Source organism: Kogia breviceps, chromosome 11, assembly GCF_026419965.1.
Source record: "Kogia breviceps isolate mKogBre1 chromosome 11, mKogBre1 haplotype 1, whole genome shotgun sequence".
NCBI lineage: Eukaryota > Metazoa > Chordata > Mammalia > Artiodactyla > Physeteridae > Kogia > Kogia breviceps.
The window spans coordinates 43,984,750-44,050,714 of NC_081320.1; the positions used below are offsets into that span (position 1 = coordinate 43,984,750).

At 41.6% G+C, this 65,965-nt stretch overlaps 3 protein-coding genes across 5 annotated transcripts; 2 read left to right on the forward strand and 1 right to left on the reverse strand.

Moving 5' to 3' along the window:
* Positions 1 to 10,037: 10,037 nt before the first annotated feature.
* Positions 10,038 to 14,622, forward strand: FAM136A (family with sequence similarity 136 member A). The gene is made up of 3 exons (XM_059079843.2): positions 10,038 to 10,247; positions 11,166 to 11,306; positions 13,116 to 14,622. Exons 1-3 carry the CDS (start codon positions 10,161 to 10,163, stop codon positions 13,302 to 13,304), a joined length of 417 nt encoding a protein of 138 aa, XP_058935826.1. The 5' UTR covers positions 10,038 to 10,160; the 3' UTR covers positions 13,305 to 14,622.
* A 1,483-nt stretch (positions 14,623 to 16,105) lies between these two features.
* On the forward strand, positions 16,106 to 26,985 carry SNRPG (small nuclear ribonucleoprotein polypeptide G). Of its 3 annotated transcripts, XR_009338288.2 has the most exons (5): positions 16,112 to 16,240; positions 19,039 to 19,061; positions 19,955 to 20,079; positions 21,314 to 21,410; positions 25,091 to 25,176. XR_009338288.2 is itself a non-coding variant. In XM_059079849.2 (4 exons), the coding sequence occupies exons 1-4, from the start codon at positions 16,209 to 16,211 to the stop codon at positions 25,139 to 25,141; spliced, it is 231 nt and encodes a 76-aa protein (XP_058935832.1). In that variant the 5' UTR covers positions 16,106 to 16,208; the 3' UTR covers positions 25,142 to 26,985. The 3 variants fall into 3 exon arrangements, 2 of the variants coding, with proteins under 2 accessions (XP_058935832.1, XP_066863543.1); XM_059079849.2 differs by lacking the exon at positions 21,314 to 21,410 and having other exon boundaries at positions 16,106 to 16,240; positions 25,091 to 26,985; XM_067007442.1 differs by lacking the exons at positions 21,314 to 21,410; positions 25,091 to 25,176 and adding an exon at positions 23,088 to 24,971.
* On the reverse strand, positions 26,151 to 49,702 carry PCYOX1 (prenylcysteine oxidase 1). Its single transcript, XM_059079814.2, has 6 exons — positions 49,494 to 49,702; positions 48,193 to 48,399; positions 47,008 to 47,182; positions 30,492 to 30,703; positions 29,987 to 30,139; positions 26,151 to 29,473 (listed from the first exon to the last, which is right to left on the reverse strand). The coding sequence occupies exons 1-6, from the start codon at positions 49,663 to 49,665 to the stop codon at positions 28,815 to 28,817; spliced, it is 1,578 nt and encodes a 525-aa protein (XP_058935797.1). The 5' UTR covers positions 49,666 to 49,702; the 3' UTR covers positions 26,151 to 28,814.
* Between the last annotated feature and the right edge of the window lie 16,263 nt (positions 49,703 to 65,965).

A 65,965-nucleotide genomic window follows, 5' to 3' on the forward strand; every position in this document is an offset into this window, starting at 1 on the left:
CCAGCATACAGCCCCCTTAAAGGATCCCTCCCAGAAATTAAGCTAGCCTCAGGGTAAAACAATCTCTGATCTACTATCTAATCTCACCATCCCTTCATCCCACTTTCTCACACCTGGTTCTCTCTAGCTTTGTTTCCTGCTCTGTAAAAGGAAAACCCTTTTTACCTAACTCTGGAGAGGTTTGCACTTCTTTAAAGTAGTCCCCCTCCCCCATTACAATAATCATTTTGAACTAAAGTTTCTCCTTACTAAGTCTGGATTTGTTTTTTATTTGACACTCCTTTGTTGAATGAGGATAACAGTATGTCTGGCGCACAGTACGTGCTCAATAAATGGAAGCTGCTATTATCATTACTGAAGATAACATCCCAAATGAGAAAGATGAGGCCCCACTCAGCTCCCAGCTTGGGTCCAGCTCCAGAGCCTACCCTTCCCACCACTAAGGCTCAGGAGAGCATGGCCCAGATAATGGGGGAAGCCATGTTTGGACCCTGTCATTTCAAAAGTGTATGGAAAACACTGGACTGAGTCAGAAAAATATATTTCTACTCTTTTCTGACTGTCACCTACTGTGTGACCATGTGAAACCCATTTGTCTTTTGAGGACCCGGTTTCATGAGAGCTTTGGTTTGGACCAAGAGTTTTCAAACTGTACCCCACAGCACCCTAGGGCTCCACAGAGAGGCCCTGGTGTTCCACACGTTGCATGAGAATTCTAATTTTTAAAATGTGTTTAAATACTTTCTCAGCTATTCTTCAAAAAAACTCCTGCTCAAGTATATTCTATGTCCTATTTTAACCCACAAGACATCACAAGCGCATTATCTTGTGCTACCAGGTTAACTAGCTTTAGTCCGGGCTCAAGTTAAAGCTTTTCCTGACACCTCCCCTTAATGGAAGACCATCCTGAGTTTGAAAAAAGAGCTGTTGGAAAGGACCACCGTGTGTAACTTCTCATCTAGTAAAATCAAGGTTGCCTTGATTCTGTGCAAGTAAAGCAAAACCAAAATGTACACTGGATGCTGAGACTGCTATCAGGATGGAATATCATTCATAACCTTGAGCAAAACAACCTCATTGTTCTAAAGCTGTGCTGTCCAATAGAACTTTCTACGATGATAGAAACGCTCTATGTCTATATACTGTAATCACATTTGCCTAGTGAACACTTGAACTGTGGCTAATGTGACCAAGGAGCTGAATTTTTAAATTTTATTTTAACTTAAATTCAAATAACCACACGTGGCCAGTGGTTATCTAGATAGCCTATTTACAATAAACAAATCTTTGAGGGACTTCCCTGGTGGCACAGTGGTTAAGAATCCACCTGCTAATGCAGGGGACATGGGTTCGATCCCTGGTCCTGGAAGATCCCACATGCCGCAGAGCAACCAAGCCCATGAGCCACAACTACTGAGTCTGTGCCCTAGAGGCCGCGAGCCACAGCTGCTGAGCCCACGTGCCACAACTACTGAAACCTGTGTGCCTAGAGCCCGTGCTCCGCAACAAGAGAAGCCACCACAATGAAAAGTCTGCGCACCACCACAAAGAGTAGCCCCCGCTCACCGCAACTAGAGAAAGCCCATGCACAGCAATGAAGACCCAATGCAGCCAAAAATTTTTTTTAAAAAAAAGTCTTTGAAATTTCAACTTGGAAAGTTAATTTAGACTGTTAAAATACATCTTCATGTGTTCTTTATATTGGAGTTTTCCCCAGTCGTTATGTTTGAAAACAAACAAATGATTCTTCTAAAAATTTCGCAAAAGCAAACAGATCTCTAGGATCCCTTTAAATTCTATGATTCTTAATGAAAGACACAGATTGTTACCGATCCAAGCCCTAGGACTCTTTAATCAATAGAAATTGATAAGAGAATTTCAGGCAAGATTTTATTGGGCCTTCTGCTGCAGCATGAGGAAGAGAAGACAAGAAACAGGTCCCCTAGGGGAGCTGCTTGGGTCCTTAAATGGGTTAACAATGGTGGGGAGGGGGGAATCCATGGGTTGGGAAGGAGGCATAGCTTAGGTGGTCTGCCCACCCGCTTGGTTTTGCCAAGTGCAGGGGTCATACTGAGTACCCTGCTTTTGCTCTGGGCACCTCAGAAATGGCAGTTGGTTTGTGGCCTTTTTGTTTCCTATTGTTCATAATTGCCCCAACTGCACATGCGTACAGTTATTTTCAGTCACTTACAGTTACTTTGTATTCTTTGGGTCGAGGAGACGTTTGTCCAGGTGCAAGCACTCTGGTAGAGGGTCCCAGGTCCCAACCTATCTCAAGATGATATCTCACCTGGAGAAGAGACTCCTCCTGGGATACCTTGCTCTTTAAATATCAAAAAGTCTGTTATCACATGAAGGAAGGACTAGAATTGGTCTGCCTGGCCTGAGTGGACTCAGCCATCATCCAAGGGCAGAAGTCACAGGACAACCACGTGGTGAAGTAAGCACTTTAATTACCTAACTTTACAGATAGGCAGTATTAAATAAGTTGTCTAAGGTGACATCACTGCTAAGGGGCAATATGGGACTCAAATCCAGACCTGCCAATTTCTTAACCATTATGCTGACTTCCTATTGACCTCAGCACTCATAGGTGCATTGTATAACAGAGAACATATATAAGAGGGGATGTTGCCAAAGCCACGTGCTTGCCCATCTGCATTATCTCCCTGGAACTGTGCTCCAATGTCTCCAAGGAAGGTGTGCCCCCTGACCTACCATGGTTGCTGGCAGGTGAGTGTGAGAAAAGGAGCTGCTTTAGGTGAAAACTCCTTAAGTCTCCTGTGTCCTGTTATAAGTGCATTATAAAACGTCCCACATTGGGCTTCCCTGGTGGCGCAGTGTTTGAGAGTCCGCCTGCCGATGCAGGGGACGCGGGTTCGTGCCCTGGTCCGGGAAGATCCCACATGCCGCGGAGCGGCTGGGCCCGTGAGCCATGGCCGCTGAGCCTGCGCGTCCAGAGCCTGTGCTCCGCAGCGGGAGAGGCCACAACAGTGAGAGGCCCGTGTACCGCAAAAAAAAAAAAAAAAAAAAAAGTCCCACATCTCACCTTGTTGTTCTCTCCAGTGACCAGCAAGCTCATATCTTCAATGATTTGGTTCATAATAATAATATGTTGTACTAAAAAGAGATTTTCCTCTGAGAACCTAAAAGTTCTCTGTTCCACTTACTTTCCTGAAACCAGCCAATGAATATAGATTTGCCTCCCTTTTTTTCTTTTTCTTTTTCCTTTTCTTTTTATCAGATTAGAAAGCTGAGGCCCAGAGACAGGAAGGCAGAGGCATCTAACTGGGGGGTCAACAGGATTGGGAACAACTTCTAGCCAGACCCAAACCAGATTTCTCCCATCCCTTGCCAGTGTCTGTCCCCCTCTAGGATTCTAGTTAAAGTTATTTCTCCACAAGGGGTTTGGTTTTGCTCCATCTTTTCCAAAATCCCCTCACCAAGGTACCTGGAGCCCTCGCAAGTACACAGAGAGGGCCAGAGGCCATACTACCCACAAGGCAAACTTGAAAAGGGAGAACATTTACAGAAATGTAAGCTATCGCCTTCCCACTCATTAATTCCTTCAGCAAACATTCCCTGATCATGTGTGTGCCTTGTACTGAGAATACTGCTAAGGAAGATGCAAAGAACAATACGACTTTCTCAAAAGGCTCATCTAGCAAGTGATGACAAAAAGGACATTAATTAATTTAATTATTTCACTGAGGAGTCTCAAGAACCAGGTTTACCATGTGTTGTCTGAGCCATGGTGTTTGAGGGAAAAAATTGAAAATGTTGTTCGTCAGTCTACCATAGTTCCCATTCCCTCTGCACACATAGATGCTTACCCCAGACAAGCTTCACTCACTGGTACTGCCTCCAGGACCCAAAACGCAGGTGAGTTTGAGACCCCTGCTCTCTAGTAGGATAAAAAAGACATTGTGATGGAAAAATGGCAGAAAACAAAAAGCACTACAGGAGCATACAGGAGAAGACACCAATTGCGTAGCGTCTGAGCCCAGTCTTCAGTAGGAGCCCACAAGCTGAAGAAGAGAGATGGGGAAGGACCCCCAGACCGAGGGCACAGCACGTGCAGTGGCCCAGAGACCTGGAAAGTGATGATGACATACCTGGGAGACTGTCAGTGGTTGGGCACAGCTGCCATCGGGTAAGGAATAGAGAGATGGTGTTGAAAAGGTAGGTTCCAGGCAGATCCTGATGGACCTGGTAGTCCATCTCTAAGACATTAGAACTTTCCTCTGTAGACTAGCAGGGGACTTTGAGCAAACATTGGATAATAAATAAATAAATAAATAAATAAATAAATAAATAAATAAAGTTTGGAGGGCAGCCTGTAACAGTAAGGGCTGGATAAAGGACTATTATTACAATAGTCGTGGAAGGATAAGGGATGCTGAACCAAGACAGTGGCTAATGTCATTCAGGCCACACAGCTGGCACTGATGCACAGCAACAGAGAACCAGAACTCACAATTTCAGAGACACTGTGGGGTCCCACACAGCTAGGTGGTGGTTGTTATTTAATGGATTCTTCACCTAAGGAACACACGCAAAGCAGGTACAGGTCTCAATGTACAAGAAATGCAACTTGATTTTTCTAAGACTAAAGAATTTCTTATGTGAGCTCCTTTCAGCTGGGTGGCAGAGATGCAATCTTGATCAATGTGGGGACACATCCCAGAGCTACATCAAACAAGATGTCTGTGGGGAGGGTGAGCGGTAGCATCGGTCCACACCGGCCTCTGCAAGTGAACCTGGAGTGAACCAAGGTGCTGCCGAGTCATCCTTCTTCACAACCACAAGATCTGTCCAGGTCCAGCTCTGTCTCTCCTCCACTTCTGGGCTCTGTGCTTCTCTCCACTCCTCAGAGGTCATTAGGCAGCTCCCATCCTGGGTGGCCCATGCAAAAGAGATAGTCTCAGACTCTCTGAGGCCCTGTCTGGCTCCATGACAATCTGGGGCAACTCCTACTCACACTGAGCCTTGAAGAACGTGTGGGCTGCCTAAGGCCCCCTCTGCCTACACCAAACATGCAGCCATCACCTCTTTGCAGACTGGTCACCTCCCTGGGGCTCTGTGAACTTAGATGTGGCCCCTTTGCTCTTGGATTGCTCAACCATCTGGGAGTTTACCAGTCTCCATCCTAGGACTTACTCAAATCTTTACATTTGTATTAGAATTTCAGACTTCTTTTGCTTAACACTGATGACTAGCCACATACTATCTTTTACTTTATTCGTACATAATGACATGGAAATACTTATAATTGTAAAAGCAAGATACCAAAGTATATATATTTTACTACCCCAATGTTTGAAAAAAAAAACTCTGCATAGGAAAAAAGACTGGAAAGAAATAAACCAAGACCATGTGGGGGACTTCCCTGGTGGCTAAGAATCCACCTGCCAATGCAGGGGACACAGGTTCGAGCCCTGGTCCAGGAAGATCCCACATGCTGTGGAGCAACTAAGCCCGCGAGCCACAACTACTGAAGTCCTCACGCCTAGAGCCCGTGCTCCACAACAAGAGAAGCCACAGCAATGAGAAGCCCTAGATTGTTTATCTTCAGATGATATATGAGAAATAAACATTTATCATGTTTAAACCAATAATAAAAATGCCAATAGTGGTATTTAAAATAGTAGTGTAGTATTATGGTTTTTTAATTTTTTATTTATCTATTTTCATTGTTTTTTCCCTGGTTTACAAATATTTATGGTTAATGATATCAATATTGAAATACATAAATGTATTTGTTAATTAGACAAATTTTTATTGAGGGGTTAGTATATGCCAGACACTGAGCAAAAAATTGAGGAAGAGGAATGAAAAAGACACACGAGGTCCCTGACCTTGTAGAGGTGTTAAGCTAGCAAAGAAAATAAGCATAAGACAAGTAATGAGCAGTAGTGATGAGTACTGTCACAGACAAGTGCAAGATGCTAAAAGAATACATGATAGGGGAGCATATGAGAGCGAGGAACAGTCAGAAGAGTCTATTTTGAGGCCATAAAGCAAATTTCAACAGAGAGAATGTTTGCCAACCATAATTTGGTCACATCTGCAATTGCTAACAAAAAGTTACCTAAAAAAATACCCATATGTTAGGAAATTAAGAGATACATTCCTAAATAACCTGTGGGGATCAAAGAAGAATTCATAATGGAAATTATAAAATATTTGAACAAAAGTATTAGTTAAAGCAGTAGAAGAGAGACATTTATAGCCTTAAAGTGCATATATTTTAAAGAAGAAAGGTTGAATAAAAATAAGTAAATATAATTTTTAAACACCTCAAGAATACCTTCATAGGGACTTCCCTGGTGGCACAGTGGTTAAGCATCTGCCTGCCAACGCAGTGTACACAACGGTTTCAAGCCCTGGTCCGGGAAGATCCCACATGCCACGGAACAACTAAGCTCGTGCGCCACAACTACTGAGTCTGCGCTCTAGAGCCCGCGAGCCACAACTGCTGAGCCCACGTGTCCCAACTACTGAAGCCCACGCGCCTAGAGCCCATGCTCTGCAAAGATAAGCCACCTCAGTGAGAAGCCCGTGCACCACAACGAAGAGTAGCTCCGACTCGCCGCAATGAGAGAAAGCCCGCAGCAACAAAGACCCAACACAGCCATAAATAAATAAATAAACAAATAAATTTATTTTTTTAAAAAAGAGGGAAGTTGTTTTTTTTTTTTTAAAAAAAAAGAATACCTTCATGATCTTGGAGTTGAGAAAAAAAATTTAAACATGACACAAAAGAAATTAACTATAAAGGGAAAAATTATAAATAAGACTAAATTCAAGTTAAGTACTTCTTCCAATTTTAAAGTGAAAAGGCAAGTCACCAAATAGGAGAAAATATTTATAACACCTATAACTGACAAAGATCCCATTACAAAAATATATAAATATATTCTACAAACCAAGAAGTAAAAGAGCACTCAATCGGAAGATGTGCAAAAGATTTAAACAGGGTCAATTGTAGTAGCCCAGGCAAATAATAATAATAATATTAATAATGATGGTGGCTTTGTCTAGGGTGATAACAGTAGGCTAGAGAGATGTGAATAGATTCAAGAGATATTTACATGGTAGAATATTTATAATCATAAAACATTTGCTTTATTTTATGTTTAATTATATATATATATATATATATATATAACTGTTCAATCAAAGCTTCAAATGTATTTTAATAAAAATTTCTGTGACTTCCCAAAAGTTAAATTCCTCATTCTACAGAAGGTGGTATTTGTGTGAGAGTTTTCTTTTCCTCAGCAGACTTCCTAACCTACCAAGGAATAGAATATCATGACTAGAAACTGACAACATAAGAATTGTTTTTTGAATTATCAGTTTGATGCATAGAGGTTCATCCGGAGCTCTTTAACCCACGTTGGCCAAAGGGGTTTCTGGCTGTCACCCATTGCTAACGTGAAGTTCAGTCAAGGTGACAGCAATCAGCAAATTTCACTTCCTCCTATCATCCCAAGGTCCCAGGGCCCCCTTTATCCCACCCATATCTGAATATAAGAAAGAGTCTTGGTCTATCTATTGCCATTGTTTTTCTCTGGCAGGGTGGCAGGGAGTATTTCGGATGCTGTTGGGCCACAACAAGGGTCTGAGGGCAGAGCATCACATGCAGGGGAGGTAGAAAGGGAATCAAGATTATACAATTGACCATCCACGACCCTGAAAGGGCTCAGACTTGTTTCCAGTGAAGTCAGCCAAGGCTGGGCCAGACAAGATCTCGAATCCTGAAACCTTGTTTCCTACTCCCAAAGCACCAGGAAAATAACACAAACAAGGTATCTGAGCTTCCTAGAATGAGATTAAACTGCTTCCACCATGAAGATTTCCAAAGCCAAATGAAGTCAGGAATCATTTTTCATAAGTATACTAAAGAACCATTCATTTCATATACATGAACTAGTAAGGCTACATTACTCAAGGACTTTTATCATTTTAGTGTGATTAACTGGGCTCCTAAAAGTAGGACTTGTTGGAGAGATTCAATCTGACATCTTTGAAATAAGGGGGAAAGGTGAGACATTTCAGAGTGTTCTATAACAAAGAAAGTCAGATCTCTCCATGGAATATGGAAATATAAGTATAAACATTGTCATTCATAACAGAGATTTCCTACTTCACAGTTTGGAGTTAGCTTATGCAGGTTGGAAGTCTAGCTCCACCGATTCTAGCTTCTAAATATGCAACCTTTGGCAAATGGCTTCACCTCCCTAGACCTCAGTTTTCTGCCCTGAGCAGGAGAAAAGTGGATAATAAAGTTCTCACCTCATAAGATTGTTGTGGGTATTAAATGAGATAACCCGTATAAAGAACTTAAAACAAAGCCTGGCACATTCAGTAATAGCCGGGGTCATTCTAATTCCAGAGCCTGCAGCCTCCTCTAGACTGGCTTGAAGTGTAAAGGATGTTTCAGATGCTGAACAGTGGTTTCCTGAAAGTTACCAGCCCCTGGGTTAGAGAAGGACCTGAAGCTTTAAGTCTTTGGGCTGAGTCAAGCGGCCCACTGCCCTCAAACCAGACTTCTCCTGCCATCTAGTGTCCGATGGCAGCAAATGCCTAAATTCCAAAGTCAAGGCCCCTTTCCTTGTGTCCCTCACTCATTATTCTTTTCTACTCCAGGTTCCAAGTCAGCAAAACCACTTGGCTTCCCCAAAGCTTCACGCTGTTTCACACTCTGTTTTGTTCAGGCAGCTCCCCGTGCCTGGTATGGCATTCTCTTCACCGTCTCGTGTGCCAGGCAAAAACACCCACTTGTCGTATCCTCTAAGGAAGCTTTCCTGAGACATTTGGACTGCTCACTTCTTGCCAGCCACGGTCACCCCGTATTAGCACATCTCTTCCAACACTACCTGTCTGCCCCCTTCACCCTCACCAAGGCTCCCCTGTGGACCCTCGCCCCTACCGCTGTGCCTCGTGCCTAGCACGCACCAGCTACAGTTGTCCCTTGGTATCCGCAGGGGATTGGTTACAGGACCCACTGCGCACACCAAGTCCTGACACCGACACTAAAGTATCATAGTCGGCCCTCCGTATCTGCGGATGCGGAACCCAGGGTTACCGAGGGACGACTGCTTGTGTTTAATTAATGAATACATAGGACAGTAAAATTGGAGGTGGGGTGGGGCATTCCTGATAGAACTGCTCCAGGAGCTCAGAAACAGCCCACTGTTACTGGCATATAAATGCTTCATTGTCGATTGAATATCTGTAGCCCCTGCGTTGCTCCTTTGAGGTTAATAATTTCTCATTAGAAATAAATGCATAAACATACATCTACCAACAACCCAACAGTTCCACTTCTAGATATTTACCCAAGAGAAATGGACATCTATGTCTACAAAAGACTTGCTCAAGGATGTTCATAGTCACCACTTTATTCAGAATAGCTAATAACTGGGAAAGACCCAAATGTCCATCAACAGAGGAATGGAAAAACAAATTGTTGTATGTCCATTCAATGGAATACTATTCAGCAGCAAAAAGGAACTGAAGATAAGGCTCAATCTCAAAAGCGTTATGTTAGGTGAAGAAGCCAAACCCCCCAAGAAAGTACATAGGAATGATTTATAAATTCTAGAAAGGAAAAGTGTAATCTGTCGTGATAGAAAGCGGATCAGTGGTTGCCTGGGGTCTGGAGTGGGGAGATAGGGAGGGAATGGGCGGGGATTGACTGGGAAACGGCAAGGTTTGTTAAAACACATCAACGTGTTTACATCTAAGATCTGCGCACTTATCTGTTATGTTAATTATATTAAATATTTTTTCACTTTTTTTCAGCAGAGATTGGCACAACATTGTAAATACTTCCATTTTAAAAAATAAATACATAAGAGGGACGGGAGGAGGTAGAGGGGAAAATGCAGTCTCGGCGCTTGCATTGCCGGGGGAAGGGCGCGAACCAGTTGAAGAAGGCCGAGAGGTGGGCGGGGACTCCGGGTGGAGGGCCAGGGAGCGCGGGCAGAAGCTAGCCGCCGGGCGTGCAGTTGCTCCTCTCGGAAGCTAGGCGGCGGCGTGGGCCCGGAAAGGGCGCGCCGCGATGACCCCTGAAGCGGCGGCGAAGGGGCGGGCTCGTGCCCAGGAGTCCATGTGGGTGCCGGTGCGGCACGGAGCAGCGCCGGGTCGCCATGGCGGAGCTGCAGCAGCTCCGGGTGCAGGAGGCGGTGGACTCTATGGTGAAGAGTCTGGAGAGAGAGAACATCCGGAAGATGCAGGTAGCGGGGTCGAGGGCCGACCCGGGGGGAGCCAAGGCGGTCCGGGATTCCTGGCCCCTTCCCGCAGCCGCCGCACGATCCCCAACGCTACTGCCTCCCTCCCCGCAGACCCGGGTCGGGGTGTCCCTGGGGTCGTCGCGGCGTCCTCGGAAGCTCGGCTCACCCTCAGACAGAACTTCTGGAGCTTCGGCTGAGCGGATGAAATCTGTGCTCCCTCGCCATGCGCAAGGCCGTCTGCCCCCAAGGCCAGGCCGGGGGAGGGGGTGTCACCGGGCCAGGGTTAAGAAGCCCCTGGCGTAAGATGTTCGGCCTCCCCGACCTTCCCCACTTGCGCGGCCTCTTCTGCAGGTGAGCAGCCAGAGGCCCGGAAAGAGCACGGCCAGGGTGAAAGACCGACTGCGGTCGGCCTCCTCAATGGCCTGGTTATGCCCGGTTCTGTAGCACCGAACCTGGCTCCACACAGCGCTGGCTTATATGCTGTAACGCTTTGATCTCCTAAATGTTTTGTGGCTGCTGGTCCTGCTTCCCTAACCGGATTGTGGGTTTCCCTTGTAAAGGTGCCCCTGGAGTCAGTGGACCAGTTACCCCCTGGTGGAATGTAGGTTACTAGATTGCTGACCTCTGAACCTTGTGGTTTAGGCACCCGGTTTTCAGAACTTGGCTTCATCTGACCCTCCACCACCTTCCCTGTCCACCCAGCCTTCGATTCAACAAGTGCCAATGAGCTAGCGGCAAGGAGGCTGTAAAACACTACGCTAGGCACCGAGGATAATGTTCCCGTTCGTGGTTTTAAGGTCCTGATGTCTATTCTAGGGAGAGGTGCGGATATGATGCTTCTCCTAGCCTCTGTTGCACTCCGTGGACGTCTCTGTCCCAGAGGCTTTCCTACCTAACCTTCCTCTGCCCCTCCCCCCACAGGGCCTCATGTTCCGGTGCAGCGCTGGCTGTTGTGAGGACAGCCAGGCGTCCATGCAGCAAGTGCACCAGTGCATTGAGCGCTGCCATGCACCTCTGGCTCAAGCTCAGGCCCTGGTGACCAGTGAGTTGGAGAAGTTCCAGGTGAGGAATCCCAAACAGATGACTCTAGCCCTTGATGTTGCTCTTTTGCAGATGACAAGCATTTGTTCAAAACTCCTAGCTTTCGTGTCTTGGTTCTGTGTCAACATTTGTGACAGTCCTATGGCCAACTACTCTTTACACAGTTTCACATTTTGGAAAAAGTCCTAGAGATTGAGTGCTGTAAAAATTTCCCATAGAAACAATGTAAAAGGGAGTTAACCAAGGGAGTTTCATCACCAAGAGCCTTGTTTTTTTCCCCCATAAATATCAAATACATATGTATTTGTATAACGTATACAAATACTTTATAAAACATATTAATTCATTCTTACAACAGCAGAATCCCCAGGAAAGTGGAATGGGCCAGTCTTTAAAGCATACAGATTAGAACAAGATCCTGCCATCATTTTGTGGATATACCCACCCAGGATGCTCCTACTTGCTACACCCAGGGGGCAGCTCCTGTGTCACTAAAGAGCGGCCATTTATATGAAGCATTATTATTGTTGACTCACTGATGCCTGACTCACAAGCCTCTTTGAGGTCACTGAGAGCCCCCCTACAGTATCCCTGTCTGGAGCAAAGGGTATCCACAACTTCCTTTTACTCCCTTCTTCTGGATATACTTTCCTGGAACTTGGGGAAGCAGGGCCCACCTCTGAACCAGTTTTCATAGCCTGGGATTCTGTTCAAATGGAAAAATTATATCTAATGTGATACATTCTATATAAAATTCTTCAAAATTACTGACACTATAAAAGAATAACTTCTCCAAGATCATGGAACTTCAGGGGGTTTCTTTGTGTTTGACACCTTATTTTACAGATAGGGTCTTTCAAAATTTGATTCTTGAATTACTGTACAACTTTCTTCTTCCATTCACTTTTCACTCCTCCAATCAGACTTACTTTTCCACTGTGCCAGAACCACTCTTGCCACTCCCCTCCATGGGAGTGGTCATTTCTCATTCTTCATCTTACTCAACCTACCTGCATCATTGACACGGTGGATTACTCTCCCCCTCCTTAAAAATCTGTACTCAGTTGGCCACCAGGATAGGATGGCTCACTCTCCTGGTTTTCCACCTCTCTCCCTCTCTCCTTTCTTGTTCTCATTTACTGTTTTTTTCCCCTCTCCAACCTCTGAAGAACACTGGAGTGCCCAGGGCTGTCCTTGGATCTTTTTTCTTTTCAATCTAGTTTTCTAGTCTCATAGCAAATATCATCTATATGCTGACAACTCCTACATTCATATCTTTAGACCAGCTTTACTCCTGATCTCCAGATTCATATATCCAACTGTTTCCCCCAACATCTCCACTTATTTATTTTGTTTGTCTCTCTCCCCTCACTGGAATATCAGTTCAATGAAGGCAAGAACTTTATCTGTTTTACTCATTGCTGTATTCCCCAACATTAGAAGAGTCCCTAGCACATAGTAGATGCTCATAAATATTCGTTGAATTATTTTTCTGTAGCAAGTACAGACCTAATAAAATCAAGGTGTTTGAAAGTCTGTAGTTGAGTAACAGTAGCCTCTAGTTCCTTCTCACCTCCTGGAAGGGCTTCTGTACAATTTATTCTGTTATTCACCTGCTTTCTAGTGATGCTTTCCCTGGGCCCTCATGGTGCCACCCTCTGTTTCAATCAGGACAATCTTGGTTAATTGCATGATAGTGTCACTTTAATTGATCAAGATAATCCACGCAATACGTAGAAAAATACATAGCACAGAGCCTGGCACGTGATAAGCATTTAGTAAATAAAGGCCAGCCTTTCAGTTCCTCTACCCTTTTCCCTCTTGCCGCAGGACCGCCTGGCCCGGTGCACTATGCATTGCAACGACAAAGCCAAAGATTCAATTGATGCAGGGAGTAAAGAGCTTCAGGTGAAGCGGCAGCTGGAGAGTTGTGTGACCACGTGTGTGGATGACCACATGAACCTCATTCCAACCATGACCAAGAAGATGAAGGAGTCTCTCTCATCCATTGGGAAATAGATGTCTGCTATTGGCCATCGGGGCTGAAGGCAGGAATCTATTTAAAAAGAGAAATGGGGATTTGGGTTTTCTAAGAAAAGGTTATGAATGAGGAAATTAAGGATGGCAGCAAGTTTAAGGCCTGTATCAGTTGCCTCTGGACACTGGTTCCTTTGTGTTTGAAACCTAGAAAGTGAAAAAACCTGGTGCTAAAATTGGGGTCAGAGATAGCAGAGGAGAGTTTTTGTGAGCCTGAATTTCACGTGGCAAGTGCTTATCCTGGCAACAGGGAGTCTCCCTTGTACCAAACCAGAGCCCTCCAAGGTACCAGATTCTCTTAGTACACAGATACCAACAGGCTGGCAGGTTCATCTGACCTGCTTATGATCTGGTGGAGTATGAGGAGAGGTGTTTCTATTTGTTGCCAACCTCCTGTTTACCAGACGGATCACTACAACATTTTCCACAAACTGGAAATAAAACAAAATCCATGAGGTCACCAATTTAGAAAAGGAAAGGGGGCTTCTGGGGATTTGTTTTGTGTGGTTTTGTTTTATATACAAGGGCATGAAGCTACTTTAAAATGTAGAGTTGGGAGAGGTAGTTTCGATAAAAACTTTGAAAGGGTCCTTGCGGATATTCGTTTCTGGCCGTCAGGATGTGGGTGCGCATTTCTTAAAATTCTCACACATGATATCTTTCAGCCTGGAGACCCTGCAAAAATATAAGAAGCGCTATCACACTGGTAGGGCAAGCAAACCTTCCCTCTGACTGGCAGCCATGATGAGCCCCGAGGCGGTCAGCAGCAGAGTCAGACGAGTGACAAGACAATCTTGCAGTGACACTCACCCTTGAAGGGAAAGGGGACTGTGGCTGTGCTGTATGCTAGTATTCAAGAATGAACAGTGAAAGAGGAATTGTTAGCTGCTTAATTAAGAGAGTTATGACGCACTGGCTTTGGAAAAATCTGGTTTTCATAAAACAAAATAGAATGAAAGCCTAAACCCAGTATTGCTTACTTTGCCCCCTGTAATAACAGAGCTCTGTTGAAACAATCCCTTGGCAACACGAAGGTCACAGGAGAAAAAGTAAGCAACTCAGGGGCAAGCTGTGACTCCTTTAGAACAAAACCGGGACAGCCCTCCGTTACCAAATACTACTTTTGCAACATGCGTTGTTCTTGCCCCAGTTCTGGCACCTTATCGTTTTATTAAGGACCTTGTGTTTTTACCAACTTATTACTTGAAATGATAATATAGCCTGTTTGCTGTTTCAAGACTGTGATATATTTTCCTAGTGGTTTGGTTTTAAAAATACATAAGACTTAATTTTTCTTCCACTATTGTGTTTCTTTCCTTATATCTGGCCAGTGAATATATAACTTTGTCAGGATGCTTCTTTTTGTAATGTGTGAAATAAATTTAAGAGGTCCAGGGGAGTGAAAATTAGTTATATGTTATGGTTCGGATACTTGTAAATGGGAAGAACTTTGAGGGCATGCTAGGACACTACAAATTGAAGTCTGTTGATGTAAAAAGACAGAAACTATATGGCTGGAAAAGAAATTCACTATCCACATCAGGTCTCTAGCTTCAACTAAACACTAACAACAAAAAATGGAAAAGACAGACAGTTTTGACCCCTCTAGAGAAAATGCAATGCCTGGGATTTTGAGTACCAAGAGAGTACAAAATAGATGATGGGTTTAAGTCTTTACTATCACTGGTATTTAAATAGAGTCATTCCTGAACATTAGGAATGAACTGAATCTTATAGAACCATCCCCTACTTAAAATCACTAATGCTTTTCTATTTTGGCCTAAGTCTTCTATAATCCTAATTGTATCTGATTCATAAATGTGGATGCACCTATTTCGGATAACTTAACTAGGAACAAGTCGGAGACCACTGTTTACCCCTACACTCTTGACCTGAAAATCAATACCTCGTATTAGAGATCATTTGTGTGCTACACTTCACGTTTCAGACAGAGAGACAATGTACGTTAAGTGGGGTTTGGGAGGAATTGTTAACAAGCATTGCAGCACCGACCATGGGGAGTACACTTCTGGGCTCTAGATTCAAAGTCTTGGAAATTGAGGCCCAATCACTCTCTCTTATGGTGCAGAGGGCACTCACTAACTGAGCTGTTACCAGAACCCTAAACGTAGCATGACATTCTCCTGTGGGAGTATAGGCAAACCTCCGAGATACTAAAGGTTCTGTTGGAGACCACCACAGTGAAGCAAATGTCTCAATAAAGCAGGTCACACATGAATTATTTAGTATGATCACACACCACAATAACAAATGTGATGAAAAAGTTTGAAATACTGTAAGAATTGCCAAAATGACAGAGACACCAAATGAGCAAATGCTGTTGGAAAAAGAAAAAATGGCACCACAAGATTTGTTAAGACTCAGGGTTGCCACAAACCTTCCTTCTGTTTAACACAAAAACAAAAACAAAAACGCAGTATCTGCAAAGCACAACAAAGGGCAGCGCAATACATGGACATATCCCCACACATGCAAAGAAATACTAAGGGCCCACTCCTCTAGAGCTTATTTTCATTTGGTACATATGAATCAGATAAATGTTACAACCCACAAAGACACGGGATTGACCAGGGTCCTTCCGAAGCTAGAGGCGCACCTCGATTTTACAGACATGAAAGAACGGGGCTCCTGAAAGTCCCTTCCCTCCGTCCTCGCCAATCGCTGGCGGCGCAACCGGAAGCTTGGGACTGATCGACAAGCTCAGGCCTTCCCTAAGTATCGCGAGGTGAAACGGGAAAGCGGCCGACAATCAATTGGCTAACAGGATCAGTGACGTCAGACGCAAAGGGCCGGGCCTGCTGCTGGAGCAAGAAGGACGACTCGAGTTCCGTTTGGAGGCATCTTTGAGCTCCTCGAGTAGGCATCATGAGCAAAGCTCACCCTCCCGAGTTGAAAAAGTAAGTATGTGTGAGGGCCGCGCCCAAATGGCAGCTTATTTGTGTGCCTCGGGTTCCTTAGATCCTTCGCCATTCCCGAGAGTGCGCCTGGCGTGCGTCTTTTGGTCCGTGGCCACCGAGATCCGGGCCGGTGTCCCGCGCTTCGGGGCCTAAGACCCGCTCAGACGTAGCATTTCGGCCCGGTGGGCAAGGTTACCAGAGGCAGCAAGGCGCCTCCGTCCGCCGAGTTGCATCCCAGGCCCGAGCTCCAGGCCCCGTCTTCCGCACGCTCTCGCTCGTTACTTGAAGATCTCGAATGCCACCCTTTGTTGAACATCTTGAGTAGCATCGTGTTCTACGTAAGGTGGCTGGAGAGTAATTCTATAAGGAACTAAGGAGATGATGGGTGGAATGGAAGTGTTTGATAGTATCTGAGGAATCAAAAGCCGTCTTAATCTTAGAGTGTGTTTGTAGCTGTTTCTTTGAGCTTTAACTTAGAAATTACATTCCTTTTTCTTGTTTTCTTGTTCTTAGGTTAAACTTGAGTGTCGTGTAATATCTTTCTCTGTAAACAGAGCTGTGTGAGAATATTCATTTTTTCTAATTAGAGAAGGCTAGGTTGTTTGGGGGGCGGGGGTGGGGTTTGAACCCAGTAAAGTCAACTCAAAGTAAGGTATTCCTACTTTAGATAAGGCCCATTTTAAAGTTTTGGCGTCCTCAAACACTCTTGGCTGAACTTAGCATGGTCCATGCTTCCTAAGTAACTTCTCTGTCTTGTTTATACTATGTAATGCCGGAATTCTGGGTGTAGTAGTTGGATAGCACAAAGGATGGAAAATTGGTCCAGGGATCAGTTTGTGAGGCAGCCAGCCATCTGGTCTGCCGTGTGTACAGTTCATTTATTATCAGCCCCATAAAGAAGTCAGACTTAAGGAGAAGTTCACATTTAATGATTTTACACTTAAATGCACATTTGTATTGAAGCCATCTTTTGTGCAAAAACTTGTGTGTATTTTAGTTGGATCTGTTATTTAAGATAATTATTAAATCATAAGCCTAACATTAAAAACAAATTATTGCCGTGAAAATGCTTATCCAAGTTATCCTTTTATTGGTGAGCTGGTAAAATCTTACGTGTCCTCTGACTTCATCAGGAACTGGTGAAATGGTAATTATTTTTTAACAGAGGACCATTCTCTGTTTGTAAGGTTTCCTTTTTGATTCTTAAGACATTATTTGACAATTTCAGAGGATGAAACTAGTTTTAATACCCTTCTCTTCTTATCTCTAGATTTCATGAATTGTGAAATCCTGGCAGGTCTGCCTCCAAAATGATTTTTAATTTTTTTCTTCCTTTACTTTCTCACAAATAACCATCTTTTACACTTTTATACCATCCTCCTGGTTTAGCATAACTCAGTGGTTCTTAACTGAGGGTATGGGAGTCTGGTTCTATCAGCATCTAGTAGGAAGAGGCCAGGGTTGCTGCTAAAACTTTCTACAATGCACTGGATATCATGCAACAACAGAATTATCGGGCCCCAGATTTCAGTATGCTGAGGTTGAGATACCCTGGCCTAACGAAATTCTTCATCCTGCTCTTAAAAGTCAATGCCAGAGTAGTCTTTTTTTTTTTTTCTTCCAGTTTTTTTGAAATACAATTGACATACAGCACTGTGTAAGTTTAAGGTGTATAGCATAATGATTTGACTTACACATGCCACAGTAGTCTTGCCATTGGCTGGTTCTGCTGCAATAACTTATTGCTGTATACATAACAAAGTCCAGATTTCTTGACCCAGCATTCAAGTTCCTCCATCAGAAATCCAGGCACCAAATATTACACACACTAACATTTGAGTGCTGTGTTCTCCAGCCAAACTGAACCATTTGATTTTGCTCAAACTTTTTCACTGCTGTGACTTTGGAAATTTTACTTAACCTTTCTGAGCCTCAGTTCCCCATCTATTAAATGCTGATACGTATTATTAATTTGTATGAATGTAATTTATAAAAGCCATCATAGGATTTTTTATTTGTAAAAACCTAGCTGGCACCTTCTGTCAGGCCCTTTCTCTTATTTATCTTTGAATTCTCCCATGATTTATATTAAAATTGAATGAAATTTCATATTTTTTAGCCTATAACGGGAAGAGGTAAAAACTGGTTTGACTACATGGCTTCATATTCTCATACTACCCTGCTAGGATGGAATTTTCTTGTTTAATTTAGATTATTTAAAACTTCAAAATATGCATTTATTTTGCTAAAGCGTAATTATGTGTTGTAGACTATCCTGAACACTTAAGATTGATGTTTAATATTAAATAAAACAACACTACGTATTGTCTCAAATATAAAATAAAATACCTATTGGATTGGGTATAGTTTGATTACCTTCTGGTTTCTTCACAACTTTGGTTTTGGAAATAACTAAAAATATAACCAAATCTTTGTTTTTCTGTTATGGTTGTAAAATCCTGTCATTGAAAGTTAGGTCAGTATTGAACAACAAGAATGGTTTGTAATTCACATCAGTATAAAGATGCAATTTAATGTACATTAATATATTATAAATCCATTCCATTTTTGTTTATCTTCCCCTTCCCAAATCACATTGCTCGGTTAGTATAAGTACTAACTGAGGTAGCCCATCACTCTCTCATCCTTTACCACAGTACAGTTTTTACTCTTTTAAATTTCATTATTCCTATTGTGTATATTTTAACAGATTATCTTGACTATACCTACTTTTGTGCTTACTTGTGCTTAAATTTTTTTAATTAGTTACATAATCTTTACCCCTTTTGCTTTTTCAGATTTATGGACAAGAAGTTATCGTGTAAGTCTTTTTGGTTTTTTATTTTCGGGGTTTTTTTTTAATATTAAATTCCTTTTTACATGTGCCTTGGTGGTATATAATGTTTGAAGGAGCAACATTATAAAAATTCAAAGCACACAGAACCTCTAATTCATATCCATTAATTAAGCAGGTTTATCAAAATTCTAACTAGACAGTCTTATTTACTTAATTTCTGATACTTAGGAAGTTTCACAATACTTCAGACTTTTCATTATTTCATATAAGCTGTCTCTCACTTTGATAAAATTAACAGTATTTTCTATTTTATATTTGAAAACTTAACATTTTTCCTTTAAACAAATGATAGACAAGGACTAAAATCTAACCTGTACAGTACTCGAAGTATATAGGGGTTAAGACCATGGCTTTAGGGGCAAGCAGCCTTCAGTTTGAATTCCAGCTGTACCCCACAGTAACTGTATAATCTTGAACCAGTTACTTAAAAATGCTATACTTCAGTTCCTTCATAAAAAGTCAGGATAATTCTACTTTATAGGATTCTTACAAGTTTAAATGTGGAAGTAAATGTAAAATGTTTAGCCCAGTGCTTGGCATATAGTAAAGATAGTAGATTATACATCTCAAATACCTGGGTTTTATCTCACCTAGTTGTTTTTTTATAATTTATTTGGTTGCTCTGGGTCTTTAGTTGCAGCAGGCGGGCTCCATAGTTGCGGCAGGCGAACTCTTAGTTATGGCATGCACGTGGAATCTGGTTTCCTGACCAGGGATCAAATCTGGGCCCCCTACGTTGGGAGCGCAGAGTCTTAACTGCTGCGCCACCAGGGAAATCCCTATCTCACTTAATTTTTAATGAATAGCTTAGTTGATAATTAATGGTTTTATTAAAATGTCTTTTTCCCTTTACACAGTGAAATTAAATGGTGGCAGACATGTCCAAGGAATATTGAGGGGATTTGATCCCTTTATGAATCTTGTGATAGATGAATGTGTGGAGATGGCAACTAGTGGGCAACAGAACAATATTGGAATGGTGGTAAGTAAAGACACAAGATTTCTCTTAAGAGATTTCATTTTTCTTTTGGAATAAGCATTAACGTCCCTTCTGTCAAACTCTTGGGTTAAACTGAAGTTAGGCAAATTTCAGGCAAGATTAGACATTCCATCTCCCTTTTAAACTTAATGACAGTTATTCAGCTGTCATAATATCCCAGTTACCAGTAGGTTAGATCCGAATCTAACGCAGAACCCACTGAGGTGTCCTTAGACTTGAAATGGCTGTTAGAAATCATTTTTGAGCTTTATTCTGTAATAGAGACCCATACTTGTTCCTTCATTAGAGCAGTAGTTCTCAATCTTAGTTGTATTTTAGAATCAAATTAGTCTGGGATGCAGCCTAGAGTTTTTTAAGGTTCCCCGGATGAAATGGTACAGATGAACTTATTTGCAAAGCAGAAATAGAGACAAAGATGTAGAGAACAAATTTATGGTTACGGGGGCCGGCAGGCGGGGGTGATTTGGGAGATTGGGATTGATATATATACCGCACTGTGTAAAATAGATAACTAATGAGAACCTACTCTACAGCACAGGGAGCTCAATACTCTGTAATGGCCTCTATGGGAAAAGAATCTAAAAAAGAGTTGGATATATGTATATGTATAATAGATTCACTTTGCTGTACAGCAGAAACTAACACAACATTGTAAACCAACTATACTCCAATAAAATTTTTTTTTAAGTTCCCCAGATGATTCTAATGTAAGGCAAAGATTAACCAGTGATTGAGAGCATTTACAATCAGTCATTGAGGAGTTTTTTTAAAAGCAAGCAAACAAAAATTATGCCTAGAGTCTACCTCAAAGCAATTGAAACTTTATCTCTAAGGGTGCTGCTCTCTTATTTGTTAAAAGATATTGTGTAATTTTAATGTGCAGTGAGGATTACTGCTTATCAAGCTTTAACATGCCATGAATTCCCAGAAAATCTTTTTAAAATGCAGGTCCTAATTCAATAGGTATGGGATGGAACCTGAGATTTTGCATTTCTAACAAGTGCCCGTTTGATGCAGATCTGCCAGGTCACAGATCACACTTTTGGGGTTTAATTTTATATATAATTAACCTAGATTTTCTGGTTTATCACACTCAAAAAGTAGTCAAGGTAAAAGTTGCAAGGGATACAATGATAGCCATTCACATGGAAGAAAATAGGAGGAAAACAGATGCTGACTTCTTAATCATAGGAGCAAACGTTTCTGCATTCAATAGGCCATAGTGGTATGACTACTGAAGAAGAGTTGTTGATGTTTGTCAACAAGACCCAGACTTTGAATTCCACTCTGCCCAACACAGGACAATATACCCAGTAAGTGTTCAGTCTGAGTTACCTGGGCAAGGTGAATCGAAACAGACAACTTAGCTTTAGCAAATCATTGAGCATGTAGACCTCTAAGAGGTGGTAAGAGTTCCTAATCATTAACCTTGATTTTGCCTCACTTTTTAAAGTTTGAGCAGTAAAAGGGTGTAATTTTTTAATCACCCTTTCCAAGGCTTGTGTTATTGCTTATTTCAAGTGTATTTCCATTACTGTATTTTGAAAAGCAAATCAGTAGTCAGGGTTAGAGAAACAACTTGGAATCTCTAGCTATGAGACTCCCCACCCATCCCCACACATTTCATGTAAACCTGCCTTCTTTCCAGGTACAGTCTCCTTGAGCTTCTGTTAAAAATGAATAAAAGTATGGGCAAATTATTAGCAGCAGTTTCTTATAAAAACAGTTTTAAAAATACCCCAAGATTTCCCCCTACCCATTCCTTTTACAGATAAGGAAATCTTCATTCTAATAGAGGGTAGATTAGGATTTTAGTTCATATCTCAACAAATTTGCTTAAAAAGGATTCAAGGAGGAATTGACATCTAAAGTTCTTAACTTGTTGGGGGGGCTTCCCTGGTGGCGCACTGGTTAAGAATCCACCTGCCAATGCAGGGGACACGGGTTCTGAGCCCTGGTCCGGGAAGATCCCACATGCCACAGGGCAGCTGGGCCCGTGAGCCACAACTACTGAGCCTGCGCGTCTGGAGCCTGTGCTCCGCAACAAGAGAGGCTGCGACAGTGAGAGGCTCGCACACCGTGATGAAGAGTGGCCCCTGCTCGCCTCAACTAGAGAAAGCCCTCGCACAGAAACGAAGACCCAACACAGCCAAAAATAAATAAATAAATAAAAATAAATTTAAAGTTCTTAACTTGGGAAGATAACTTTTTAGAGAATGTGTGGCACTTCGCGGAATTTTTATCAGAGAAGGAATTGAGCCTAGATCATGGATCTTTCTCGTAATGTTCTCCTTAAATTTTGATGGGCTTAATTTTCTTTACACGGAAATTGGTTAAAAGCAGTGTCCTCCCAAGTCGTTCAAATAATGAGCACCTACTTAACCGGGTTAGGCAGTCTGCTACTCCACCTCTGATGGGTGTTGTGTGACTAAAAATTAAACTCTTAGGTTAGTAGGTGCTAATTCTTCTGGCTGAGTTCACTTTGAAAATGAAATAATGATAATATATCAATTGTCTTTAATTTAAAAAACAGTCTAAAGAAAATGGAAGGATGGCTTTTCTAAGGAAAAGAGGGGAAACAAGTTACAGTTTTGTTTTTTCATAAGTTGTTTGGCTAAGGAGACAGTTACGTTGGCGTCATTATTCCCTTGTCCAATCAGTGACCCATTGAGGCCATTGAAATTACTTAACAGTATTAAATTAAGAAGAGTATTAAGAATGTGTGTATTCTGAAGGGGGTGGGGTAATTTGTTTGGGGGATCTGTCAGGTGGATAATTACATAACAATGGCTCGACTAGCCTCTTATCTTTTGAGACATCCCCAGAGTAGTCAGTAGCAGTCAACTCTGTCTTATTTCCTAAAGATTCTACTCCACTCCAAGGTTCCCCTAAGAATGTAGTAAAAATTGTCTTTTTTTTGATGCTACATATTTCAGGTGATCAGGCTTTGTGCTTCTGTAGCTCCATATTATGTTTGTATTCTTTATTAGGCAGTTGTGCCCTTGCAAGAGACTTTAAAAGCCTGAGCAACACTTTGCCAAAACTTAGTAGTGAAGCCCAACGAAGGAGCAATATGGAATTCGGGACCTGATGGTTCCAGTTTGATTTGGAGAATGGGGCCTCGAGCACAGTGGGAAAAGAGGTAGAGCACTGCACAACAGAGGTGTTCACGACAAACCTTAACTGTGTATTATATGAGAAGGCAAAGAAGTGTATGATACCATTTTAGAAAATGTTGATGAAAGTAGTGGTTTTGTTTTTTAATGATGGCAAAAGGGAAAAGCCCGCAGATCTGAAAATCTTAGTTACCTGAAATAACTTCTCTCCACCACCCTCCATGTCTAGGGAAAGTGTCAGAAAGGGACAAATTTAGGAGGGAGCTAGGAAAGAAGCCTACTTGTTTTTCATGCTTTTATCAATGAGATGTGATGTTCATCATCTGTTGCAAATAAGCCAGCAGTTTAAAACTCTTGAGGACTAGGTAATCATGTTTAGCTTGCTTCTTTTCCTAACTTGTAAGAAGAGTAAAGAGTCTGTAGTTTCCTTCAATCCCCATTGACATTTTCAGGGCCTTGTTCTCTTTAACGCAGCTCTTTAATTCTTTGCCACCTTCTCACCGTACATACTCATTGCTGTTTGTCTCTGCCAGGCTCCAAGACACTTTCCCACCTGTCATGTTCCTTTCCAGTCTGTCAGCTGCGGTAATCACATGGAGGCTCATTTGTTTACTTAACAGTCCTTACTGAATCTTTTGTGTGTCTGCCACAGCTTAGGCACTGGGGATGGTGCACCAAGCAAACTCCCTGCCTCATAGAAATGACACTGGAGTGAGAAAGATAGTAAATAATAGTGTATGTAATAAATAAAGCAAGTAGAATGAGAGGAGAAAAGAACAGGTTACAGCTATTTTTACACCACCTGCCTACAAGCGTAGCTCCACTTTGATCTTACTCAGAATGCCTCCATTTCTAATAATCGTTCCACATCCCTCATCCCACTCCTGTCCTTTTCACCTATCCAGCTCTACTTGAACTGATCTGTGATTGCATTACCTACAGTCCTCCAGGGGCTCCTTATTTTCATAGTCCCCTTCCAGTTTGATTTATTTTTCTATCCCTCTTTACCAGCCATTACCAGCCATTTCACCTATGCTGTCATGAGTATCCTGGCTTATCTCTTATAGAATGGCTACTATATCAGGCACTGTGCCCCTGGGGCTTTTTCTTTATAACTTTCCTTCCTGCCTCTAAGTCTCCCCCACCCCCATTGTCTTACATACGCTTTTGCCAAAACAGTGGTCATTCCCCCAGCTCTGAAACTGTCACTGGTTCATTGTTGGTTTCATGATGCTTTCCAAACACTTTTAAGATTGGTGTTTGAGGCCTTCTAAGATTAGGTGCGAACTGTCTTTGTTTACCACTTCCTTTCATAACCATTTACTTTATTCAGATTAGATTTTTCCTTATCCCCTTAACACTTTTTCATCTCAGTTCTGTCTAGAATTTCCTATCTTCCTGTCAAAATTGTACCCAATTTTCAAGACCCAGCTAAAATGTCATCTTCAGAAATCCTACTTTTTCCAACTTCCATCCTGGTTTGTTCCCTCAGTGATCTTAAACCCCTAAACTGACTGATGTATTCTACTGTACCTATTTTTCCCACTAACTTATGGATCCCTTAGGGGCAGGGATGGGCATGTTCATTTGAGTCCTGCAGTTTAAGTGAAATGGGTCATTGGAGACTGGTCTCAAAAAGGTACTTGTTAGCCTTCGATCTAGATGTGCATCTCATTATGAAGGGCTTAGTGGCTTCATGTTATTATTAAAAAACTGGAATTATTTTGCGTTCCTGTGACCAGGAAAAAAGCCTCACAAACTGACATTTAATAACTGAAAAACCATTCATGATTTGATGAAATCAAATCATTTTAATCATCATTGATACGTCTGTTAAATGAATGGTGTTCTTTTCAAATTCTTTTTCTCTTTCTTAGGTAATACGAGGAAATAGTATCATCATGTTAGAAGCTTTGGAACGAGTATGAACAGTGGCTGTCTTCACCAGAGAAATCAACTGCTTCCACATGTCCCCTCTCCACATTTTACTACGATGAAAATTGGGTCGTGTACATTTTCTTACTGAACTTTTTTGTTAAATAAACTTCTGTAATAGTCAAAAATGCTTTCTCAGCTGTTCTGAACATAGATTTGCTCTTATTCTGATTTTTTTCTATCATGACATGTTCCTGGTTGTGACTGATTTGTTCACGGGTGTTGTTTTTTGTTTTTTCTGTATTTTGGGGGGGTTTTTTGGCCATGCTAGGTCTTTGTAGTTGCACGCGGGCTTTCTCTAGTTGCATTGAGCAGGGGCTACTCTTCGTTGCAGTGCACGGGCTTCTCATTATGTTGGCTTCTCTCGTTGCAGAGCACAGGCTCTAGATGCTTGGGCTTCAGTAGTTGTGGCACACGGGCCTAGCTCTACGGCATGTGAGATCTTCCCGGACCAGGGATCGAACCCGTGTCCCCTGCATTAGCAGGCGGATGCTCATCCACTGGAAGTCCCTGAGGTTTTTAATGCATTAAAATACAAGAATCTTATTAAATATGAAACATTGGCATGAATGCCCATTTTCTGTATCTTTTACCACTGAACAGAGAGAAAGAAGCTGCAAGCCTGAGTGGGTTTCGTCTGAAACATTAACTGTAATTTTCAAAGTTCTTGCCATAACTTTGACGGACTCTTTTTCACATACGTTCACATACCAAGTACGGTTTTGCTCAAACAACACAGGTTTGAACTGTACAGGCCCACTTCTATACAGATTTTTTCCAAAATAATTTTGGATTATTAGTAAATAATTTACTAATACTACAGTGCTACACCATCCACGGTGGTTTGAATCCACGGATTCTGAACTGGATGGAGGAACCATATGTGCAGAGGGCTGACTGTAAGTTACATGCAGATTTTTGGCTGCTCGGGGGTCGGCGTCCCTACCCCCCACATTGTTGAAGGGTCAACCATATAGTACAACAGAAGTAAAACACAGGAAGTCATGATATCATGGTTTTATTTTGAACATAACGTGGGAAATTTTTTTGAAAACGAGTAGAAATACAATTCCAGAGAAAAACATTCCAGTGCATTGTGGTTCTTCTTTGTGGAGTAGAAGATAGTGATAAACACTGCCCATGATATATTCACCTAGTTCATAAATTTTATGGTTCACAAACAAATGAGATATTTTACAGATGGTTGTATCATAAACCTAACTTTAAGAAACCTATCAAGCAAATGCTTAAGCTTTTTTTTGTGATCTGATAAAAAGCCTACAAATCATGAATCGCTTTAAAGCTGGAGAGGGGTGTACACACTGAGCGTGTGAGGTACTTGTAAAGTATAATAAAATGGGTGGCTTATGTGTATGTAAAGTGGTATTTCCTATTTATAGGAAATGTTTACAGCAAAAGAATAGCGAGAGGGATCAAACTAACGAAGGCCAATACATTTTTATTTTTCCATTCTCTTTTTAATTCTTCACCAATGTCGACAAGCTTGTGATTTTTGCAGCCACGTAGAGCTGAATTGTTGAACTGGTTCTCTAAGTGTGGTTCCTAGACCAGTAGCGTCACCTAGGAACATAACAGAAATGCAGTCTTTCATATGCCACTCCAAACCTACTGAAACAAATTCTGGGGCTGAGGCCCAGCAATGGTTTAACAAGCCTTCCAGTTGATTATAATGCACACTCAAGTTGGAGAACCACTGGAGCAGAACTTGGCCTTCATTCAGCCCTTGCATAATTTTTACCAGTCTCTTCTGTAAAAAGATGATTTGAGCGGCCTCCTGGAATAATGGGCCCTGATAGGATTTTTCTTCCAATTAAAAGTTTTTTTAATACTGTAATTGCATTAATACTAATATGCTTGACATATGGATAAGCTGTTTTGCTCTTTGAGGAAACAACTTCAGATGCCTTGTTGGAAAACAGAGTTGGGTTTGCTATAACAGCAACCTTTTAAATTGGTGTTCTAAGTAAAAATATATCCTATCGCAAAACAAGTCTAAAAGTGATAGAAATTAAATTACCTCATTAGTAGTCACCCACTTTTAGCATATACATAATAGTATTACACTCTCTACATAACTGTCTTCATTAAAACCACAAAAGGAAAAAATGTCTCAACATACTTGTTAAGAATAAAAATAGTAAAAAGCTGACCCTTTGACAAACTATAAATTTAATTCCTGCCTCTACATCAAATATATCTTGGCAGTTTTATCAGCATATTATTCACAATTGTAATAGAGAAGAAATTGTTTTAAGAATCAATGTTCTCTTTTTTGCTATAATCTGGAGGACTTTTTTTTTTTAAACAATGCATGTTAACTTGGTTGCAGTTACTTTTACAATTCACAAGCTTTTACTTGCCCTGTCCTCCCAGTGACTATAAGGACAGTCACTCATGATCTTCGTACAGATGGAGAACTGGTTCTCAAGTTTGACTACATATTAGAATCATTTAGGAAGCACTCCTACAGGTGATTCCAATGTACAGCTGAGGCTCAGAACCAGGGCCTCAAAAGATTTCAGCAACCAATTTCTCAACCAAAAGGCTACAGTACCTTTAGAAGCATTTAACAGTTTGAACATTACACTGGATCTGATCAAGCAAGATGTCTTGCTGAATATCCTACTCTAGTGCCAACTGCTCTGGACTGATCTAAGTTGCCTCTGCTGTGAGACTGTCAATGCATCTTACTATCAAGATTACTAGAGTTCTCACTGAGAGAAATCATTCTTTGCAACATGGACCCGCTTTGATAATGGATTGGGTTTCTTGGGACTTTTAAGGCACTAAAAACCCTTGGGAAACATCATAAACCGCCACCATCAGTGAATCTCAACCCAGGATGCACATTAGGAACTTTCCAAAGCTGCAAAAACCTGAGGTCCTATCCTCAACTAAATCAAAATCTCTGTTGTGGAGCTCTATCACTATTTTTAAAAGCTCCTCAGGTGAGGGTTTGATAATAGAAGGCCAATTTCTTAAATCAATAGCCTGTACTTTTCATTTTACTTTAGATTTTGGTATGACATCTTAAATGTATACTAAACTAAGACTTCTGAATTTCACCCCTAATGAAATAGAGACGGAAGCAATGAAAGGAACATTCTGAAAGTCAAGGCTTCAAGCATGGGCATATGTACGTTGAAAAATAAAAATTTCTAAAGCCAGGCATAAGATACCAGCTCCCATAGTAGTTGTATCTGACTGAAGATCACATCCAGCTGCGAAGCACAAATGAACTAGTCCCGAACTAAAAGATAAATCTTCCTCAAGTGCTCAGCTTAAAATGCTTTAAGGTTTGGTTCAAAATCCAGGGCCCCACCCCAGACCTATTAAATCAGAATCTCCACAGGAGCTAGAGAATCTGTATGTTTAACAAACTCCAGATGATTCTTATGATCAGAGAATTTTGGGAAACACTGCTGATGGATATTAAAGAAAGAATAAATTTTGGAGATGCAATAGTTATGCCTTCATGCTTAATTAGAACCTTGTATATCTCGTGATTCACTGGGATTACTTTTGTTAAACAATGATAACAGCAAAATATCTGATTCAAAATCATCTCTGCTCAGACTGTGTTCTTTTTTGCCAGTGCTAATTCCATTTGGAACCAGGAGGGGGAAAAAAGAAATAGTGGTTATTTCATAGTTCAGTTTTAAGTTTCTCATATAAGTCCTCTTGGTCAATCATGTGTGTGTGCCCATTCCAGCGGTGATAGGCGAGGAGAGCAGCATTGTAGCCTGCAACAGCACTCATTTCCATGGCACTTGCTGCAACCTCCATGCCGTTGAGGTAATAAAGTCGATCGTGAAGTATGATGGAAGGGCATTTCTCCGGAGGCGTATAATGAGGGTATGCAAGCCATGACCGCTTCACAGCATAATCATAGGACACAAAGAGCTTTAAAATTTGTTCTTTAGTAAGAGGTCCTGCGGAAAAGATCTTCCAAACGTGTGCCCTATCCACTTTTGGCTGAGGATTATTATTTTCTTCTACAGAGGACACAAACCCAATGCTGTTAATGAACAAATCTGGATTATCAGTGGTTAAGATTGTAGTGAGATCAAACTCATCTAAGGCTCTAGAGGTAAAGACAGTTGAATTCAACTGCCCCTTAATTAAAGTTGTCACTAAAGGTTCGTAGTATTGATGGAATTCCTCAACTGGAGGATCAAAGTTGAGAAAAGTTATATTGGACATTTTTCGATTCAATGGAGTGGCCACCAGGACGATGTCATAGAAGTCTGAATGGGTCTCAGATCCGGTTTGGTAGACCGCTTCATACACCTTTGTGGGATTTCCTAGAGGAAATAAGGAAGCATACATTTTTTTAATGTTTCTAACATACTATATTTTATACCTTCTAAAAATAATTCTATACCTTCTTAATAGTTTCTCTACAATTCTAAGGAATTAAACAAGTTTTATCCCTTAAGATAATTATCCCTTGCATTTATATTACCATGAGGCCAATTTCCTACTTGGAATGGAAATAAAATCTTGTCAATAAGTACAAAATATGAAATTTTTACTTTTGAGGATGAAATTGTTTTTTAAATCCAAAGAGTCATGCTGCTGTACTTGAGCACATCTGTGAATATTTCTACATGACATACAACACCCCCAATTTAAAATTCCATCATTTGGGACTTCCCTGGCCATCCAGTGCAGGGGGTGCAGGTTCAATCCCTGGTCGGGAAACTAAAATTCCATCATTTGGAACTGAGTGAGAGATGGAGAAAGAGGTTTTTCTCCCTGAGCAATTACTTTCTGCAGGGAAAATTTGGAACAATAAAATAGAAGTTCAAGTTTACCTGTCTGCTTGGTCCTTGTTTTCTCCTCTATGGACATTACTGAGCCAGATATAAGATTGCTTTTGGAAGCCTGAAGGAGCCGTGAGCAAACAAGTTTATTGCCACCTTTTACTGCCCAAAGGCCAGGATCAGTACAGGACATTGACACTGCCCCTGTCAATGGTAAGAAGAAAATGTGTTTTAATTCTAACTCTGTAAGTGGCCCTCTAACCACTCTCCCTTCCCAATTAGCTGAGCCCTGCTCCAAATGTCTTTAGACATTGCCAAATGGCTCTGGGAGCAAAATCTCCCCCAGATGAGAAGCATTCAACTAATAAAAGCTGAAGACTCTGTTCCCATAGAAATGCACATTTACATATACACAATTTTGCCAACATTTTAATTGTGTCTGAGGTTTCACAAAGAAAGTCTTCTCCAAATCATGTCCTAAAGTAAGGAGCCACCATAGCATCAGGTAAACCACTCTGTAAACTAATGTCCATAACTATTCCAAGCCCTGACTTACCTACAAAGCCATTGATGTTCATGGTTTGGCCATAATTGATCCTCATGACAGGAGTAATAATTTCATCGAGGAACTTCTCAGAAAAGCCTGCTTTCTGCAAGGTTTCAAGAAGTGATCGGTTAAATAATCCAAGGTAGTCGTCCCCTCCTAGGGAATGCAGTAACTTTTCTACGCTACTGAAGGCATAGTCGTGAGATTGGTAGCGGTAGATCCTTTTGAACAGAAAAGAAGTAGCCATTAAACACCAAACACGATGGGGGAAGGGTACACATAAAGAAGGAAAAAAGCATTCTAAGACTCAAAGTGACTTTCATGTGTCCTTCTGATGAGTCCCTACCTATCCTGTGAGATGCACCTCAGTCACCATCTGCCCCAGGTATCCCAGAGGTTCTTGGCCTCTCTCTCCCTCCGCCTCCTCTGGGGGAAGTCCACTGTCCCTTATATACACTCTTCTGCATTAATATGGTCACTGGGAGCACCTTTCAAGAAGCAGATATGTCTTATTCATCTTATCTCGAGCACACATAGACATGCCTAAAGTTAAACTTTACCTTTCCATTAGACTTGATCCTCTCTCCTCCCACAACCAAAAATAACGAGTTACTCCCAACATCCTACATGTCATTCTCAGTTCATTTAGTTTCAAATTTAAACATTTCACTTCTCTCTGCTTCTCCCACCTAAGAAGGAAACCTTATCAATCTTTCTAACATCTCTCCTGTTACTTCATTCTCATCTCCCTGATCTTAAGTGAGGATTTATAGTCAAACTACTAAAATGAATAACTGATCTACCCGCCTCTAGTTTCTCTTCTTTGAAACATTTATGAATCTCCCAGATGTACTAAAATACCCTTATTTTGTCATCCATCCACTTAATCAAAAAACATCTTGCGTATTACTGTTACTTACTAAAGTTCTGACATTTAAAAAAAAATCATGGATTTTTAGAGCCAAACTCATCAAGTCTAACTCCTTTGCTCAATTGCAGATAAAGAAACAAAGCAGAAGTTAAAGAACTTGTCTAAAAGTCACATGGCAAGTAGAAGGCTCAAGAACCACTATCCCCCTCTGCCTTCAGACACACACACACACACACACACACACGAACACACACACACACACACACAATCTTCCACTTGAATACAGCTGACCCATTCATTCACTGCTCTCCAAATATGCTCTTGATATTGCTCCCAAACACTGCACTACCTCTTCCCTCCATCTGGAATACACTTCCCATCCCTAACCATAGAACAACTAGCTACACTTTCCTTCAGAGCCTGAATCCCAAACCCTTTGCAAAGTCTTACCCAACTTCCCAGTCCACAGTGATGTCATCACCTCCAAAAGTCCCATAAAACTTAGCACTCACGCTCAGCACTTAAGATACTACTTCGAATTATTTAATTTTTAGAAACTATCACCTGACATTCTTTGCACTTTAGAGACTTGAAAAAATGTTCACATAAATTAGTTCATGCAATAATTCAATACATATTTTTTCAGGTTGCAAGTGATACAAAAATGAGGAAGACATGGTTTCTTTCTCTCAAGGAACTTACACAGTTAGGAACAGGTACTCTGGCATGTGCACAGATAAGTGTATGAAGCAAAGGAAGAAATAAGTGCCAAGGAAAGATCTCTACCAGTGATCAGAGAAGAGTTTTTACATCAAATTTCTCCTCTCAAAATAATCTATAATTTTTTTAAAGAGCAGAGATAATGTCATATCCATTTCAACATTACCTACTGTCTAACAATGTAGTATACAAAATGTTGAATATATTTTTGTGGAAAAATTCTCAGTGACAAAACTGAGAAATTAAGATAATTCCTTCCAGCCCATACTGTTTGGCTTGTAGTCCCTAGGAAGTTGGAAAAAGTAAGATGAAAACACTGAGTTCTTCAGAAAAATAATACACTGAATACCTCATAAAATGAAGAGCAATCTTTTGCTAATGGTCAGCATGACAAATAGTAGCCAATTAAATAACTTAAATATGATGTTATAAAAAAATTATTCCCTGCCTCCTCCCACCTGAGCCGCAACCCCACTCAAACAAGCCTCCTAAGTAAAGCCCTCATAGAGGGTGACATGAGACAATATATACCGTATAAACACTGAGCACTGTAACTGCTTTACAATACTAGTTGCATTACAGCGGTCCCCAACCTTTTCGGCACCAGGGACCAGTGCCATGGAAGACAATTTTTCCACGGACAGGGCAGGGGGGATGGTTCAGGTGGTAATGCGAGCAATGGGGAGCGGCAGATGAAGCTTCGCTCGTTTGCCCAGCCCACCCCCCCGCCACCCCCCCACACCCCCATCCCCGCTCACCTCCTGCTGTGCGGCCCGGTTCCGAGGCCCAGGGGTTGGAGACCCCTGCATTAGAATGCCTATTTACAGGCTTCCCTGGTGGTGCAGTGGTTAAGAATCCGCCTGCCAATGCAGGGGACACGGGTTCCAGCCGTGGTCCAGGAAGATCCCACATGCCGCAGAGCAGCTATGCCTGTGCACCATAACTACTGAGCCTGCGTTCTAGAGCCCGCGAGCCACAACTACTGAAGCTTGCGCACCTAGAGCCTGTGCTCCGCAACAAGAGAAGCCACCGCAATGAGAAGCCTGCGCACAACAACGAAGAGTAGCCCCCACTCGCCCCAACTAGAGAAAAGCCCGCATACAGCAACGAAGACCCAACACGGCCAAAAATAAATAATATATGAAATAAATAAATTTAAGAAAAAAAGAATGCCTATTTACTAAAAAGTGAGACATAACTAGTAGTATCTGCTAATCAGATTGCTTACACAAACTTCTTTTTTTTAAGCTACACTTGTATAACCCCTACCCATTTATTCACTCATTCATTCATTTAATCATGCAACAAATATTTATGGAGCATCAACTTTGAGTCAGACACTGTTCTACATGCTAAGGATGCAGAAGTCAGTACAACACAGAAAAAAGTCCCTGCTCTAATGGAGCTTTTGTTCTAGATGGGGAAATGGGCAATAAAATAAATAAAGAAATGTAAGCAAATTATATGACAGTTTAGAGGATGATAATTATCAAGGAGAAAAGTAAATCAAAAGTAAGATTGGAGGGCTCCCCTGGTGGCACAGTGGTTAAGAATCCACCTGCCAATGCATGGGACACAGGTTCGAGCACTGGTCTGGGGAGATCCAAATGCTAAGGAGCAACTAAGCCTGTGCACCACAACGACTGACACCCGCGTGCCTAGAGCCCATGCTCCTCAACAAGAGAAGCCACCGTGATGAGAAGCCCATGCACCACAACAAAGAGTAGCCCCCACTCAACTCAACTAGAGAAAGCCCATGTGCAGCAACGAAGACCCGATGCAGCCAAAAACAAATAAATTAAAATTAAAAGAAAAAAGTAAGATTGGAAATGCTTGGAGCTGACAGGGTTGCAACTCTAAATAAGATGATACAAAAAAATAAGTAGCCAAGGAAAGACTCACTAAGAAGGTGATCCATCAGCAAACACCCAAAGGAGGTGAGGATACAAGTCTTGCAGGGATGGGAGTGGAGGGGGGGAATTTCAGACAGAGGTAAGAGCAGTGCAAAGGCCTTATGACAGCAGCATGCCTGGTACTGCAGCTGAAGCAGAGAGATCCAGGAGAACAGGTAGAGGCACAGACAGAAAAAAGTAGTGAAGGTGGGATGAAGCACTTCTACAATAATTGAGTAAGGACCTTAAAAAATCTGCCCCTACATAAAAGCAGTGAGAACACTGACAAATATTGTCAACATCAACTTTTTCAGAGCTCTGGAAATAAACAAAATCCCAGGAGAATTTATTCAAGAAAAATGGCTGAATGTCTGTAAGAACAAGTGAGCCTTGTGGTATTTTAACTTCCCCTATTCCCATTCCCCTCTTGCTAGCAACAAGGTAGCCTTCAAAATCAGCAGCCTTGCAACTACAATCCCTGTGAAATCAGCAAGCTGGCAGCCACAGGAGGGGATAAAACAGGCTTGGAGCATCCCAAAATTCCCATTCCCAGAGAAGTGCCACTTTTGCCCTATCTGGCAACTCACTCAAAAGCTTTATCCTCAGAGATTGTCCTTTTGTTTTTTTTAAATACAATTTTTAAAGGATATACTCCATTTACAGTTACTACAAAATATTGGCTATATTCCCCAAGTTGCACAATACATCGTGTAGCCTATCTTACACCCAATAGTTTGTACCTCCCAGTCCCCCACCCCTGTATTCCCCCCACAACTGGTAACCATTAGTTTGTTCTCTGTATCTGTGAGTCTGTTTCTTTTCATTATTTTCACTAGTTTGTTGTATTTTTTAGATTAGGGCTTGTCTTTTTTGACCTGATTCAGAGCTCGCTCTGTACAAACAGCCCATCCTGAGTGCATCTGTCAAAAACATCAGTGGCAATTTAACATCAGCTGCCTGAGGCTGTGATACCAACTGGGGCTAATAAGAGGTTTACCAAAAGATTTTTTTTTTTAATAGTGGCGAATGAAAAACCCCAGGTCATTCCTGGGGACCTAGAAGCTCATGTCCATGTACAAAGCTGTCACATGCCCAGGAAAGACCTGAGAAGGCCCTAATCTGTCACCTCTGGCTAAAGTAAAGTTGTAAACCACCCTCCAGAGCATTGCAAACATATCCCAACACACACACTTGAGTAGCCATACATGGCAAATAATACAGACTTCACAGAATCAATCCCAGAAAGTCACTAAACAAACAAACAACAACAACAAACCTGGGGTGAGGGAAATTCTGATTTCCAGAGCTGCCATTTAATATTATTTTAAATGTCCAGGGCATCCCTGGTGGCGCAGTGGTTGAGAGTCCGCCTGCCGATGCAGGGGACAAGGGTTCATGCCCCGGCCCGGGAAGATCCCACATGCTGCAGAGCGGCTAGGCCCGTGAGCCATGGCCGCTGAGCCTGCGCGTCCGGAGCCTGTGCTCCACAACGGGAGAGGCCACAACAGTGAGAGGCCCGCATACCGCAAAAAAAAAAAAAAAAAAAAAAAAAAACTTATAAATGTCCAGTTTTCAACAAAAATCACAAGATACTCAGAGAAACATGAAAGTATGGCCCATACATGGGGTGGGGGGGGTGGGGAGGGGGAAGGAGTCAACAGAAACTTTCCCTGAGAAAACCAAGACATTGTACCTACTAGACAAAGACTTTATTTATTTATTTATTTTGGCCTCGCTACATGGCACATGGGATCTTAGTTCGCCAACCAGGGACCAAACCCGCACCCCCTGCATTGGAAGCACAGAGTCTTAACCACTGGACCACCAGGGAAGTCCCACAGACAAAGACTTTAAATCAGCTATTATAAATATGTTCAAGGAACTAAAGGAATCCATATCTAAAGAACTAGAGCAAGTATGAAGACAATGTTGATTAGAACAAATAGACTGTTAATAAAGAGAAAGCAATTATAGAAAAAAATTAAAAATTCTGGAGTTAAAAGGTATAGTCTGAAATTAAAATTCCCTAGAGGGGCTCAACAGCAGATTTGAAACAGCAGAAGAATCAGTGAATTTAAAGATAAGTTCAGTTGAGATTATAAAATCAGGGACAGAAAGAATGAAGAGTTAAGAAAATGATCAGAGCCTTGGAGCCTGTGAGACAACAAAAAGCATACCAAGATACACATAATGGGAATCCTAGAAGGAGAGGAGAAAAAAGAAACGGACAAAAAATTTATGAAGAAATAATGGTCAAAATTTTCCCAAATTTGATGGAAGACATTAATCTATACATCCAGGAAGCTCAACAAATCCAAAGAGGATAAACTCAAAAAAATCTACACCTAAACACATAACAGTTAAACTGTGGATAAATAAAGAGAAAATTTTGAAAGCAGCAAGAGAAAAGCAACTCATCCAGCAAAAATGATCCTCAGTAAGATTAGGAGCTGACTTCTCTTCAGAAGCCATGATGTCCAGAAGATAGTGGGATGACATATTGAAAATGCTGTGGAAAAAAAGACTATCAACCAAGACTTCTATATCCAGCAAAACTATCCTTCAAAAATAAAAAGAAATTAATATAATCCCAGGTAAACAAAAACAGATAATTTAACACTAGCAAACCTGCCCACAAGAAATACTAAAAGTTGCCCTTCAGGCTGAGATAGCACCAGACAGAAACTCAATTCCACATGAAGAATGGGTAAAGGTAATTATAGGTAAATATAAAAGACAGTATAAAGATATACAGTTTACCCTTAAACAACACAGATTTGAACTGTATAGGTCCACTTATACACAAATTTTTACTAATAAATATACAGTTGGCACTCCATTTCCACAAATGCAAAACTCACAGATACAGAGGGCCAACTGTAAGAGATCTGAGCATCTGCAGATTTTGGTACCTGTGGGGTGGTCCTGAACCCAATCCCCCATGCATACCAAGGGACCACTGTATATGCTTGAAATTCTTTCCCCTTATCTGACTTTTTAAAAACTGCATAAAGCAATAATTATAAAACTAATAAGCTTATAGAACATAAAGACATAATTTGTATGACAATAGCACAAAATATGGTGAGGTAACACACCTATATTAAAGTTTTTGTGTACTATTGAAATTAAGTTGGTATTAATTCAATTAACATTGTTTTAAGCAATTAACATTATTTTAAGTTAAGATAGTAACTGTAATCCCCAAGGAAACTACTAACACAATAACAAACATATGTATACTAAAAGAAACAGCAAGAGAATTAAAATGGTATGCTCTCTAAAACAAAAGAAGGCAGCACCTAGAGGATGAATAAATTCTGGAGATCTAATGCACAGCATAATGATGATAGCCAACAATATTATTTTATATACTTCCAAGTTTCTAAGAGACTAGGTCTTAAATGTTCTTGCCACATAAAAGAAATAATAATTATGTGATATCACAGAGGTGTTAACTAGCTATGGTAATAATCATAATGTAATATATATTATAAATGTATCAAATCAACACATTGTGCACCTTAAACTTACACAATGTCATATGTCAATTATATCTCAATATTTTTTAAAGGCACTATATGCTAACAATGAACAATACGAAAAGGAAATGAAAAAAACAATCCATTACAATAGCAACAAAAAGAATAAACTATTTAGGAGTAATGGAGACAAAAAAGACTTGTACACTGAAAACTACAAAACATTGCTGAAAGACATTAAAGACATCCTGTGTTCATGGACTGGAAGACTTGAAATTGTTACCTAAAGTGATCTACACATTCAGTGCAATCCCAATCAAAATCCCAGTGACATTTTTTTTTTTTTTTTGCAGAATTGGAAAAAATTCCTAAAATTCACATGGAATTTCAAAAGATCCCAAATAGCCAAAACAATATGAAGAAAGAAAAACAAAGCTGGAGGTCTCACACTTCCTGATTTCAAAGCATAATACAAAGCTACTGTAATCAAAACAGTTTAGTGCCAGCATAAAATCAGACATACAGATCAGTGGAACAAAACAGAGAATCCAGAAATAAATTCTCATGTATATCATCAAATGTTCATCAAAGGTGCCCAGGCTACACAATGGGGTAAAGAATAGTATCTTCAACAAATGGGGCTGGGAAACTGGATATCCACATGCAAAAAAATGAAACTGTACCCTTACCTTAGATGATATACAAAAATTAATTCAAAATGGATTAAAGACAAAAACATTAAGACCTGAAACTATAGAATTCCTGGAAGAAAACATAGGGAGAAAGCTTCATGACACTGGATTTGGCGATGATCACCTGGATATGACAACAAAAGCACAGGCAATGAAAGCAAAGAGAGATAAATGGGACTACATCAAACTTAAAAACATCTGTGCAGTGTAAGAAACTATCAACAGAGTGAACAGGCAACCTACAAAATGGGAGAAAATATTTGAAAACCATGTATCTGATAAGGGTTTAATATCTAGAATATATAAAGAACTCTTATAGTAACTCAGCAACAACAAAAATCCAATTAAAAAATGGGCAAACAATTTACATAGATATTTCTCCAAAGAAGACATACAAATGGCCAACAAGCATAGGAAAAGATGCTCAAGAGGGACTTCCCTGGTGGCAGAGTGGTTAGGAATCCGCCTGCCAATGCAGAGGACACAGGTTTGAACCCTGGTCCGGGAGGATCCCACATGTTGCAAAGCAACCGAGCCCACGTGCCCCAACTACTGACCCTGCGCTCTAGAGCCTGCAAGCCACAACTACTGAGCCCGCCTGCCACAACTACCCAAGCCCACGTGCCTAGAGCCCATGCTCTGCAACCACGATGAGAAGCCTGCATGCTGCAACATAGAGTAGCCCCTGCTCACCGCAACTACAGAAAAGCCCACATGCAGCAATGAAGACCCAACACAGCCAAAAATAAATAAATAAATTTACAAAAAAAAAAAAAAAAAAAGATGCTCAACATCACTAATCATTAGAGAAATGCAAATCAAAACCACAAAGAGATTATCATCTCACACCCATTAGGATGGCCACTATCTAAAAAACAGAGAATAACAAGTGCTGGCAAGGGTGTAGAGAAATTAGAACCCTTGTGCATTGTTGGTGGGAACATGAAATGGTGCAGCTGCTATGGAAAACAGTATGGCGTCTCCTCAAAAAATTAAAAGTAGAATTACCAAAAGATACAGCAATCTCACTTCTAGGTATATATACAAAAAAATTGAAAACAGGATCAAAGAGATCATTGAACACCCACATTTACTGCAGCATTATTCACAATAGCCAAGGGGTGGAAGCAACCCAAATATCCATCAAAAGATAAATGGATTTTTTTAAAAAGACAGCAGTAACGGAGAAACAGAGGAACAAAAATGATATAAGACATATAGAGGGACTTCCCCAGCAGTCCAGTGGTTAAGACTCTGCCTTCCAATGCAGGGGGCACAGGTTCAATCCCTGGTGAGAAACTAAGATCCCACATGCCGTGTGGTGCAGCCAAAAAAAAAAAAGATATATAAAAAGCAAATATCAACAGTAATTAAACATAAATGGACTACACTCTCCAATCACAACACAGAGATTGGCAGACTGGATTTAAAAAATAATAATCCAACTTATCTTGTCTACAAGAAATATACTTTAGATTCAAAAACACAAATAGGTTGAAAGTAAAAAGATGGGAAAAGATATACCACGCAAACAGTAATGAAAAGAGAGCAGGAGTGGCTACACTAATATCAGAGAAAATAGACTTAAGACAAAAATTGTTACTAGAGACAAAGGAGGACATTTTATAATGATAAAAGGGTTACTCCATCAGGAAGACATAACAATTATAAACATATATGCACTTAACAACAGAGCTCCAAAATACATGAAGCAACACTGACAGAACTGAAGGGAGAGACAGACAATTCAACAATAATAGCCGGGTACTCCAATATCCCACTTTCAACAATGGGTGAACAAGTACGCAGATTACCAACTGTATATTAGTTCACTAGGGCTGCCATTACAAAGTATCACAGGCTGGCTGGCTTAAACAACAGAAATTTATTTCCAACAGATTTGGAAGCTCCAAGTCCAAGATCACAGTGTTGGCAGGTTTGGTTTCTTCTGAGGCCTGTCTCCTTGGCTTGCAGATAGCCACCTTCTTGCTGTGTCCTCAAATGGTCTTTCCTCTGTCTGTGCACATCCCTGGTGCCTCTTCTGTGTGTTCTAATCTACTCTTCTTATGAGGACAACAGTCAAATTGGATAGGGCCCAGCCTAACGGTTTCATTTTAACTTAATTACTTCATTAAAACCCTATCTGCAAATACAGTCACACGCTGAAGTACAGGAGGTTAGGGCGTTACCATATAAGTTTGGGGGTGGGGAGGACACACAACCTCTGCCCATAACAAACAGGAAATTTTAAAATGATGAATGGGATTATCTACATCCTATCAGGTCTTCCAAGCCATGGCACAGATTTTGGCTGTAACTCTGCATAAAATAGCCACTGAAAGTTTCTCAGCAGAGGAGTAATATGATGACTCTTAGATTTTCAGAAAACTACTTTAGCTGCTATGCTGAAAACGGATTGTGATGACACAAGGGCAAAAGCTGGGAGATGAGTTAGGAGGTATATTAGTTTCCTATTTCTGCAGTAACAAATTATCACAAATTCGGTGGCTTAAAACAATACAAACTTATTATCTTATGGTTCTATGGTTCTAACTATGGTTAGAAATCCAAAGTCAATCTCACTGGGCTAAAGTCAAGGTGTCAGCAAGGCTGGTTCCTTCTAGAAGCTCTGAGGGAAGAAACCATTTTCTTGCCTTTTTCAGTTTCTGTAAGCCACCTTGGCTCATGGCCCCTCCAAGTATCACTCCAACTTCTTTCTTCCATCATCACATGTAATACTCATTCTGATTCTCCTGCCTCCCTCTTATAAAAACTCTTGTGATGGGCTTCCCTGGTGGCGCAGTGGTTGAGAATCCGCCTGCCGCCCCGGTCCGGGAAGATCCCACATGCCCCGGAGCGGCTGGGCCTGTGAACCATGGCCGCTGAGCCTGCGCGTCCGGAGCCTGCGCTCCGCAAACAGGAGAGGCCACAACAGTGCGAGGCCCGCATACCGGGGTGGAGTGGGGGGACTCTTGTGATTACATTGGGCCCACCTAAGTAATTAAGAATTATCTCCCCTTTTCAAGATCCTTAATCTTATCTACAAAGTCCCTTTTACCATGTACCGTAACACATTCACAGGTTCCAGGGATTAGAATGTAGACATCTTGCAGAGGGAGGGAGGCATTATTTAGCCCACCACAGGAGGCTATTCCAACAATCCTGACAGGACTTCCCTGGTGGTCCAGCGCTTAACACTCTGTGCTTACAATGCTGGGAATGCGGGTTTCATCCCTGGTTGGGGAACTAAGATCCCACACGCCTCCAGACAAGAGATAATGGTGGTCTGGATCACCAGTGATGGTGGTGAGAAGTGGTGACATTCTGAATATATTTTAAAGACTGACAGGATTCAAGATAGACTGGATTTGGGAAATGAGGAAACGAAAAGAATAAAAAATGACTTATTAGGAGTAACTTTTTTCCTTTTAGGAATAAAAAGGGTGTTTATAAAGCCTTTCACTATGAGTCCTATCAGTCTCAGATCAAAAAGTGTTAAGGATCTAACATGTCCCCAGAAATGGACTAAGTGCTAGAGAAAAGAATGAGCCTGAACCCAGCCTATAAGCCAAGATATCTCAACAGGAAGCCATCTTGTGGACCACAGGATTCAATTCAACAAATATGTGACTGAATATCTATGACATTCCGGCTAATATGCATACTACAGAACAACACAAGTGTGTGCGTGGTGTGCACCATATAATACTTGAGAGATGTTTGAAAAGAGAGATGAATGGTGACTAGAGTATTAGGAAAGGGGTGAGATAAGACATAAATTTTGGAATAAAGAATGGCACCCGGGCTTCCCTGGTGGCGCAGTGGTTGAGAATCCGCCTGCTGATGCAGGGGACACAGGTTTGTGCCCTGGTCCGGGAAGATCCCACATGCCGTGGAGCGGCTGGGCCCGTGAGCCATGGCCGCTGAGCCTGTGCGTCCAGAGCCTGTGCTCTGCAACGGGAGAGGCCACAACAGTGAGAGGCCAGAGTACCACAAAAAAAAAAAAAAAAAAAAAAAAAAAAGAATGGCATCCAACCAGAAAAACTGCATAAATAAATGCTCAGAACTGGAAATTGACTTGGCAAGTGTGGATATCACGGGCAGCAGGATCTCCACCCAAGTACCTTCAACAGCAAAGAAAAATACATACTCCCAGGGGTGTGGGGTGTTGCCTACCACAAGCTTGAACCCTCTTTCAAGTATCATGGTTTACTACTGTCACATGGGCTTTTGCTCACACTGTGCACACTCTGAAACAAGCACAAAAATGACAATGTACCTCCCCAAAGCTGGTCCAAAAATCTCCCAAAAATTTCTACAGAAGATCACACAAGCCACTTTAAAAAGGAGCCAACTGGATCTGTCATATATATCCAAAATAGGGAGAAAATATGTTGAGCAAGGACTTTAGGTTTCTTACACCATTCAAAGAAAGAAAAAAATCAAGAATATTCTCCAATTACGCATTTTAACCTAGTAGTTCTCAACCCTGATTATAGGCAAGATTCACCTGAGATGAACACACCAATGCCCAGATGCCTACTACAAACCAATGAAATAAAAATTCTCTAGGAGTAGAGCACAGCATTCTTCTTGTTATTATTTTTTTTTTAATTTTTATTTTTTTGCGGTACGTGGGCCTCTCACTGTTGTGGTCTCTCCCGTTGCGGAGCACAGGCTCTGGACGCGCAGGCTCAGCGGCCATGGCTCACGGGCCCAGCCGCTCTGCGGCATGTGGGATCTTCCCGGACCGGGACACGAACCCGTGTCCCCTGCATCAGCAAGCAGATTCTCAACCACTGCGCCACCAGGGAAGCCCTTGTTTTTATTTTAATTTATTTTTTGCTGTGTTGGGTCTTCATTGCTATGCGAGGGCTTTCTCTAGTTGTGGCGAGCGGGTGCTACTCTTTGTGGCAGTGCACGAGCTTTTCATTGTGGTGGCTTTTCTTGTTGTGGAGCACAGGCTCTAGGCGCACAGGCTTCAGTAGTTGCAGCACACGGGCTCAGCAGTTGCAGCATGCAGGCCCTAGAGCACGCGGGTTCAGTAGTTGTGGCTCGCAGGCTCTAGAGCAAAGGCTCAGTAGTTGTGGTGCACGGGCTTAGTTGCTCCGCAGCATGTGGGATCTTCCCGGACCAGGGACTGAACCTGTGTCCCCTGCATTGGCAGATTCTTAACCACTGTGCCACCAGGGAAGTCCCACATCATTCTTATTTTTAAAACATCTCCATGTTGGGAATTCCCTGTTGGTCCAGTGGTTAGGACTCCACATTTCCACTGACAGGGGCCCAGGTTGCATCCCTAGTTGGGAACTAAGATCCTGCAAGCCACGCAGCATGGCCAAAAAAAAAAAAGATCCCCATGTGAATATAATGTACAGCCAGGATTAATAACTACTACTTTACTGAAATGTTGGGGATTTCACTGTCCCAGATTCCTCTTTGGCAACCTCTGTGGCTCCCAATCCTGGTTTTTGTGACATGGGTGATATTACAAATATTTAATAACTGGTACAACATTAAACAGAAAGTAGACTGACTACAGCACTGGAACTGAGTCAAGACTCCCTGCTGGGGCAGTAGAGGAGACTCCCAGGGAAGAGAAAACATGCAGGTAGTAGCTATTTCACAAGTCCAGCAGTATTTCACTACTTTAGCAACTGGCACATGCTGGCTCAATAGCTGCCATTTCTCCAACTATCTCATAGGGTATAACAAAATTCTCAAAATAAGATCTGCATGTTTGGGACTTCTCTGGTGGCGCAGTGGTTAAGAATCCGCCTGCTGGGCTTCCCTGGTGGCGCAGTGATTGAGAGTCCGCCTGCCAATGCAGGGGACGCGGGTTCGTGCCCCGGTCCAGGAAGATCCCACATGCCATGGAGCGGCTAGGCCCATGAGTCAAGGCCACTGAGCCTGCGCGTCCAGAGCCTGTGCTCCGCAATGGGAGAGGCCACAACAGTGAGAGGCCCGTGTACTGCAAAAAAAAAAAAAAGAATCCACCTGCCAATGCAAGGGACACGGGTTCAATCCCTGGTCTAGGAAGGAAGATCCCACATGCTGCGGAGCAACTAAGCCCATGCACCACAACTACTGAGCCTGCACTCTAGAGCCTGCAAGCCACAACTACTGAGCCCACATGCCGCAACTACTGAAGCCCGTGTGCCTAGAGCCCAGGGCTCTGCAACGAGAGAAGCCACCGCAATGAGAAGCCCGCACACCACAACAAAGAGTAGCCTCTACTCGCCACAACTAGAGAAAGCCCGCACATAGCAATGAAGACACAACATAGCCAAAAGTAAATAAATAAATTTATTTTTTAAAAAAAAGATCTGCACGTTCTTGATTTATTGAAAGAAACAGAAATGTATGATGGATGGCCCTTTAAACAACATAAAGGTCAGCGCTCTATAATCAAGTATCAAAGATACACTGGAGGGGGGCAGTAATTCCATAAAGTTTGGGAATTGTTTTCTAAAATCAAAAATAGTATAATCTACAGGGAACTATATGCAATATCCTGTGATAAACCATAACAGAAAAGAATATGAAAAAGAATGTAAATATATGTATAACTGAATCACTTCACTGTACAGCAGAAATTAACACATTGTAAATCAACTATTCTTCAATAAAATAAACTTTTTAAAAATAGTATAAACTATGTATCCCCTCACTGGGTCTTTTTCACAGTTCTGTAATACCCTGAATTCACTTCAAAAGTGATTTCTTAATTTCTCAAAGGGCAATTCTCTACATGTCAAGAAAATTGGTACACACAGGAAAGGCTGCACCTGATGTCACGTGAACTTGATTTTCCTGCTAAGGATGCAGCAACATGCCACCTTTCTTTAAAAAGTGACTAGCTGTAATGCAGGGGACAAGGGTACAATCCCTGGTCCGGAAAGATCCCACATGCTGCGGAACAACTAAACCCATGCACCACAACTATTGCGCCTGCGCTCTAGGGCCCGCGTGCTGCAACTACTGAACCTGCATGCTGCAACTACTGAAGCCCACGTGCCTAGAACCTATGCTCTGCAACAATAGAAGCCACCGCAATGAGAAGCCTGTGCACCGCAAGGAAGAGTAGCCCCCGCTCACCACAACTAGAGAAAGCCCATGCGCATCAACGAAGACCCAACACAGCCGAAAGATTAAAAATTAAAAGAAAAAAAGTGACTGGCTGTCTCTACACAAATTCTATATATTTTCCTAGTAAACTGCTTGTCTCTCTACTAGAATATGTATTCTTTGAGGGCAGGGACATGTTCTGGGTTCTACATCTTTAGGACCTAGAATACTGCCTGGCACATAATAAGTACTCAATATTTGGTGAATGAAAAAATGAATGACTACTTTAAAACAACGTGCACTATAGCTGAACTTAACATACCCACTGGAAAGGAGTTCAAGAAACTGACCTCAGAATGATGTTTAGAAAGAAAGAAATCCCTAACTACTATAAGTTATAGAAACTAGAGTACACTTATCCTATTCACCTCTTACATTTGTGCTGGGCAATACTTGGTCATATGACATGTAATTTTACCTTTTTTATTTTTTAAAACAGATTTAATTTTATTTATTTTTTTTGGCTGCATTGGGTCTTCATTGCTGCAGGCGGGCTCTCTCTAGTTGTGGCGAGTGGGGGCTACTCTTCGTTGTGGTGCACAGGCTCCTCCTTGCAATGGCTTCTCTTGTTGCAGAGCATGGGGTCTAGGCACGTGGGCTCAGTAGTTGTGGCACACAGGCCCTAGAGAACGTGGGTTTTGGTAGTTGCAGCACGCAGGCTCTAGGGCGCACGGGCTCAGTAGTTGTGGCTTGTGGGCTCTAGAGCACAGGCTCAGCAGTTGTGGGACACGGGCTTAGTTGCTCCACAGCATGTGGGATCTTCCCCGACCAGGGATCGATCCTGTGTCCCCTGCATTGGCAGGAGGATTCTCATCCACTGCACCACCAGGGGAAGTCCCTAATTTTACCTTTTTAACAATTATTTTATTCCGTTGGCACAGTCACAGTAATGAAACATTATTAGCATTTACAAGCTGAGTTTCTCCAGGATCTAAAACTGTAAACCAGCATAAAAATTAGCACATGCCAATGACCTTAAAAAAAAATAGGTTGTATCTTTCAAAGGTAGACTGGTTATCTTGTTATTTTTCCTACTTACCAAAGCAATGCATATTCATACACAAAGAAATTTGTGAAAATACAGAAAAACATAGAGAAGGAAAAGAGCCACCTGTATTCTCACTACACAAGACAGTGTGGGAATTTAATATCCTAATTTAAATTCTTGGGGCTCAGAACTGATATTTCAGGCTGCTGGCTCACTGAAACATCACGTCACAGTTAAATAAAGCTCATTTAAGTTTTCTGATCCTTTCTACAAGCTCTTGTACACATCAGCTCATTCATCTACCCACAACACTAAAACAAGTTCCGAGATTAAGAGGGAGGACTCTGGAGCCAGACTGCCTGGGTAAGAACTCCAGCCCCACCAGTTACTAGGTGGGTGGACTTGCACACTTGAAACCTCTCTAAGCCTCCACCTTCCACACCTGTGAAAAGAAGCTAATAACAGTACTTACCTCAGAGAGCTGTCACGAGACATCAAGGAGTTAATATTTGTAGAGCATTTTTAAGTGTCTGGTAATTAAATAAGCATTTGCAAAATATGTTTTCAGAAGCAAAAATAGACTACCCTTTCAGCTTCGAAGTGGATAAATGGTCTGCTTATTGTATACAAAACATTTTGCCTAACCATCTTAAAAACAGGCTGCAGTTAGGTAGAGAACTGTTCCGAGAAACTATAATTCCTACAGATCATCTAATAAAAAGTCGTAGGTTAAACGGAAGAGAAAAAATTACCTCATAAACTTGTCTAATATATCCTCTACCCACATGTGCATTCGGAGGGACTGAAATCCATAGTGCCAAATTAGTTTAATCATGTTTATTATAAACCAGCTGCTCTCCTCATATACCAGAGTCTCTCCATTATACACCCCCACTAGGCCACTAGGGCTCTGAACAGCAGAGAGACCTGCAAAAACAAAGAAAGGTAGCTAAGTCAGTGGTTTCTGTACTGCTCAAATGAGAGAAGGTAATCTGAAGCTATCGGGGACGTTCTGAAGTGAGTGAATCCCGGCTTCCCCCAGTTCTCAGGAGACATGTTAAAGGAGCTCTATCTTTAGAACAGTGGGTGATACACTAGACACCACACTTTCCAAAAGCAGATTCCCTGAAAGATGGGTTGGATGATCATGCAGATATATCAAAATGAGACTGGCTATAGTTAGTCTAAAAAGACTAAAAAGTCAAAAGAAACAAACAAAGGATGAGCTGAATTCAACTTAAAAACAGAAACGTCAGACATGACCCTTGGCAGCATAAATGGCTCCTGGCGTACACTCGCCCTCATGGAGGAAAGAGGCCCAGGAGGCGTCCACTGGAGATGTGGCAAGCAGCTAAGGAAAAGAAGTCAGCCCCATTCCTGTGCAAATTCTATTTTGCATAACTGGATATTTCTTATAACTGGAAGAAGGCCAAAATTACACAATATTGCCTGAGGAAAGAGCCTGCTTCCCCCACATCTGTCCAGTGCCTCTGCTGCTAGGCAAGCAGTCCAATGTCCCAGGTTCTAGGCACATGTTTGCACCTACAGCTGTGTGAGTGACCTTAAGCCAGACACCTCAAGTCTCTGGGCTTCATTTCCCCAGCTGTAAAATGAGCACGCTAGGGTTTCTGCTAACTCAAACCATTCTTTGATTCTTTAACACGAACCCAGAGGTTTGAGAACCCACAGCAGCAACCATCCCCACCCTGTGCCCCATGGCTGTAATTCCAGATAACTGAAGATACAGATAACTAGTGTCCCATTACAGCAGAGCAGCTCCTAAGGCAGTACCAACTGCTAGCAGGAAAGTGAGGAAAGCAGTTTCACCAGCTTCACTGTAAAAGACGATTAACAAGGCAGGAAAGTTTCAGTTCCCTATCTGATAACAATATCTATGCATATTGAAGTCTGCTTAGCTCTAAGACCAAATTACATACCCAGGTCCTTGACAAAACGCTTCATGTGCAGATTTAAAGGATGGATGACAGAACCTCCTGACTCATATTCTTGCCCCTGCATAGTCACGGTGGCCAGACGGCCCCCCACCTCTCCTTTTTCAAACACGTCAATCTTCACATCGTTCCCAAATTTCTGCCGCAGATAATAGGCTGCTGAAGTGCCACCAATGCCAGCTCCAATAATCGCTATGGGGGAGAAAAAAAGGAACAGGTTTTTTTCCCTCTTACCAGCTTTGTAGGTTTGCTTTGTTTTTGAAAGGCCGTAAATCAACAACAGACGTTGCTTAAGGTTGTTATCAACAATTTAGGGAAGCCTGGGGAGGGGGAGGCAAGTGACAGCTGCAGTGAAGATAGAACTATGAATCTGGACAGACACTGTCCCCAGACAAAATTGGTAGTTACACTTTTTTGGTTTTTTTGCCAGATGGCCCAAGATTCTCACAGTTCGTTACGGAAGGACCAAGTGGCCCACCGCACACCCTTCTTTGTGCCCAATGCAAAGGAACAGAGGAGGTGGGGCCTTTCCAGGACGCATTTCAAATAAAGTGGCCGCCATTTTTGCCTTGATTTGTTCCGTCTCGTTAATGTAAACAGGTTAATGATTCCAAAGAACACGGCTTAAAGGGTAATAAAAAAACAAAGCAAAACAAACAGGGGGCAAGCCACCAAAACGACTCAAACTAAAAGAGTGACTGTTTCGGCTGTGTAGTCGTCCTAGCCAGAGAACTTGTGCAAGCCAGGGGACTGTGCCAGCCGGCCGACTTCAGCAAAGCGGACGGGGTAAGGGCGCCCCAGCCTATCACTGGAAGCAGACGCGGTCAGCGCGGTCAGCTTATCTGCGCTGCTTGGTGTGCTGTGTCCGCGTGCGCCTCTCATCTGCAGCACGGAATTGGCCCCTCGCTCCCGGACCAGCCAGAAGACCGACCTCCCAACAAGTGCAGCAAGGGAAGGCCGCGGGAGGGGCCTCAGCCTCCCCGGAGACCAAGGCCTCCGACTCAAGGGCTGCAGGGAGGCCTGGCGCCCGCCCGCCAGCCCCGGTCGCCCCCCTCCACGGCCCATTGCTCAAGTGGGCAAGTCTCCACGCCCGGGAAAGGGCGGTCCCTGGGGCACGTAAAGCAGTCCCGAGGCACGAACCGGGAAGAGCTCCACTTGCGCAGGGAGCTCGTTCTGCGCGGCCCAGAGGGCGTCGCGGGTTCCCGGCCTGGCGCATCAGGCAGCGGCCGCCCGGCGTGGGGCGCGCTCCCACCGCCCCCGCCGCGCGCCGCCTCCTTCTCGCCTACCGATATTCTCCGGCGGGGCCCGTGGCTCGGCGCTCCCGGGGAACCCCCAGCTGCACAGCAGCAACAACCCCAGCCTCAGCCCCACGGTCGAGCAGGCGAGCCGCCCAGCGGTGCGCTCCATGTCTCTCGGAGCGCTGCGGTCGGACTGGAGAGCCCAGCTGTCCGCCCGCATTTGAGTCTGCGCTCTCTGCCCGCCCCGCCCCCTGGCTGGCCTCGCCCCTCCAAGCCCCGCCCAGGTCCACCCCAACCTACCCCGCTCTGCTGCACAGGCCCTTGACACCCCACGGCCGCCCTTGACACCCCAGAGCCACCCTTCCTTCCAAGAGCTGCCAACCCGGTCCTCTCGGTCCCCCAAACCCGCCCTGCCCCTCCGAAGCCCACGCTGCTTCAGGGAGACACCAAAGGCCCCAGAGGAGGCTCACCCCAGCTTTTAATTTCTTCAGTCGTGCCTTCTCTGTCCCTTCAGTCGCTCTCGTTCAAACAATGCACCCAGTTAATCGCTGCCAGAAACAGACCAGGGGTGCAACAACAAACACTTTACTGAGTGATTACTATGTTCGGGACTGTTGGGTACGGGATGAATGGGTAAATGGTACTAGGTAGAAGGAAAAATGGGGAAGACCAGGGATGAGGTGGTCCAAAGTGAAGGGAGTGACAGACATGAATAAAAGTAGTGTACTCACCTCATATGCTGAAGATTATGAAAGCATTAAAAAGATTTGTAGGGCTTCCCTGGTGGTGCAGTGGTTCAGAGTCCGCCTGCCGACGCAGGGGACGCGGGTTCGTGCCCCGGTCCGGGAAGATCCCACGTGCCGCGGGGCGGCTGGGCCCGTGAGCCGTGGCCGCTGAGCCTGCGCGTCCGGAGCCTGTGCTCCGCAACGGGAGACGCCACAACCGTGAGAGGCCCCCGTACTGCAAGAAAAAAAAAAAAAAGATTTGTAGCATCAGTATCTATTGTCCTAGTATTGTTAGGTGAGAAAAACTGCTGACTGAGTGATGGGTATTATATGATCCCATTTCTGTAATTAAAATACCCCCACCCAGTCAAAAAAAAAGGAAAAGAAAAAACTAGTACATGAACATGAAGAACAGAATGGATGGAAGGAAAACAAATTGGATAAAAAGAAAGGTTAGGGACTTCCCTGTGGATAAGACTCCAAGCTCCCAATGCAGGGGTCCTGGGTTCGATCCCTGGTCAAGGAACTAGATCCCACATGCATGCCACAACTAAGACCCAGAGCAACCAAATAAATAAATAAATAAAATCATTGTTTAAAAAAAGGATAAGATTGGAGAAAGGAAGCAGAAAATCCACTACCAAAAAGGATTCATTTAGACAAATATTTATTGAGTTCCTTCCAAGTGGCATGCAGTGTTCCAGGAACTTGAGAAAAACCAGTAGAAAATGTTGATTTTTTAAAATATTGATTCTAATGACACAGACATTCTAGTGGAGGGAGACAGAGGACAATTAGAATAAACAAGTAAATGATGTAATGTAGGGTGGAGAAAGAGGAAAGGGGATTAGCTTGCAATTTTAATAGGATGGTCAGATCAAGCCTCATTGAGCAGGATGGCATTTGAGCAAAAGTTTGCAGTAAGTGAGAGAGTGGGCCAAAAGTTTGCAGTAAGTGAGAGAGTGGGCCAGGTGAATATCTAGGGAAAGAGCTTTCTAGGCAAGGAAAATGCCTGGCATGTTTGTGGAACAGCCAGTAGAGCACAGTAGGAAAGGGGGAAATGGAGGTGTTAATGGAACAAGATGCAAGTCACACAAGAAATAAACACTTCCATGTAAGAACATAAAAGTAGGGACTTTGCTGGTGGTGCAGCTGTTAATAATCTGCCTGCCAATGCAGGGAACTCAGATTCAAGCCCTGGTCCAGGAAGATCCCACATGCCGCAGAGCAGCTAAGCCCGCGAGCCACAACTACTGAGCCTGTGTGCCACAACTACTGAAGCCCACGTACCTAGAGCCCACGCTCCACGACAAGAGAAGCCACCACAATGAGAAGCCCATGCACTGCAATGAAAAAAAAGAAATAAAGTCTTTTTTTAAAAAAAAGAAAGAACATAAAAATATGAAGATTGTCTCCTTTTTCTACAAGTTACAAAGAAAGAACTAAATTATGTGTTTTTTACTTTTCTTTTTCCAAACTATATTATGCCCACAACACCTAAGTACATTAAACCTAAAAGCCCTTCAACAAATATATGTTGGTTGATTAGAATTTACCATGTCAGTGAACTTCACACACCTGTCCTAAGTGGAAACTTTCATTTCTGCTTCTGAAACATTAGGAAAGATTCTGCTGAAAGGACCCTTGATGAAGAGACAGTAAAAAAGACTTGCAAAGTGGAGGTGGATTTAAGGCTTTCTCATTCTGCACTCTTAACTTTTCAAAAGAATGCTGTCACTAAAACTCAAAAAGATTTTTTAAGTCATTGGTGGAAAATGTTACCATGTATATGAAGTGTAATAATAAAGTAATATAAGAAATATTTATTCAAAGACGTGTTCAAGAAAGCAGTCTCCTTAAGAACCTAAACACTAAGATTCTCTCCTTGACCAAACTCTAGCCAGGTTCTTCTGAGACCTCTTCTCAACAGGGCCTCAACTTTAGCATATAAAGACTAACATAGTTTACAACAGCTCAAAGCCGCATCCTTGGAATGAGCCCAGCTTCCCTTAAAGTGCCTATCTGAAAAAACGCAAGGCTGTCAAAAAAATTTAGTGTTAGTTCCAGCTAACAAATGAAGATAGAGTTCCTATCTTCTAGTCTTTGTGGAAGGACTGGAGACTAAATTTGATAAGCAGCAGTTAACGAAAGCAGAGGGATTTCACTTGCCTAACAGCTGCTTCTCAATTTTTGTAATCTTTCATTTCCCTGACTCTACTGGTCCCCTACTCATCCCCCCACCCCCATTCTCTCATTCTCCTTTTAAAACATGAGATCACCTATGTACAAATCGAAGTTGATTTGAACATATCCCTATTGCAACAGTATATCATTTATTAACATGTAAATGTTGACAGGTGTCCAGCTTTGTATTCACACTGGACTTTTCCCCAGTGAAATACTAAATTACTGATAAAAGTTAAAATTTAACAAGTGTATAGCTTTTTTTGTCTATGACAACGCTGAAATCAATAATTCTGCCATGTCTCCAGGGTTTTTTTCTTCATTAGAACTACCTTAAGAACTCATTTGGGAGCTTCCCTGGTGGCGCAGTGGTTGAGAATCCACCTGCCGATGAAGGGGACACGGGTTCGTGCCCTGGTCCGGGAAGATCCCACATGCCGCGGAGCGGCTGAGCCTGCGCGTCCGGAGCCTGTGCTCCGCAACGGGAGAGGCCACAACAGTGAGAGGCCCGCGTATCGCAAAAAAAAAAAAAAAAAAAAAGAATTCATTTGCATATGCTGTTACTTCCAAACATCTCATTTCTTTCTTATTCTAAATAGTCTAAATGATATTTATTCTGTCCTAGGCAAGATAGGAAATTTAGAGGCAATATGAGAAAAGATAAACATATTTGATTACATAAAACATAAACATTTTCAGATGGCAAGAGATAAAATTTTAAAAGTTAAAAAAACAATGCATGAGAATGAATATTTGCCACTAAAATGACAGACAAGATGGTGGTTTATATCACAAACATACAAAGAACTCTACAAATGGATAAGAAGAGGTAAACAACTCAATATAAATACAGACTAAGTACATAATTAGGTAAATCACAAAAGAGAAAGCAAGTGCCATTGGTCAAAAAGACAAGATGAAGAAATGCTCAACTCCAGTAGTAGTTTAGATGAATGTAACTGCAAACAAGGAGATACCAGTTTTCATCAATCATATTGGGGGAAACTAATAAGAATAATAACATCTTAATGCAGAAAAAAAGGTGGAGTAGACATAGATCTCAGGTACTGACTTTGTTGGTGGGGGTGTGAATGACTAGAACCTTTTAAAAACAATTATTTATTAAGATACATAAAAAGATAATATTGGGTTGGCCAAAAAGTTCATTTGGGTTTTTCCATATGATGGTATGGTAAAAAAACTAATGAACTTTTTGGCCAATGCAATATTTAATTCATAAATCCCATGTTTGGAAATCTACAGAGATAAAATAATTGGTCATAAGGGTATATGTACCAGGATGCTTACTGCAACATTGTTTGTAGTGGGGGGGGGGGGTGGAAACAGGTGTAAAATACTAGCAGAGGGCTTCCCTGGTGGCACAGTGGTTGAGAGTCCGCCTGCCAATGCAGGGGACATGGGTTCGTGCCCCGGTCCGGGAAGATCCCACATGCCATGGAGCGGCTGGGCCCATGAGCCATGGCCGCTGAGCCTGTGCATCCGGAGCCTGTGCTCTGCAAAGGGAGAGGCCACAACAGTGAGATGCCCACGTACCGCAAAAAAAAAAAAAAAAAAAAAAAAAAAATTACTAGCAGACATAAGGGAGAAATTCACTGGAACACAAAAATATTGGGGAATTAAACACCAATATCACATCAATGGACAGATCTCCAGACAGAAAATCAATATAGAAACACTGTTCTTAAACAACACAGTAAACCGGTTTGACTTAATAGATATAATAAGAAAATTGCATTCAAAACAGCAGAATACACACTGTTTTCAAGTGCACCAGGAACATTCTCCAGGATAGATCACATGATAGTCCACAAAATAAGTCTCAGTAAAGTTTAAAAGATTGAAATCATGTCAAACATCTTTTCCAACCACGACACTATGAGACTAGAAATCAAGTACAAGAAACAAAAAAGTGCAGAAAAACACAGTACAAACACATGGAGGCTAAACAATATGCTACTGAACAACCAATGGGTCACTGAAGAAATCAAAAAGGAAATCAAGAAATACCTGAAGACAAATGAAAAGACAAAAACGCAATGACCCAAAAGATATGGGACCCAGCGAAAGCTGTTGCAAGAGGGAAGTTTATAGCAATAGAAGCCCACCTCAGGAAACAAGAAAATTCTCTAATAAACAACCTAACCTTACACTTAAGGGAACTAGTAAAAGAACAAACAAATCCAAAGTTACTAGAAGGAAAGAATCATAAATAACAGAGCAGAATTAAATAAATAGAAACTAAAAAACAATAGAAACTACTAGTGAAAGTAAGAGCTGGTTCATTGAAAAGATAAAACAAAATTGATAAACCTTGAGCCAGACTCATCAAGAAAAAGAAGAGAGAGAGCCCAAATAAATAAAATCAGAAATGAAAAAGGAGAGGATACAACCAATGCCACACAAATACAAAACCTCATAAGAGAGTACTATGAACAATATACCAATTAAATGGACAACCTAGAAGAAGTGGACAAAATCCTAGGAATGTGCAATATCCCAAGGCTGAATCAGGAAGAAATAGAAAATATGAACAAACCAATTACCAGTAATGAAATTAAATCAGTAATCAAAACACTCCCAACAGACAAAAGTACAGGATCAGATAATGTCACAGGTGAATTCTACCAAATGTTTAGGGAAGAGTTAATATCTATCATTCTCAAACTATTCTAAAAAAATTGCAGAGGAAGGAACACCTCCAAATTCATTCTATGAGGCCAGCATCACCCTGACACTAAAACCAGGCAAAGATATCACACACAAAAAGAAAATTATAGAGTAATGTCACTGATGAACATAGATGCAAAAATCCTCAACAAAATATGAGCAAACTGAATCCAACAATACTTTAAAAGGATCATACAACAAGATCACGTGGGATTTATCCCAGAGATGCAAGGATAGTTCAATATCCAACAATCAGTAAATGTGATATACCACAGTAACTAACTGAAAAATAAAAACCATATGATCATCTCAATAGATGCAGAAAAATACTTTCAACATAATTTGACACCCATTTATGATTAAAACCCTGAACAAAGTGGGTATAGATGTTACATACCTCAACATAAGAAAGGCCATATATGAGAAACCCACAGCTAACACCCTAATCAATGATGAAAAGCTGAAAGCATTTCCTCTAAGACCAGGAGTAAGACAAGGATGCTCACTCTTGCCACTTTTATTCTACTAGTATTGGAAGTCCTAGCAACAGCAATCAAACAAGAATAAGAAATAAAAGGAATCCAAATTGGAAAGGAAGAAGTAACATTGTCACTGTTTGCAGGTGACATGACACCATACACAGAAAATCCTGAAGATGCCACCATCTAGAGCTCATCAAGAAATTTTGTCAAGTTGCAGAATACAAAATTAATATACATAAATCTGTTGCATTTCCATATACTAACAATGAACTATCAGAAAAAGAAATTATGAAAATGGTCTTATTTACAGTCACATAAAAAAGAAAAAAATGGGGGTTCCCTGGCGGTCCAGTAGTTAGGACTTGGCACTTTCACTGCCATGACCCTAGGTTGAATCCCTGGTATGGGAACTAAGATCCTGCAAGCTGCATGGTGTGGCAAAAAAAGAAAAAAGAATAAAAAACCTAGGAATAAACCTACCTATAAAATGCTGATGAAAGAAATTGAAAATGACACAAACGGATGGAAAGATATACCATATTCGTGGATTGGAAGAGTTTATATTGTTAAAACAAACATAGATTGTCCAAGGCAATATACAGATTCAATGCAATACCTATCAAAATACCAATGGCAGGGGCAGAGTCAAGATGGTGGAGTAGGTACCGTAACTAGGTACCTACCAGATGCTGGTGGGGGACCTCAACACTGAGGGGTGGGAGGGACCCCCAAATGACCAGGTAGGACGTGGGGGGGAGAGAGGGGGAGGAGAAGTGGACGCTGGACAGGACAGGCGCCCCTGAGGGGTGGCTGGGGGAGGGGAGGGGCTCCCACACCTGGAGGTACCCTTGGGGGTTCAGAGGATTGGGGGGGACGTGACTACAATTTCCCCTACCCAGTAGGGCCCAGGGAAGTCTGCTGGTATCCTGGGTTGGCTCCTCTGCCTTCTGGGACCCCCTCCAGCTGCATGGGTCCTGGGGGCATGGGAGGGAGGGTGGGGAGAGAAGAAGAGGAGAGAAGGATGGGGAGGGACCCTCCAGGATCAGAGGATCAAGGGAGATGTGGCTACTTTCCCCTACCCACTCAGGCCCAAGGAGCCTCCTGGGGTTCCAGGCCTGGTCCTCCACCCTCCAAGGCAGGAGGCACTCTGGGGCTCCTCCGGTCTCACTGACCCTAAGCCCCCCCCCCTTTCCCTGAGGGTCTTTTCCGGACACCTGGGTCCTAGGACTAGACCATGCCTCCTGAAGCCTGCCCCTGCCTAAGCCCCTTCCCCCACAGCCACGGCCTTTTCCGGAATTTTTTTTCCCTCTTTTTTTGCTATTGTGGTTTTGTTTTACCTTCTGGTTGTTGTTCCACCTATATTTTTATTTTTCCTAACATATCTGTTAGTTTTCTAATCTTATTTTACTTTTTTACTCTTTGTTATTGTTCTGCTCCTTTTTTTTCTTTTCCACCCCAAGCAGTTTGCAGGATCTTGGTTCATGGGACAGGGGTCAGGCCTGAGCTCCTGTGGTGGTAGCCCTGAGTCTGAACCACTGCACTAACAGAGAACCTCAGACCCCAGGGAATATTCATCAGAGTGAGGTCTCCCAGAGGTCCTCACCTCGGCATTAAGACCTAGCTCTACCCAACAGCCTGCAAACTCCAGTGCTGGAAGCCTCAGGCCAAACAAGCAGTAAGACAAGAACACAATCCCACCCATAAAAAAAAAAAAAAAAAATGAGACGACAAAGAAATATATTACTGATGAAGGAGCAAGGTAAAAACCTACAAGACCAAATAATGAAGAGGAAATAGGCAACCTACCTGAAAAAGAATTTAGAGTAATAATAGTAAAGATGATACAGAATCTCAGAAATAGAATGGAGGCATGGATCAAGAAAATACAAGAAAGGTTTAACAAAGACCTAGAAGAAGTAAAGAACAAACAAACAGAGATGAACAACACAATAACGGAAATGAAAAATATACTAGAAGAAATCAAAAACAGAAAAACTGAGGTAGAAGAACAAATAAGTGAGCTGGAAGACTGCCAAGGAGCAGAATAAAGATAAAACGGTGGAAATAACTGCCAAGGAGCAGAATAAAGATAAAAAATGAAAGGAATTGAAGACAATCTCAGAGACCTCTGAGACAACATTAACTGCATCAACATTTGAATTATAGGTGGCCCAGAAGAAGAAGAGAAAAAGAAAGGGTCTGAGAAAATATTTGAAGAGATTATAGTCAAAAACTTCCCTAACATGGGAACAGAAATAGCCATCCAAGTCCAGAAAGCACAGAGAGTCCCATACAGGATAAACCCTAGGAGAAACACAGCAAGACACATATTAATCAAACTAACAAAAATTAAATTCAAAGAAAAATATTAAAAGCAGCAAGGGAAAAGCAAAAAATAATGTACAAGGGAATCCCCATAAGTTTACCAGCTGATTTTTCAGCAGAAACTCTGCAGGCCAGAAGGGAGTGGCAGGATATACTTAAAGTGATGAAAGAGAAAAACCTACAACCAAGATTACTCTACCCAGCAAAGGTCTCATTCAGATTCAATGGAGAAATCAAAAGCTTTACAGACAAGCAAAAGCTGAGAGAATTCAGCACCACCAAACCAGGTTTACAACAGTGCTAAAGGAACTTCTCTAGGTGGGAAACACAAGAGAAGAAAAAGACACACACAAAAAAAAACTAAAACAATTAAGAAAATGGTAATAGGAACATACATATCAATAATAACCTTGAATGTAAATGAATTAAACACTCCAACCAAAAGACACAGACTGGCTGAATGGATGCAAAAATAAGACCCGTATGCCAACTCTTTGGTGGAGCTAATGGCAGACTCTGGGAGGGCTCACGCCAAGGAGTACTTCACAGAACTGCTGCCAGTGTCCTTGTCCCCACAGTGAGCCACAGCCACCCCCTGCCTCTTCAGGAGACCCTCCAACACTAGAAGTTTCCTATTTTTAACTTGAAGAGATAAGGAAGGAATACAAAGTAAGATCATCCTCCCCTTCTGGAAAACGGAGAAATGAAGAGTGAAAATCCTCAACTATAAGTATTTTACTTTAAATTATGGAAGCAAGTTCACAGATAAATGAGAAAGAGGGAGAAAACAGGAGATCAAGGCAGAGCTGACAGAAGGAGATTAAGATGAGACGTGAATCCCCCTTGTGCCTCTCCATCATTCCTTTCCCTTCTTCCCCCTGTGGTCATCACAGCAGTGGACAAACATAGCTGGAAAATGGAGCACAGGGTAAAGCCATGTAGCTGACAGAGTCTTGGTGCTGCAGCCAGATGTCAGGCCAGTGCCTCTGAGGTGAGAAAGCCAAGTTCAGGATATTGGTCCACCAGAGACCTCCCAGCTCCACGTAATAACAAACAGCGAAAGCTGTCCCAGAGACCTCTATCTCAACGCTAAGACCCAGCTCCACTCAACAACCAGCAAGCTACAGTGCGGGACAAGCTATGCCAAACAATTTGCAAGACGGGAACAGAACCCCACCCATTAGCATACAGGCTGCCTAAAATCATAATAAGGTCACAGACACCCTCACCGGACGTGGTTCTGCACACCAGAAAGACAATATCCAGCCTCATCCACCAGAACACAGGCACCAGTCTCCTCCACCAGGAAGCCTAACACAACCCATTGAACCAACCTTACCCACTGGGGGCAGACACCAAAACTCAATGGGAACTACGAACCTGCAGCCTGAGAAAAGGAGACCCCAAACACAGTAAGTTAAGCAAAATGAGAAGACAGAGAAACACACAGCAGATGAAGGAGCAAAGTAAAAACCCACCAGACCAAACAAGTGAAGAGGAAATAGGCAGTCTACTTGAAAAATAATTCAGAGTAATGAGAGTAAAGATGAACCAAAATCTTGGAAATAGAATGGAGAAAATACAAGAAACGTTTAACAAGGACCTAGAAGAACTAAAGAGTAAACAAACAGTGATGAACAACACAATAAATGAAATTTAAAATTCTCTAGAAAGAATCAATAGCAGAATAACTGAGGCAGAAGAACGGATGAGTGACCTGGAAGATAAAATAGTGGAAATAACTACCGCAGAGCAGAATAAAGAAAAAAGAATGAAAAGAATTGAGAACAGTCTCAGAGACCTCTGGGACAACATTAAATGCACCAACACTCGAATTATAGGGGTCCCAGAAGAAGAAGAGAAAAAGAAAGGGACTGAGAAAACATTTGAAGAGATTATAGTTGAAAACGTCCCTAATATGGGAAAGGAAATAGCCAATCAAGTGCAGGAAGCACAGAGAGTCCCATACAGGATAAATCCAAGGAGAAACACGCCAAGACACTTATTAATCAACCTATCAAAAATTAAATACACGGCTTTCCTGGTGGCACAGTGGTTGAGAGTCTGCCTGCCAATGCATGGGACACGGGTTCGAGCCCTGGTCTGGGAGGATACCACATGCTGCAGAACAGCTGGGCCCATGAGCCACAACTACTGAGCCTGCACGTCTGGAGCCTGTGCTCCGCAACGGGAGAGGCCGTGATAGTGAGAGGCCCACACACCGCGATGAAGAGTGGCCTCCGCTCGCCGCAACTAGAGGAAGCCCTCACACAGAAACGAAGACCCAACACAGCCAAAAATAAAATAAAATTTAAAAAATTAAATACAAAGAAAAATATTAAAAGTAGCAAGTGAAAAACAACAAATAACATACAAGGGAATCCCCATAAGGTTAACAGCTGATCTTTCAGCAGGAAATCTGCAAGCCAGAAGGGAGTGCCAGGACATATTTAAAGTGATGAAAGAGAAAAACCTACAACCAAGATTACTCTGCTCAGCAAGGATCTCATTCAGATTCAATGGAGAAATTAAACCTTTACAGACAAGCAAGAGCTAAGAGAATTCAACACCACCAAACCAGCTTTACAACAAATGCTAAAGGAACTTCTCTAGGCAGGAAACACAAGAGAAGGAAAAGACCTACAATAACAAACCCAAAACAATTAAGAAAATGGTAATAGGAACATACATATCAATAACTACCTTAAATGTAAATGGATTAGATGCTCCAACCAAAAGACATAGACTGGCTGAATGGATACAAAAACAAGACCCATATATATGCCGTCTACAAGAGACCCACATACAGACCTAAACTGAGGGGATGGAAAAAGATATTCCATGCAAATGGAAATCAAAAGAAAGCTGGAGTAGCAATTCTCATATCAGACAAAATGGACTTTAAAATAAAGACTATTACAAGAGACAAAGAAGGACACTAGATAATGAGCAAGCGATCAATCCAAGAAGATATAACAATTGGAAATATTTATGCACCTAACATAGGAGCACCTCAATACATAAGGCAAATGCTAACAGCCATAAAAGGGGAAATCGACAGTAACACAATCATAGTAGGGGATTTTAACACCCCACTTTCATCAGTGGACAGATCATCGAAAATGAAGATAAATAAGGAAACACAAGCTTTAAATGATACATTAAACAAGATGGACTTAATTGATATTTATAGGGCATTCCATCCAAAAACAACAGAAGACATTTCTTCTCAAGTGCTCATGGAACATTCTCCAGGATAGATCATATCTTGGGTCACAAATCAAGCCTTGGTAAATTTAAGAAAATTGAAACTGTATCAAGTATCTTTTCTAACCACAATGCTATGAGACTAGATATCAATTACAGGAAAAAATCTGTAAAAAATACAAACACATGGAGGCTAAACAATACACTACTAAATAACCAAGAGATCACTGAAGAAATCAAAAAATATTTAGAAACAAATGACAATGAAAACACGATGGCCCAAAACCTATGGGATGCAGCAAAAGCAGTTCTAAGAGGGAAGTTTATAGCAATACAATCCTACCTCAAGAAACAAGAAACATCTCAAATAAACAACCTAACCTTACACCTAAAGCAATTAGAGAAAGAATAACAAAAAAACCCAAAGTTAGCACAAGGAAAGAAATCATAAAGATCAGATCAGAAATAAATGAAAAAGAAATGAAGGAAACAGTAACAAAGATCAATAAAACTAAAAGCTGGTCCTTTGAGAAGATAAACAAAACTGATAAACCATTAGCCAGACTCATCAAGAAAAAAAGGGAGAAGGCTCAAATCAACAGAATTCAAAATGAAAGAGGAGAAGTAACAACTGACACTGCAGAAATACAAAGGATCATGAGAGATTACTACAAGCAACTATATGCCAATAAATGGACAACCTGGAAGAGCTGGAAAATTCTTAGAAAAGCACAACCTTCCGAGACTGAACCAGGAAGAAATATAAAATATAAACAGACCAATCACAAGCACTGAAATTGAGCCTGTGATTAAAAAACTTCCAACAAACAAAAGCCCAGGACCAGATGGCTTCACAGGTGAATTCTATCAAACACTTAGAGAAGAGCTAACACCTATCCTTCTCAAACTCTTCCAAAATATAGCAGAGGGAGGAACACTCCCAAACCCATTCTACAAGTCCACCATCACCCTCATACCAAAACCAGACAAAGATGTCACAAAGAAAGAAAACTACAGACCAATATCACTGATGAATATAGATGCAAAAATCCTCAGCAAAATACTAGCAAACAGAATCCAACAGCACATTAAATGGATCATACACCATGATCAAGTGGGGTTTATCCCAGGAATGCAAGGATTCTTCAATATATGCAAATCAATCAATGTGATACACCATATTAACAAATTGAAGGAGAAAAACCATATGATCATCTCAATAGATGCAGAAAAAGTTTTTGACAAAATTCAACATGCATTTATGATAAAAACCCTCCAGAAAGTAGGCACAGAGGGAAATTACCTCAACATTATAAAGGCCATATATGACAAACCCACAGCCAATATTGTTCTCAATGGTGAACTACTGAAATCATTTCTTCTAAGATCAGGAACAAGACAAAGTTGTCCACTCTCACCACTGTTATTCAATACAGTTTTGGAAGTTTTAGCCACAGCAATCAGAGAAAAAAAAGAAATAAAAGGTATACAAATTGGAAAAGAAGAAGTAAAGCTGTCACTGTTTGCAGATGACATGATACTATACATGGAGAATCCTAAAGATGCTACCAGAAAACTACTACAGCTAATCAATGAATGCAGTAAAGTAGCAAGATACAAAATTAATGGACAGAAATCTCTTGCATTCCTATACATTAATGATGAAATATCTGAAAGAGAAATGAAGGAAACACTCCCATTTACCATTTAAACAAAAAGAATAAAATACCTAGGAATAAACCTACTTAAGGAGACAAAAGACCTGTATGTAAAAAACTATAAGGCGCTGATGAAAGAAATTAAAGATGATACAAACAGGTGGAGACATATACCATGTTCTTGGATTGGAAGAATCAACATTGTGAAAATGACTATACTACCCAGAGCAATATACAGATTCAGTGCAATCCCTATCAATCTACCAATGGCATTTTTCACAGAACTAGAACAAAAAATTTCACAATTTGTATGGAAACAAAAAAGACCCCAAATAGCCAAAGCAAACTTGAGAAAGAAAAACGGAGCTGGAGGAATCAGGCTCCTGGACTTCAGACTATACTACAATGCTACAGTAATCAAGACAGTATGGTACTGGCACAAAAATAGAAATATAGATCAATGGAACAGGATAGAAAGCCCAGAGATAAATCCACACACATATGGTCACCTTATTTTTGACAAAAGAGGCAAGAATATACAATGGAGAAAAGACAGCATCTTCAATAAGTGGTGCTGGGAACACCAGACAGCTACATGTAAAAGAATGAAATTACAACACTCCCTAACACCATACACAAAAATAAACTCAAAATGGGTTAAATACCTAAATGTAAGGCCAGACACTCTAAAACTCTTAGAGGAAAACATAGGCAGAACACTCTGCGACATAAATCACAGCAAGATCCTTTTTGACCCACCTCCTAGAGATATGGAAATAAAAACAAAAGTAAACAAATGGGACCTAATGAAACTTAAAAGCTTTTGCACAGCAAGGAAACCATAAACATGGTGAAAAGACAACCCTCAGAATGGGAGAAAATATTTGTAAATGAAGCAACTGACAAAGGATTAATCTCCAAAATTTATAAGCAGCTCAATATCAAAATAACAAACAACCCAATCCAAAAATGGGCAGAAGACCTAAGTAGAGATTTCTCCAAAGAAGATATACAGATTGCCAACAAACACATGAAAGGATGCTCAACATCACTAATCATTAGAGAAATGCAAATCAAAACTTCAATGAGGTATGACCTCACACCTGTCAGAATGACCATCATCAAAAAATCTACAAACAGTAAATGCTGGAGAGGGTGTGGAGAAAAGGGAACCCTCTTGCACTGTGGGTGGGAATGTAAATTGATACAGCCACTATGGAGAACAGTATGGAGATTGCTTAAAAAACTAAAAATAGAACTACCATACAACCCAGCAATCCCACTACTGGGCATATACCCAGAGAAAACCATAATTCAACTGGACTCATGTACTGCAATGTTCACTTCAACTCTGTTTACAATAGCCAGGACATGGAAGCAACTTAAGTGTCCATCGACAGATGAATGGATAAAGAAAATGTGGCACATATATACAAGGGAATATTACTCAGCCATAAAAGGGAATGAAATTGAGTTATTTGTAGTGAGGTGGATGGACCTGGAGTCTGTCATACAGAGCAAAGTAAGTCAGAAAGGGAAAAACAAATACTGTATGCTAACACATATATGTGTAATCTAAAAAAAAAAAAGTTCTGAAGAACCTAGGGTCAGGTCAGGAATAAAGATGCAGACATAGAGAATGGACTTGAGGACATGGGGAGGGGGAAGGGTAAGCTGGGATGAAGTGAGAGAGTGGCATGGACTTATATATACTACCAAATGTAAAATAGATAGCTAGTGGTAAGCAGCCGCACAGCACAGGGAGATCAGCTCGGTGCTTTGTGACCACCTAGAGAGGTGGGATAGGGAGGGTGGGAGGGAGATGCAAGAGGGAGGAGATATGGGGATATATGTATACATATAACTGATTCACCTTGTTGTACAGCAGAAACTAACACAACACTGTAAAGCAATTATACTCCAATAAAGATGTAAAAAACAAAACAAAACAAAACTGCAATCAGGTATCTTTACACTAGTCAGAATGACCATCATCAAATATTCTACAAACAATAAATGTTGAAGAGGGTGTGGAGAAAAGGGAACCCTCTTGCATTGTTGGTGGGAATGTAAATTGATAGAGCCACTGTGCAGAACAGTATGGACGTTCCTTAAAAAATTAAAACTAGAACTAACATATGACCCAGTGATCCCATTACTGGGCGTATACCCTGAGAAAACCATAATTCAAAAGGACACATGTATCCCAGTGTTCATTGCAGCACCATTTACAATAGCCAGGACATGAAAACAACCTAAATGTCAAACAACAGATGAATGGATAAAGAAGATGTGGTACATATATACAGTGGAATATTACTCAGCCATAAAAAGGAACAAAATTTGGTCATTTGTAGAGATGTGGATGGACCTAGAGTCTGTCATACATAGTGAAGTAAGCCAGAAAGAGAAAAACAAATATCATATATTAACACATCTATGTGGAATCTAGAAAAATGGTACAGATGTACATATTTGCAGGGCAGGAATAGAGCTGTAGACATAGAGAATGGACATGTGGACACAGGGGCAGGAAGGGGAGGGTGGGATGAATTGGGAGATTAGTATTAACATATATACACTACCATGTAAAATAGATAGCTAGTGGGAACATGCTATAAAGCACAGGAAGCTCAGCTCAGTGCTCTGTGATGACCTAATTGGTGGGATGGGGGGGTGGGAGGGAGGTCCAAGAGGGAGGGTATACATATAGCTGATTCACTTCATTTTACAGCAGAAACTAACACAACAGTGTAAAGCAATTATACTCTAATAAAAAATAAAAATTAAAAAATTAAAATGTCTGAGAAAAAAATACCAATGGCATTTTTCCCAGAACTAGAACAAATAATTTTTAAATTTGTATGGAGACACAAAATACCCTGAATTGAGAAAACAATCTTGAGAAAGAACAGAACTTCAGGTATCATACTCCTTGACTTCGGACTATACTACAAAGCCACAGTAATGAAAACAGTATGATAATGGCACAAAAAAATGACAGATCAATGGAACAAAATGGAGAGCCCAGAAATGAACCCACACTTTAATAGGCAATCAATCTATGACAAAGGAGGCAAGAACATATAATAGGGAAAGAACGTCTTCAGTAAATGGCAATGAGAAACATGGACAGCTACGAAGACTCAACTCAGCCAATAAATAAATAAATTTATTTTTTTTAAAAAAAGGGACTTCCCTGGTGGCGCAGTGGTTAAGAATCCCCCTGCCAATGCAGGGAACACAGGTTC

Bases quoted from the DNA above. Each gene is read 5' to 3' on its own strand.
- FAM136A (XM_059079843.2), top strand. From the start codon at position 10,161: ATGGCGGAGCTGCAGCAGCTCCGGGTGCAGGAGGCGGTGGACTCTATG. The intron at 10,248-11,165 runs GTAGCGGGGTCG...CTCCCCCCACAG, and splicing joins AGAACATCCGGAAGATGCAG to GGCCTCATGTTCCGGTGCAG. The intron at 11,307-13,115 runs GTGAGGAATCCC...CTCTTGCCGCAG, and splicing joins GTGAGTTGGAGAAGTTCCAG to GACCGCCTGGCCCGGTGCAC.
- SNRPG (XM_059079849.2), top strand. From the start codon at position 16,209: ATGAGCAAAGCTCACCCTCCCGAGTTGAAAAA. The intron at 16,241-19,038 runs GTAAGTATGTGT...TTGCTTTTTCAG, and splicing joins CACCCTCCCGAGTTGAAAAA to ATTTATGGACAAGAAGTTAT. The intron at 19,062-19,954 runs GTAAGTCTTTTT...CCCTTTACACAG, and splicing joins TATGGACAAGAAGTTATCGT to TGAAATTAAATGGTGGCAGA.
- PCYOX1 (XM_059079814.2), bottom strand. From the start codon at position 49,665: ATGCGGGCGGACAGCTGGGCTCTCCAGTCCGACCGCAGCGCTCCGAGA. The intron at 47,183-48,192 runs GTATGTAATTTG...TTGTTTTTGCAG, and splicing joins GCGTTTTGTCAAGGACCTGG to GTCTCTCTGCTGTTCAGAGC. The intron at 30,140-30,491 runs GTAAGTCAGGGC...TACCATTGACAG, and splicing joins GAACATCAATGGCTTTGTAG to GGGCAGTGTCAATGTCCTGT.